The 71,582-nt window shown below is 41.9% G+C and overlaps 3 protein-coding genes across 3 annotated transcripts in view; 2 read left to right on the top strand and 1 right to left on the bottom strand.

Moving 5' to 3' along the window:
* The window catches only part of top2a (DNA topoisomerase II alpha), a 26,626-nt gene extending 14,845 nt beyond the window's left edge, over positions 1 to 11,781 (bottom strand). The window contains exons 1-16 of the mRNA XM_063003228.1: positions 11,583 to 11,781; positions 9,595 to 9,741; positions 9,402 to 9,492; positions 9,222 to 9,285; positions 8,504 to 8,649; positions 8,307 to 8,404; positions 8,007 to 8,219; positions 7,749 to 7,922; positions 5,589 to 5,690; positions 5,365 to 5,502; positions 4,584 to 4,722; positions 3,811 to 3,968; positions 3,580 to 3,705; positions 3,378 to 3,488; positions 546 to 651; positions 1 to 14 (exon numbers count right to left, since the gene is read on the bottom strand). The exon at positions 1 to 14 is cut by the window's left edge and continues 96 nt beyond it. Of these exons, the coding sequence (XP_062859298.1) occupies positions 1 to 14; positions 546 to 651; positions 3,378 to 3,488; positions 3,580 to 3,705; positions 3,811 to 3,968; positions 4,584 to 4,722; positions 5,365 to 5,502; positions 5,589 to 5,690; positions 7,749 to 7,922; positions 8,007 to 8,219; positions 8,307 to 8,404; positions 8,504 to 8,649; positions 9,222 to 9,285; positions 9,402 to 9,492; positions 9,595 to 9,741; positions 11,583 to 11,609 (1,854 nt within the window). The 5' untranslated portion in view covers positions 11,610 to 11,781. The remainder of the gene's footprint in view (positions 15 to 545; positions 652 to 3,377; positions 3,489 to 3,579; positions 3,706 to 3,810; positions 3,969 to 4,583; positions 4,723 to 5,364; positions 5,503 to 5,588; positions 5,691 to 7,748; positions 7,923 to 8,006; positions 8,220 to 8,306; positions 8,405 to 8,503; positions 8,650 to 9,221; positions 9,286 to 9,401; positions 9,493 to 9,594; positions 9,742 to 11,582) is intronic.
* A 7,866-nt stretch (positions 11,782 to 19,647) lies between these two features.
* Positions 19,648 to 30,327, top strand: samd14 (sterile alpha motif domain containing 14). The gene is made up of 8 exons (XM_063003978.1): positions 19,648 to 19,690; positions 23,264 to 23,421; positions 24,653 to 25,259; positions 26,350 to 26,437; positions 27,885 to 27,953; positions 28,056 to 28,200; positions 28,773 to 28,856; positions 29,718 to 30,327. The coding sequence occupies exons 1-8, from the start codon at positions 19,648 to 19,650 to the stop codon at positions 29,898 to 29,900; spliced, it is 1,377 nt and encodes a 458-aa protein (XP_062860048.1). The 3' UTR covers positions 29,901 to 30,327.
* A 1,440-nt stretch (positions 30,328 to 31,767) lies between these two features.
* med24 (mediator complex subunit 24) lies at positions 31,768 to 69,178 on the top strand. Its single transcript, XM_063003860.1, has 26 exons — positions 31,768 to 31,853; positions 32,906 to 33,061; positions 34,076 to 34,158; positions 34,955 to 34,993; positions 36,788 to 36,861; positions 37,196 to 37,419; positions 38,387 to 38,498; positions 38,591 to 38,741; positions 41,315 to 41,428; positions 41,505 to 41,552; positions 42,192 to 42,274; positions 42,370 to 42,456; positions 42,548 to 42,659; positions 44,103 to 44,245; positions 45,080 to 45,117; positions 45,247 to 45,329; positions 51,470 to 51,654; positions 53,008 to 53,107; positions 54,731 to 54,906; positions 55,643 to 55,907; positions 55,989 to 56,170; positions 62,197 to 62,290; positions 63,197 to 63,296; positions 63,900 to 63,980; positions 64,512 to 64,660; positions 67,377 to 69,178. The coding sequence occupies exons 2-26, from the start codon at positions 32,926 to 32,928 to the stop codon at positions 67,491 to 67,493; spliced, it is 2,976 nt and encodes a 991-aa protein (XP_062859930.1). The 5' UTR covers positions 31,768 to 31,853; positions 32,906 to 32,925; the 3' UTR covers positions 67,494 to 69,178.
* The last annotated feature ends 2,404 nt before the right edge of the window (positions 69,179 to 71,582 follow it).

Here is a 71,582-nt window from a genome sequence, read left to right as displayed (position 1 = left end):
GCTGGTACCCAAACCTGTAGAGAAATAATACAAAAAAATTACATTTCAGTCAAACTAAGCAGATTCTCAATGAATCCAGGTAATTAAAATGTTTCAAAAGTTTTTTTTTATTTTTTTTATTCTCTCCACTTTAGCTTTCAATTGCAGGTGTTGGGTTCCCACACAGAGCTGTATTGTGTACAGAGACGCAAAGAAGCCATGTGACCACCAGGCTTCTACCCTGCGGCTATAACTAATTTTACTTAATACTTAAATATTTTACTTAATATGCCTATTAATTAAATGAACAAAAAGTTACCCAGTTTAAGCTAACATTTCAGCAACCACCCAAAGTCAAAGCAGCTGAAGGAAGTTCTGCAGTATTTATTTTTTTTTAAATAGTAAGAGTTGTAAACCACTGCTGTCTATACAGGCACCATCAGACCATCAAGTACAATCCGTCACCACGACGTGCCCCATCACCGCAACATGTGTCAAACACACATGGAGACAGAAAAAGCAGCTTACGTTCTGCGCGGTACTACCACAGGTGTTTGGGAACAAACCTTTGTAGTACTTGATCTTCCATGAATTAAGGTTGCTCTGCTTGTCTTTCCATTCATTGAATTCTGGGATGCTGTAAAAAGAGAAGGCCTGCTTCTTATTGGACGCCTGCAGAGAAAGAACAGAACGTTTTCAGAACTGGTGAAGAAGGAAACTTAAGAAAGAATAAAATGTTGCTATTTCAAGCCAATAAGGAGTTTTCCTTAAACATTAGACCAATAATATCTGCTTACTCAGGATATTCGGGACTACCTACACTACACTCAAGATGAACTGAGAAAGCTGAGCATATAAACTTCTAGGCAAATTATGGAGATCAACATTGTCCAGATTTCAATCTCATCAGGGCATGGAACAAAATATTACCACCACCCAATAAAATGTGCTATTCTTACTCTGAAGCAGTGGTAAATGTGACGGTTAAGGTACTTCATAAGATCTAGGTCATTAAGGCCAGACAACTGAGTTAAAGTACAGTAATCCCTCGCTATATCGCGCTTCGACTTTTGCGGCTTCACTCTATCGCGGGTTTTATTTGCAAGCATGTCTAAATATAAATCGTGGATTTTTCGCCGGTTCTCGGATTTCTGCAGACAAGGGGTGTGTTCGAAAAGCTAGTTCTCTCTCTACATAGACGCATTTTACGTCATCCTGTGCGCGCTCCCGATTAGGAGGCTGTTCCAAATCCTAGATGCCTTAATATCCTCACTTCTTAACGTTTCAATGTTATGTTCACTCAAAAATGAGTGTGCATCCGACTAGGGCTGTCGCGCTAACCGCAATTTTGAAATATCGCGGTATAGACCAGCCAACCGCAGGGCATGCCAAGCGACCGCGACACCGCGGTGTTCACGTTTTTTCTTTCTTTCTTCTCTTTTTTTTTTTTTTTTGATGCAGGGTCCATCTTGTTTTACGCTTACATTCGGGCGTAATAAATGTTAAATAAATTCATAATGAAAATGAGCTAAGAGCGACATTTTCCCGCAACCTGTTCTCATGCGTTGCTGCTGAGTGTCAGGCTTTGTGTTTTAAAATGTAAACAATCGCAACAGGAATTATAGGCAAGTTTATTAATGATCAAATTGAGCTCACACTCAATAAATACTTGTAATTTAGACTATATTCAAACAGCCTCGGCGTACTAAAACACTTAATGACGGTTAATATGGCATTGCAGCCTGCAAATATTCTCTTTCTGGTCTTGCTGGAATGATTTAAATGTATTTTTTCGTTGAATAAAAATGTATTGAAACGAATAATAACTTAAAATGTAGTATATATTGTTATGTTAATTATACCTACTAAATAGATAGTTTGTCGCATTGTAAAGTCGCATGCAGGTACAGTACACGTGTATTAGTGTAACGAGCCCCATCAGAGAGAGTTTTAGTACCGAGGGGAACATCACTACCCCACTCAGATTCTCTCTAAACCACATCAGATGAACATGTTGGTTCGTCTAGCGCGCATGATAACGCAGGTTTAAACTCTTACAGACTTTATTCTTTATTCAATTTTTTTTTTTTTTACCATATTTTGATTAGATGTGCATTTAAAATATTTAGCCTAAACACTTTTTTTGTTTTGTTTCACAGTGTATATCTAGCCCAGGCTAGAAGCTTAATTTAAACCTTTTTTAATAGAGAAAAGACGCACATCCCTGCTGTGTTCTGTATTTAACATTAAACACGCATTTCATTGGTCTTAAAGCCGTCTCATCTTTGTCATTATAAAGCAATAATATATCGAATCATAGCCTAACAATAAAGCTTGTTTATATAGCTCTAAAATCCAGATAAATTAAGTAATTTTTAAAAACAAAACAAAAATGGCGATATCACCGCATACCGCGATATTGAGACAGGCTGAATATCGCAAGGGGAAATTCTTTCACCGCGACAGCCCTACATCCGACGCTTCCTTAGTGATCAAGACAATCCCAGAATTCATTGCGGGTCAGGTGCGCCTCTCTCGCAGAAAAATAAACATGGCTGAAGGTACGGACAAACGAATGGAGTTCTTTTCAAACCTAAATAAAATATTACTGATTTTTAACTTGTATAAACTTGTACCGAGCGTTTTTATTTGCAAGTTCGGGCTCGTCAGGAAATGTAACCGTTATCGGTACATGAAGGGAAATGTTATATTGACGTTAGCGTGCTGTGCTACCTCAATCCATTGGTTTTAATGACAAGACGCTAAATGCTAAAGCCGATGGAATCGGGTTATAAAAATAACCGTATAAACACGTGGTTTTTACTTCGCGGATTTTCACCTTTCGCTGAGGGTTCTGGAACGCAACCCCCCGCGATCGAGGAGGGATTACTGTATTTCCCAAACAGTGGTCAGAGTGGGGACAAGCTATAAACAAGAGACAGTTTGCTGGGCAACCAAGACTCATTGATGCCAGAGGACATGAGAGCTGTGGTGCCTGTCACGGACCAACAGAAGATCTTCTGTGGATCAAACTGCAGATGATTTTAATCCTGGTGATGAGGCAAATGTGAACGTGTCAGTCAGCGTGCCCATGCCACTCCTGTCCACCATCAAGAGCACCTACAACAGGCACGTAGGTATCACAACCATCAAAGCAGTGGAAGATCGACTGGTCCGGCAAATTTAGTTTTCTTCAAGATCATAGGCTGCCGGGCAGGTATCATTTACCAGTGGAAAAGATGTACAGAAGTAAAAGTAGCTGCTGGTGATGCCCTGGTATCAGATATCTCAAAACTCCTTCTGATGTCTTTTGGAATACAGGTCTTGGTGAGTCAGAGCCGTTTTGACAACTTGACCAAATATTTTGAATAATCTGTGGATAACCACTGTGTCCTCACCTTAATGATTGGTGTGATGAACTCCTCAAGAAAGTCGTGGTGCAGCAGTGAAGGCCAGTTGTGGTGGATGAAGTTGATGAGAAGCCCTTTGATGTGAGATCCGTCCTGATCCTACACCAGATAAACAACACTGATTAACGACGACGACGCCACGTAATGAACCAAACCCGCATCATTAAAAGCCGCGCTGATGATGGCAGACCTGATCTGTCATGATCATGAGCTTGCCGTAACGCAGCGATTTTAGCGAATCGGGGTCACTGTAGTTCTTCTTGTACTGCAGACCAAGGATCTTGATGATGTTGTTGATCTCAGCATTATCCATGATCTGCAAACGCATCGACCAAACAGTTCACAATTCAGCGATTAAATAATCCACACAAAAATACCTACACACGTAATGTTAGGTCTGGATTTATCGAAACGTGCCGACCTGCTTGTGCGAGGCTTCCCGCACGTTGAGCATTTTTCCTCTCAGAGGGAAAACACCATAGCGATCGCGGCCGATCACTCCGAGTCCAGAAACGGCCAGCGTCTTGGCCGAATCTCCCTCAGTGAGGATCAGAGTGCAGTCGGACGAGTTTCGACCACCTAAACAGGCAATACAAACATGACAGCTTAACGCGCATTAAAGAGCATTCTGTACGTGTGCAAAATACAATTTAGTAGCTTGAACAAATAATTCGGTTGTGATAAAAATCACAATAGTTTATGTTCGGAATTTGGATGTACATACAGACGAGGTGAGAAGCCCAACTTGTACTAAGCACTTAATTTTGGGTGTTTGCTACTGGATTTAGAAAAGGCTCAATCAGTATTACTATAGCTAGTAAGCAAACTCAGATCTGTATCACTTCATAGTGTGTAACTATAGCATTTGAACTGCACTACTTATTTAATATAGTAGTGTGCGATTTAAGACGCAAGAGCATCAAATGGCCCAAGACTCTGAGCTCCACCTCCTAGACTTCCTAATGAGTCACCTTCAAACCAAAAATCACTAGACACCTTCTCCAGAACTTCATATCTGCAAAGTAAAGCTGTGGCTTCCCACTGGCCCAAAGCTGTAGACTTTCCTTTAGGGATAACAACAGGACCTCAGACACTATGCTACTACTGCATAAACAACTCGCATTACCAGTGAAGCGCAAACTGTAAAGCAGTACGAGCGAGTTAATAAGAGTATGTTTTGGTGGGCGTGCATACCAGCGTCGTTGGCGTCGTCCAGCTTGGGCACACCCTTGATCTTTGAGTGTTTGACAGCTGAGCACTTCTTGTTAAGCTGAGTCTGAGCTTTGAACTTCACCCAGTTCATCACGCTCTCTACAACGCCACAGTTGTTCGCCTGCGAACGAAGAATGTACATCCAGTTACTAAGACATGCAACTTTAAAATGCATTTAACCCCCCCCCCGCCCAACACACACACAAAAAAAAACCTATTTTGCCCAATTTAGAATGAAAATTATGCACTGCACACCTCATCTGACAAGTGAGAGGATTTGATAGCTATTGGTTAGGGTACTGGACTGGTGATCAGAAGGTCGGTGGTTCAAGCCTCACCACCACCAAATTGCCACTGTTGGACCTCTGAGCAAAGGCCCTTTAACTCTTAGTTGCTTGAATAAGGTGACTATTGTTGCTTTGGATAGAAGTGTCAGCTCTGTATTCCATAGTAGCTCAGTGGATGAGCTACTTGGCTAAGAACTGTAGCATTACCAAGCCATGTAAGGTATGTGTAAGCCATAGCAATGCCAGGGTGGCAATGTTGGGCCCTTGAGCCCATTTACACTCAGTTGCTTGGACTGTATTAAGTCACAATACTAAGTTGCTGTGGATAAAATAAAACCCTTTTTGACCAGCATCATTCCTCCACCAGTAGGTGTTGCTGTTTCATCCAGCCTTCATTCTCTTCGACTAGTGATTAGTGAAATCCCAAAGTAACAGCATGCCAGAAATACAATGCAGACAAAACTCTGTGTGTGTACCTGCTTGATGAACTTCTCGCTCAGTGAGCAGGTGGAGCCGAAGTTCTTCTGCTGCAGCGTCATGTTCTCTTTGGTCTGTGAGTCAAAGCTGGGGTTCTCGATCAGGCAGTTCACAAACAGCCACATGTGGTTCTTCACCTAAAAACAGACACGTGGAGACAGACGATCAGACGACATTCCAGTCATCAAATCGGGTTTGATTTAAATAGAAGGTCTGGCTGTACCTGGAATGGTTTGACCGTCACTCCGGCTTTGTTCTTCTTCTTCACCACCTCGATCATCTTGGACACGATCTGGTCTGCCACATAGTCTGCGTGCCTCCCACCCTAACGTACAATATCAAAGCGGTTAAGACAGCAAACGGCAACAATCTGGTGCAAAGTGGACATTAGTTTTAATCCAATTAATCAGATCAAGCTTTCTTTGTGCTTATTTACTCAGATCTAAAATGTATTAATTTATTTGATTTTTTACACCACTTTATACACTTGATTGTGTTATTTATGGCATGATTGGTGTTATGTTTAGGTCATTCTTTTTCTTGTTTCTATTTGTTTATTTATATTTTTGTTTTAATTGTTGTTTCTGCCGGGAAGTTTAGGATTGTTCTTGTGTTTTCTCGGTTGAAAACGTGTTTTTTTTTTTTTTTTTTAACAGTTCCAGCTATGTGTAGTTGTCTCTCTCTGGTATATTTGGGGCATTCGATTAGAATATGTTTTATTGTGAGTTGTGTTTGACATCTTCCACATGTTGGAGGATTGTCTCCTTTTATTAAGTACTGGTGAGTGATTTTTGTATGACCTATTCTGCATCGTGTATATAACTTGGTCCACTCGTCTTCCTTGGTGTGTTCTTGGCTTTTTGCTTATATTTGGATGCATCTCGAGTAGTTTGTTTGTTGTCCGTGTGTCCCACTCAGTTTGCAATTTTTCCTTGATGTATTTATTTATTTATTGATGGCTTGATATTTGTCACAGGGATTTTTGTGTTTGTTGTATTTTGCATTCTCTCTCTGAGGCTAATTTATCCAGCTTTTCATTTCCCCTTATTCCACTGTGTCTATTTAGGGAATCTGAAATAATTTTGTTGCCCATGAAGAGATGTGAAGGACAGTCTCTGGGACAAATTGTGCTTCGTCTGAACAATACTAAGCTTAATTGTTTTGTTTTTTTGAACTTCTGTACTTAATATCAGAAACAAGATGTAATAAACCAAAACATTCGGACCACCCTCCAAAATGTGCATGGTAGTGGCTGTGGCACTGGTGCATGTGATAGTTAGTGTTTAGTTTTTAACGCCATGTCTGCCCTTTGGGCCATGTTCATGGCAGGAAAGGTTGTGATCTGTCTTTTATTTACTTATTTCATTTGACTTAGCGAAGTTACGTCTGTTGTCTATGTATGTTCATTTATATGTGTTGCTTCAGTTTTGTTAATGACAGGAATTTTAGGAGTGTTGTTGCTTTTGTCTTGGTAAATAATTCCTTTATAGTTTTTGCTGATAAGATCTGTTGTCTTTCATGGTTATACATGACACATTCCAGCATTAAATGTTTTATTGTAATCTGTGTTTGGCATGTTGTGTGTTTTATCAGGTACATGTGTGTTAATCTAGTGTGTCCAATACGGCATCTTGTGTACACTGTCTGGTCCCAACGGTTTTCGAGGTAGGTCTTCCTTATTTCCCCCCAATAGTGGGATTAGCTTCATACAATTTATTATTCTGGTGTGTGTTCCAGTCGTTTTGCCATTTGTCCTTGATATATGAGTTTATTGTAGGTTTGATGTCCATTGGTGGGATGTGGTACATTGAATCCGGTATGCATGTGGCCTTTTTTGCTGCTTGATCTGCTCTCTCGTTGGTGCATGTGATAGTGAGGGATCTATTAGATGTTGGCCTGATGGTAGTTCCTCATAGTTCACATGTTGAATGCAGCAGATCTGCTCAGACCTGAGACTTTGGGGAAATACTTCAACCCAGTCGTCTGGTCATAACAACCAAGTTCTTATCAAGCAGCGAGGGGTGTCCACAGGCAGCCACGATGGTTTACGTCTTGAATGCAGCGGATCGGATCAGCATAAAGACCTAAGGGACTTAAATAAGTACCAGATCAGATTGTTATAACTGACACTGGTCCGAGGAGGGACAAGCCACAAACCAGAGACAGGTTGCTGGGTGGCCGAGACTCAAATGGCAGAGGACATGAAGGCTGTGGGGTGTGGTACAGGCCAGCAGAAGATCTACTGTGGCTCAAACTGAATGTGTGACATCACACGATGCATTAAACCTGTCTGAGGGGAAACAGTTCTGCATCGAAGTGGCAGCACATTAATGCAACACAGGTGAGAATCACAGTGAAAGTTCATGATGTGGATCATGTGTACCTTGGTGGTAGCGATGCTGTTCACAAAGCTGACTTGCTGGAAGCCTTTCTCACTCATGGTGAGGCAAACCTCCCATCGTGGGTTGACCACCTCATGCACGACAGTGAGAGGAGAGCCCGTCTCATCCGTTTTGTCCTTTACGTACAGGTCCACGTAGCTCCGGAATCCGCTGACCTTCAGGGACCAAAAGTAAGGCATTTAATTTTCCTCTTATTCATAAAACCCCATCAATACAGCGACCATAAAAGGGCAACTCACAGGCAGCTTGGTGCCATTTAGGTGAACTTTTACTCCTTTGGAGGAGCCGGCGACGTCGTACGCACGTCTCGTCAACAGAGCCACCGTGTCGCGGTCCAGCGACTCCATCTTAAACTTGGCCAGATCTGGTTGGAAGCTGATGCAGGTGTAGTCGTTACCAGAGAAAGGACGGATTTTGGCCTCGCCTGTACGGTCCATGTTGTTAAACCACGTCTGAGGATCAGAAGACAGAAGGTTTGAATCTTACAGCTCATACGCAACGTTCGGAACATTGATACCAGTGAGCCTGAGCCATCTAACCTGTTTGAAGCAGTTTTTGGATTCACTGCACGCCGTCTCCACAGTGAACTTGGTGCTGAAGATGTTGCACAGCTTGGCACCGTATCCGTTACGACCACCTGGGTTGGATTAAAGAGAGTCAGACGAGATGATAAGAATCCATAAGGGTTAAACATATTTGGCAGAGCTCTGTTGACGTCTCCCAATTAGTCACGTACCTGTAACCTTCTTCTGGTCATCGTCATAATTGCTGGAGGTGAGAAGCTGCCCAAAAATGAGCGCTGGCACAAAGACTTTTTCCACTTTGTGCTCCACGACAGGAATGCCCTTTCCGTTGTTCCAAACACTGATGATGTTGTTCTCACTGTAAACAACAGACACCATCATTCAACAGTCACATCCCCAAACAAAATCTGTGATTATATATCAGTTAACTTGGACTGTGGGAGGAATCCGGAGCTCCCGAAAAAAACCCACGCAGACACGGGGAGAACATGCAAACTCCACACAGAAAGGACCCGGACCGCCCCAGCTGGGGATCGAACCCAGGACCTTCTTGCTGTGAGGCGACGGTGCTACCCACCGAACCACCGTGCCCGCCCCCACCAACACACTTCCTCAAATTTAAACAATCATGTCTGTGTAGATGCCTGATCAGCCAACCCAAATTCAAACCCCCAGATCTGAGGTAGTGGGCCAAACAATGGCAACATTTCATTGCTCTTATTCTTTTTTCATACATTTTATATTGTTGGTAAGATAATGTTATATATTTATATTAATTAAAAATGTGTTCTGATCATTAGATTCTATCTCTGCAGTTTCTGCTTCTGTAGGCAAGTCCTTGACGCAAAACCACCAGGTGTGAGTGCAGTATTGGGGAAAGCTCACGATGCCGGTCATACACTGTGGAGACGAGGAAGGTTTGATACTCACGGGTCGATGGTGATCTTGATGCAGTTCATGCTGCCGTCTCTCTGCTTATTATCTGCAGCATTGACTGTAAAGACATTAAAAATGAGTCAGAAACCTTTTATCTAATTGAGAATGAGGTTTTTTTCCCCCTAAATGACTAATCGTCAGAAAAATACAGCAATCCAGGAACATGGAACGTACCCAGGATCTCGTCAAAGATCTTGTAGAGACCAGGAACAAACGTCACGTCCCTGCAGTTCATCCCGACATCACTGTCAAACACCCACATTTGCTGGAGAAGGAAAAAAAGACTTAGCAATGCTCTGATTGTGTGTTGATGCCAGCAGTCCTACAGGTATTGAACAATCTTCAAGAACCAGAACAAGTTTGGTACCTGGGTAACAGGTTCCACGGAGCCAACGTAGGTGTCAGGCCGGAGCAGGATATGCTCCAGCTGTGTCTTCTTCTGGTAAATACGCTCCACTGAGAGACGTTTCTCATCCTTTTTGGCCTTGCTAAGAGCCTTGTTCTCAAACAAAGCCTGTGGAGCAAAAGGAAACAGTTGAATTCAGACACAAAACGTGCAAGAAGTCATGTTTTATTGTCCATTACACATTGCAACTTCTTTGGAAGCAATTTCAGCACAGAGAGAGTTAAGGACCTTGTCCAAGGGTCCAACAGTGGCCATTGTGGTCACAATTCCACACACATTTTGCTTAATTCATTTCAATTTGCAGCAAGCCCTTCCGGTTAGCAAGAAAACCCAAACTGCCACCCCATGCTGAGATGAAATTGGGCCAGAAGAACCAAAATTTGTCAAGTGCTTAAAAGCTACAATTCTGATACTGATCAGAAAATGCATTAGCAGGAAAATCTTTCTTGCACTTGCTTGACTGTGGACAGCATCACCTATCCACAAGACCAAATTTCAAATCAAGGTTTGTCCCATACATGGTCATATACAGTACAACTGGCAGTGAAATGCTTTTGTGACTGCTTGGCCACATTAGTAATTACAAAATAGACAAAACATATATATTTATACTAAAGAGAGAAATGTTTTAAAATGTAAAACGTGTAGAAAAGTTAGACAATTTAAAATTGAAACTGAAAAAAAGAAACTTAAATAAAAAAAAATAGAAGCAACTTAAAGTGAACCAAAGTGATAAGAAAAGTTGGGCAAGAACTGAACATAATGCTATGAGAAGCATATCGCAGCTTGTTTGGAAGCTGGAGTCAGAGCGCAGGGTCAGCCACCTTACGGAGCCCCTGGAGCAGACAGGGTTAAGGGCCTCGCTCAAGGACCCAACAGTGGCTGCATAGCAGAGTCTGGATTTGAACCGCCAATCTTCAGGTTGATAGCCCAAAGCTCTACCCACTAGGCTACCACTGTCCCTATATAAGAACTATATATTGTTCCTATATACTGTCCATATATAAGAACTGCATACATACACACATATACACACACTCACTCACTCGGTTACATTCATGACAGGAACGGTAGTTACTCGTTACACAAGGTTAATTACTTCACACAAGTTTATATCAAACACAGTCTTGGATAATTGAGTGTCTCCAATTCACCTCACTTGCATGTCTTTGGACTGTGGGAGGAAACCGGAGCACCCGGAGGAAACCCACGCAGACACGGGGAGAACATGCAAACTCCACACAGAAAGGACCCACACCGCCCATCCTGGGAATCGAACCCAGGACCTTCTTGCTGTGAGGCGACAGTGCTACCCACTTAGCCACCGTGCAGCCCTATATATGTATATAAATGTGTATAAATATGTATATAAATTTAGTTCTTGCTATTTTGGTTGAGGGTGCGAATAACTTGTGGGGGAAAAGCTCCTTCTTATCCTCTCTGTTTAGGATGCTTCCAAATGCTTCAAGATGCTAATAGTTCTTTTTTTCAATGGCATTTGATTACAACTGACCATCTACAAAAAAATGTTCTTTCCCAGTTTAGTAGAGACCATTGCTCCATACTTATTAATGGGTTGCTGTTACTAGCCTAGGCATATGGGCACAGAGAAGTCACATCAGGACGCCATGGCACAAAGTAAAATGCCATTACAGAACATATTTACACCACCAAATGAATAATTTAAGTTGCTGTCTATATATTTTTGACCCAGCAGATCAAATTCATGAAGGTACGACCTTATTATTATTATTATTATTTAGTCATTGAGGAAAAAAAAGTTGCAAAAATCACTAACATTTCAAGAAAAATTTATTCCCCACACAAACTTTTTTCCTAAACTGCTGCTGTATTTTATTATATTCTGACGCTACGAAAGCACTAAAAATAAATAACAGTTTACTGAATATTAATTTGAATGTAAACAACAAGGGTTTGCGGTCGGTTACCTTCAGTGGTCCGTCAGTTTCAGCCATTTTGTCCAATTCCTGTTCTTTAGTGCAGTTCTTTAAATCGTTATTTAGATCTCGGAAAACGAAAGGTCGACTTTTTAAATCGAGTTTAACTTCACTTGTGCGAAAAAAAAAAAAGTAAATAAAAAATGTTGGACTAATTTACTTAAACCGCTCCAATCCGACTAACCGACGCAAACTGAGAGGCTGCGCGAGCTGAGGGGAATTTAAAAATTCAAACTGAACGCTACACGTCCTCCCGCCACTCTGAGCCAGCCAATCAGATCGCACAGGAGGCGGGGTTTATAGCCAGTGGGAACCAAACAGCGATTCGTCTTCAGGTTCAGTCAGTTTTCAAACAACAAAAGCGGTTTGGATCTTTTTTCAGTGAGTCAAATTCAGTCGACTCATGAATCTAGGATCATAAACGACTCTTGATTCAGTTGAAATTATAACCCATTTGTTTGTTTGTTTGTTAGTTTATTAGGATTTTAACGTCATGTTTTACACTTTGGTTACATTCACGGTAGTTACTCATTAAACAAGATTCATCAGTTCACAAGTTTAATATCAAACACAGTCATGGACAATTTTGTATCTCCAATTCACCTCACTTGCATGTCTTAGGACTGTGGGAGGAAACCGGAGCACCCAGAGTAAACCCACGCAGACACGGGGAGAACATACAAACTCCACACAGAAAGGACCCGGACCGCCCCACCGGGGGATCGAACCCAGGACCTTCTTGCTGTGTGAGGACAGTGCTACCCACTTAGCCACCGTGCCGCCCTTTTAACCCATTAAACACGTTTCAACTTTAACATTTGTAACGCTTGTATAAGAAAGCAGCATTAAATAAATATAACCATTTTCCCACCCAGCTTTTCTCACCATACCTACACCATCAGTGTCTATCCCCATTTTAAAAGCAGCCAATTTCTTCCATGCTTGTTGAAAACTAAATCTCCAGAATTATGTTCCAAGCAGGTAAACACAATCAAATGTTACTGTTAACCTATTCACAATTTCAATTCAACATTTCCATGGAGGTGTGTTTGCTTAGAGAGCAGTAATATTTTATAATATGATTGTTTTTGTCTTAAGGGTGGCACAGTGGCTCGGTGGGTAGCACTGTTGTCTCACAGTAAAATGGTCCTGGGTTCGATTCCCAGGTGGAGTGGTCCAAGTTTGCATGTTCTCCCCATTTCTGCATGGGTTTCCTCCTACAGTCCAAAGACATGCAGTCAGATTAATTGGAGATTAAAAAATTGCCCTAAGTACTAGTGTGTGTGAATGTGTGTGTGTGTGTGTGTGTGTTTGCCCTGTGATGGACTGGTGACCTGTCGAGGGCGTTTCCTACATTTTGCGCAGTGAATCTGACCCTGACCAAGTTAAAGTGCTGGTAAAAAAAGACAATGAATAAATGAATGACTCTTCCAGCTAAAGTGAATTAATGCTTAATGAGCTAAAGAGACATAAGGAACAGGCACTGTCAGTCATCTGCGCCTCCATGCCCCCGCTGGCTATTAGTGGTACAGTTGGTGGGCATGATATTGTGGTGTTTTCCCCCTGCCAAGCTATGGTGGGACAGTTACAGAAATGTATGAAAAAATTAGGAAAACTGGAACAACGATTTGCACCTATTTATGCACCTCATATTGATTTATGGGACCTGAGTTCATGCATGATAAATATAAACTGATTTGATAAAAGGTTTGATGATATTTTTAGAAAAGTGAAGAGAAGTAAAGTCGTTAAATTGAAAAAATTTAAAATTCATGATTTCTCTCTTTTGGACGTTTAGTCGGTAATGTCCCAAAAGTATTGCATGTGGTATTTCGTATCTCTCTAGGAGAGAGTGGACTGATTTATGTACATGATGCTTGTTACCCTCCTCCATTCTCTCATTCCCTCTCACTCTCTCCACCCCCTCCATCATTTCATCACTGGCTTTGGGTGTGAACAGAGCTCTCTCCTCCTGATGTCCTTCTATTGGATGAAGTGTGCATGTTTAAGTGTGAGTGTATAGATCAGATTGTAAATTGGTGTTTACATGTAGAATCAGAATGCCAGGCAGCTGAGCAGCTTTGTGGAATAACGTTCTAACCTAAGGTGGGTTCCTTGACTTCTTTCTTCCACTTTAGACCTCCTTTATCTTCATCTCCTCACCTCTTTATCTGTTTGTTTGAATGAAAAATGCATGAGTTCTGGGTCTCTTTGTTTGTGTGGGTCAGTTTACTAGGAAGAAGCGCAACAATATCTGCAAGAAAAGGCTGTTATAAAAGTGATTTTATCAAAGAAAAAGTCATATTTAATACGAATACAAGTAAAACCTGAGAGATGTTTAATGTCAGATGTATAAACTCCATATTTGTGCCTCAGACACAAATAATTAATGAAAACTGTCAAACCGTCTAGGGCTGTAACTCTCAACCTTGGGGTCGAGACCGTTATTTGGGGTCACTTGACATGCAGAAGGGGTCCCAGGATTTTTACTAATTATTAAATTGGAGCTTTAGGAAGGTCACTCTCACTTGTATATGTATGAAATAAAATTTGTATATAATATTTGTTCAATTTGTTGCCCCTTTTAGTGCCAGCTAGCTAATATTGTTTTAGACTGATATGTTTTAGATGATTCAGGTAGACTACAGCTGGTGGAGTGGGGTTGTGGTGGAGGGGCTGTTAATAGGTCACTGGCAAAAAAAGTTGTGATCCCTGATGTACTGTATATGGTGCAAATAATGTTCTTGACTGTTGTGTTGAATCTGAGCTGTACACTTTATGGCCTACAGTATGTTGACACCCCTTCTAATTATATATAACTATAATTCTTTGGATTTTGGTGGCTCGATGGGCCGCACTGTCACCTTACAGCAAGAAGGTTCTGGGTTCAATTCCCAGGTGGAGCGGTCAGGGTCCCCGTGGCGTCATGGGTTTCCTCTGGTGCTCCAGGTTCCTCCCACAGTCCAAATACATGCGATCAGGTTAACTGGATATACTAATTTGCCAGTGTGTGTTTGTGTGTGTGTGTGTGTGTGTTTGGCCTGTGATGAACTGGCGACCTGTTCAGGGTGGTTCCTGAATTTTGCCCAGTGCATTGGACCCACTGTGACCCTAAATCGGATAAAGCGGTGGGAAACCAGACAATAAATGAATGAATGTATATGGTTTTAGAATAGGATGCTATACAAGCTATACAAGGTGTCCACATATTTTTAGTCATACATTAAACCTTGTTGTGTCTGGACTGCTTGTTGTTTTTACAGCACTGAAGTGTTTCCTGGTTGTTGTGTCTCAGCACTTAACAGCCTTTTTTTGTTGTTAGCGCCACAGCACCATGGTTCTGTGATCCTGGGTTTACTGCTTGTGTTTGGTCACTGTCAGGATGTTCTTTGGGTATTCTGAATCTCTACAGCATTCAGAAGGTGGATTGACTGCTCTAAATTGCAAATAGAAATTCGTGCCTATTCAGTTTAAAGAACATGTTGAACTGAATGAATGTTCCAATCCATCCCTAAGGTGTTCAGTGGGATTGAACTCAGGGCTTTATGCAGGTCAGCTTCCTCCATTCCAAGCTTACCAAACCATGACTTTATAGACCTCATATGGACAGAACCACTAAAAACTGAACCAAATAAAAGAATGGGTGTCCACATACTTCTGGACATAAAGTGTATGATTACTACTGACCTTCATTTGTTATTCTTGTTCATTTAAAGCTCATTAATATTACGTTCCCTTTAGGTTCTTGGGTTTGAGATGTTGAAAGCACACATCATAGGCAGTAACCCGGGGTGTCATTTGATTTATTTCCTGCTAATGTAAACGATGCCTCGTGAGTTCCTTATTAGCATTTCGGTTGGTAAACGCAAAGTCCAGATTTGCTGACACATCAAGTCACTTTTATTTTCTCCCATCTCCATATTGATTTGTTTGCTATAGGATTTTCACGGCCTGGCCGCTACTTAGCAGCCACGTGCCCCCAAGTCCTATAGACGTGTGTGTGTGTGTGTGTGTGTGTGTGTGTGTGTGTGTGTGTGTATGTGTGTGTGAGCGGTTTTATGGCCATTAGCTTCATATCAGAGGTCCACTGATGCACTATGGGGGATTTGAAGGTCTTATTGTAATACATAAAGAGGTTAGGGCTACTCCCTTGGGAGAGGTGAATCACTAGTATATATCCCTATGTTTGTGTGTGTGTGTGTGTGTGTGTGCAATGAATTTCATGAATTCTGAACCCCTGCTGGGTACTTGATTAAAAAAAACTCGCCCTTAGCGATGAAGAACGGACAATCCTGTGCATACAACTGCAGGCAAGCAGGACAAAAGACAGCAGTCTACCAAAGCTTCATAAAGTTTGTGGACATCTAAGCTAGACACACAGGACAAAAGACAGCAGTCTACCAAAGCTTCATAAAGTTTGTGGACATCTAAGCTAGACACCTTCAAAAGTCAAGGTGTTCCAATGAATGAAATAAGATTGGAGGTGAGGTTGTAGATGTGCCCCCACACAAACCTAAGTCTGCTGGAAGTTTAAAAGCCTTTCAAAGAGCCCAACACTTGGGTGCTCGAAGGGTGCAGCAGTAAAACATGCTAGCACACCAGAGCTGACATCTCGAACTCGTCGTTCTGAATCACAGCTCTGCTACCCGTAAGGCTGGGTGCCTACATGAACAACGATTGGCTGTTCATACAGGGTGCAATTACGACCTCTGCTGGCTGATTAATGGCACCTGCACAGAGATGAGGGATAATGTGGACAGGGTGTGTCTCTCTGTACACAAAGCTGATCTGCATATGAACTCGCCTTGTGCAGGTGAAAAAATGCAGTCGGCTACTGCACACATGTCAGAGCGGAGGTCAACATCAGTAGAGAAGAAGCATAATGCAATTGGGTAATTGGATACACTGAAGTTGGGAGAAAAAGGGGAGTAAATACATAAATAAAATACAAAAAGTCTGGACAGTAGGTCGAACGGTCAAACAAGAGAACTACACGTCAACTTATGTTCCCCACACCTTCTGACTGGTGTGGGCATGCCAGGTCAGGACATTACAGTCACTCTAATATTGCATTAAACTATTGTTTAATGCTAAGCATTACACTTAGCAAAGGAGTTAAATTGAAATCCTAGCAGTGATATAATGACGTTTGATATTATCGGATAAAGTCTTTTCCTGTCTTTGTTGACCCAGGAACGTTTGCTTCTGGATAAAACTGGTACAAACCCTCATGTTGTACATGTGCACTTCTGCTTTTTAGTGGGGTGCTAAAGCAGGACAGTGTGAGCAGTGCTGTTTTCGTGAAAAATTCAGCAAAAACACTTCAAAATTAAAAATAGAATAAAATGCTTCTGGTGAAAAGCTCTGGCTTTTGGAATGCTGCGAGGAATCTTAAAAACCTGGTGATAACCGTCACAAAATTGTTTACTTCATTAAAATTTAAGTGGCTTTTCCATCACTTGGTCCATTAGCATCAAACCCCTCAGAGCATTCAGAGCAAATGTACGAGCACAATGTCTTTTTAAAGAATCTGTCAGAGATAGACCTGCATTCATCCTAATACAGACCAGTCTTTCTATCAGGGCAGCAGAGTGACACCTTGCTGTAATTCATGATTTCTGGACGTTTACATGAGGAAAATGACCCACAATAGTTATTTAATGCAGGTTAGAACATGATATAAGTCCTAAATATACAACCAAAACACCATGTAATGTAAGCCAGCATGGTGGGGCAGTGTGTAGCGGTGTCGCCTCACAGCAAGATGGGCTGAGATAAAATCAAATACTCTAATACTAGACTTTCTCTGTAGGTGATGACAAGAAGTATTATGAGATACTATAGACTTCAATTGAAGATATTAATTGAAGGTACTGACATAAGATAATATTAGATTACCTGCAATATTACATTAGATTATAGACTTTTCTGTAGGTGATGACATGAGATAATACAAGAAATAGACTTTTACTGTAGATATTGACATGAGATAATATGAGATACTATGGACTTTTACTGAAGTCAGTGGCATGAGATAATATGAGCTACTGTAGACTTTAATTGAAGGTAATGGCATGAGATAATATGAGATATTATAGATCTTCTCTGTAGGTGATGACAAGAGATAATATGAGATACTATAGACTTTTACTGATGGCACTGGCATGAGATAATATGAGATATAGATCTGTAGATGATGACGAGATAATACAAGATATATACTTTCTCTGTAGGTGATGACAAGAGATAATATGAGATTCTTTAGACTTTTACTGATGGCACTGGCATGAGATAATGTAAGATACTCTAGACCAGGGGTCACCAACCCGGTGCCCGCGGGCACCTGGTCGCCCGCAGGGACCACGTGAGTCGCCCGCAGGGCATGTTCTAAAATAGCACTAATGACTATAGAGCTCCGTCTAAAATTTTTATTTGTGTTGCTGTTCTTTTTGAATTAATAACACTTGCACTGATGTAGATTTGAAAATGACAATACTGAGTATAATATTTTAAAAACAAAAATGTTTATGTTTATATGAGCTCTGATCTTGTCTGGGTTCAGAGTTTTATATCGTGCACATAACGCTGAGACAAGCAAGCTACGCATGCACAGCTATGATGGGGAGCGAGATGCGGGTCTTACCCCAAAAAAATAATAATAAAAAACACAAGAAAAGCGAAAGAAAATTTAATATTTTCACAATGATTGGGAGGAATGTGGAGAAACACTTCAGTATGTGTCACAAAAACTTCCATGTAAATCGCTGTACATACAAACATGGGACCGAGTTCATGATTTGTTCTAAAATTTTGCAAAGGAAGTGATAAGTACAAACGAGACATGATTTGAAGATGTGACCGATAATAATTTCCTAAAAAAAATGCTACAGAAGTGATCATTTGTAAAAAAAAATGTGATTCTGATCAAAGTGCTACAAATGTGCTCATTCATACGAAACTGTCAAGGAACAATATTTACAAAAATATCAGAGTTGTGATAGCTCTGACTTTCAAATACTGAAACAGATTTAGATTAATAGTGACAAATAATGTTACATGTTGAAATATATCTGTGTTTCCTACCATGGTAAATTGTAGCCCTTCGTATTATTCAGTTCCCTTGAAGTAGCTCTCGGTCTCGAAAAGGTTGGTGACCCCTGCTCTAGACTTTTACTGAAGGTATTGACATGATATGACATACTGTAGACTTTTACTGAAGTCATTGGCATGAGATAATATGAGCTACTGTAGACTTTTACTGATGGCACTGGAATGGGATAATATGAGATATAGATCTGTAGATCACATTCTGTCGTGATCTAAGTATAAAAACTATTTAAAAAGAATAGCAAAAATAAAAGCATTTATTTTGTGTTATACTATAGACTTTTACTGATGGCACTGGCATGAGATAATATGAGCTACTGTAGAGTTTTACTTATGACATTGGCATGAGATAATATGAGATATTGTAAACTTTTACTGATGTTGTTGACATGAGATCATATGAGATTAAGTAGACTTTCTGTAAGGGTATTGACATGCGATAGTAGGAGATACTGTAGACTTTTACTGAGGGTATTGACATGAGATAATATTAGATACTATGTATCTTGTACTGATGGAATTGTCATTAGATAATATGAGATATGTGTGTGATACATTGTGAATTTTAGCAGGCCTGCCTTTCACTACTACTGTATAAAGCCTTCACCATTTGGATGTAATGGCTCCCATTATGGTTTGGTGGAGTCCAACAGCCTTAGAAATGGTTTGTGACTTGTCCATAATGGTATATTTCTAGTGATAAAACACACAGCTTTACTGATCTAAGGTTCTATTCCCACATCTGGTTACTACCCTCTTCGTTGTGACTTTCATCTGGGTACTTCTGGGTTTTCTTGTTCATTTAAGAAAACATGCAAGTGGATTGGAAATGAAAACAGTGGCTACTAAAGATAAATAAATAATGAATATATATATGCTGTATAAATGCTGTTATCTGGTGTAAATCTTATTCCAGATCTTTTTTTCATTCACTCCAGATTTTGGTGCCATGTCCTCCACCCCTCTGGCCGAGGCAGAAGAAAATGTGTTTGGTAAGTGGCCTGTAGACCCGTTCCCTTCCCCCTCCTGCATTATTAGTGTTCCATCCCATCATCCACCATCCCAGCGCTTCATTTACACCCATTCAGAGTGCATTATAGGACGAGAGTGGATCAAACCCCCAACGCTGATGGAGCTCTGAAACAGGATATGATAGAAGTGTTATTGTCCTTCTGAACCTCCACTCACATCAGATGCCACAAAAATCGCATAAAAATCTCATACAAATAAAACTTTCCATATCTAATGGTGGGGGAAAAGTAATTGCCCCCCTTCTGACGGCCACCGTAGTTGTAAATGTGTCCTATTAGATTCTTAAACAAAAATACAACACATTTTGTAAAACCCATTTAATTTATTTAAGGAACAAATGATAAACATTCAAATACATGGTGGTTTTTCTATCATACACTGATCAGCCATAACATTAAAACCACCTTCTTGTTTCTACGCTCACTGTCCATTTTATCAGCTCCACTTACCATATAGAAGCACTTTGTAGTTCTACAATTACTGACTGTAGTCCATCTGTTTCTCTACATACTATGTTAGCCTGCTTGCACCCTGTTCTTCAATGGCCAGGACCCCCACAGGACCACCACAGAGCAGGTATTATTTAGGTGGTGGATCATTCTTAGCACTGCAGTGACACTGACATGGTGGTGGTGTGTTAGTGTGTGTTGTGCTGGTATGAGTGGATCAGACCAACAGCAGCGCTGCTGGAGTTTTTTAACACCGTGTCCACTCACTGTCCACTCTATTAGACTCTCCTACCTAGTTGGTCCACCTCGTAAATGTAAAGTCAGAGACAATCGCTCATCTATCGCTGCTGTTTGAGTTGGTCATCTTCTAGATCTTCATCAGTGGTCACAGGTCGCTGCCATGGGGCACTGTTGGCTGGATATAGATAGATAGATAGATAGATAGATAGATAGATAGATAGATAGATAGATAGATAGATAGATAGATAGATAGATAGATAGATAGATAGATAGATAGATAGATAGATAGATAGATAGATAGATAGATAGATAGATAGATAGATAGATAGATAGATAGATACTTTATTAATCCCGAAGGAAATTAAGGTTTGGTTGGTTGACTATTCTCAGTCCAGCAGTGACAGTGAGGTGTTTAAAAACTCCAGCAGCGCTGCTGTGTCTGATCCACTTATACCAGCACAACACACACTAACACACCACCACCATGTCAGTGTCACTGCAGTGCTGAGAATGATCCACCACCTATATAATACCTGCTCTGTGGTGGTCCTGTGGGGGTCCTGACCACTGAGGAACAGCATAAAAAAGGGGGGTAACAAAGCATGTAGACAAACAGATGGACTACAGTCAGTAATTGTAGAACTACAAAGTTCTTCTATGTGGTAAGTGGAGCTGATAAAATGGACAGTGAGTGTAGAAACAAGGAGGTTTTAATGTTATGGCTGATCAGTGTATCATATATTAGTTTATTGTCACGTATAGCTGACCACATTACTCCTTATGTATCCTTCCGACCAGACAGTAGGAGTTGCTGTTGAGCTATGATGAAGTTATATTCCTCCTTTCTCCCTCAGACACGACCAACTGTGTCTGCTGAGCACTCGGCCTAGCATATTAAACCACTGCACCATCGAGCGCCCTGTTTAATCAGTTTGGATCAGAAGTAATGAACTGAAATGAATACAAATGTTATTCGTTTATTAGTTCTTCAGTTCTCGGGAGAGCAAAATTCTAATTGCTCAGCCAGGTTCAGTCTGTGTAGTTATAGATTTTAGAAACCTGAACAAGTGCCATCTTGCTAACATTTCTGTTTTCTTACAGTTGTTTTTAGCTTCATGAGCTGAATGCCCTTGCTTGGCAACCTGCAACCTATAAAGCTTTTATTCAATGTTGAAGTGTATTGATTTTGACAGTGAGTAATCGCTTGTTATTGATCGCCGTGCCCGGGTACAGTTTCCTCCTTACTGGTAGCGTCTTTAAATATAACAGACAGGTATTCATTTATTTATTTATTCTTTTTTTTATTTTTTTTATTCATTTATTTAAATATTTTGTTCTGTATTTATTTATTTAAATATTTATTTATATATTGTTTTTTTATTTTTTCATTTTCATCAACCACCAGTCAGGGTTGTGGCAGATCCAGTTCTACCTGTTTTACTTGGTGAAAGGCAGGTATACAGTGGACAGGGCAGGCATCCGTCGCAGGGCTTCAACCACCCCAGGCGAAGCCAATCATGACTATTTGTAGACACCAACCGGTCAATTCAAACCCTGGATCCCAGCAGTAGTGGGCTAGTGTAATTTACCGCTGTGTCTCCCTTCTCAAATTATATATTATTTTTATTAAACAAATAAGTATTGATGAGGATTTTGTGTTCCATTAAGATTATTAACATCACTAAACATTTAAGCCATATAAGAGATTAAATAATTAAAAATGTTATAATTAATATTTCTTAGCATAACTGAGAAATAAATGAATTACTTTATCACAGATGGGCGGTATGGTGGCTTGGTGGGTAGCACTGTCGCCTCACAGCAAGAAGGTCCTGAGTTTGATCCCCAGACGGGGCAGTCCAGGTCCCTTCTGTGCGAAGTTTGCATGTTCTCCCTGTGTCCACGTTGGTTTGCCTCTGGGAGCTCCAGTTTCCTCCCACAGTCCAAAAGCATGCAGTCAGGTTAACTGGAGACACTGAATTACGCTATAGGTGAATGGGTGTGTGTGTGTGTTACTGTGTGCCTTGAGCCTAGGTTAACAAGCTCGTATCTGTCACAGGTAGACATGAGTGGGATTTCAGTAGTGGAATCTCAATTCTCACTGACATATTCTCAGTGATTTACAGTCAAAAGCCATGGAACCTTACAGTATATGGTTAAACAAATGTGGATACTGTTCCTTAATATTAAGCAAAGATGTTTTAGCCGCACTTATTGCTAACAGGTGTGTACAATTAATTATAACATTAACCATTAACATTTGGTTGGATAGACACATGGCGGCATGGTGGCTTAGTGGGTAGCACTGTCTCCTCACAGCAAGAAGGTCCTGGGTTCGATCCCCAGCTGGGGCGGTCTGGGTCCTTTCTGTGTGGAGTTTGCATGTTCTCCCCGTGTCTACGTGGATTTCCTTCGGGTGCTCAGGTTTCCTCCCACAGTCCAAAAACATGCAGTCATGTTAACTGGAGACACTGAATTGCGCTATAGGTGAATGGGTGTGTGTGTGTGTATGTGTATGTGTGTCTGCCCTGCGATGGACTGGTGTCCCGTCCAGGGTGTTACTGTGTGCCTTGCGCCTATTGAAAAGCTGGGATAGGCTCCAGCAAGCACCCACCCCCCACCCCCCACCCCCGTGACACTAATTGGATAAGCGGATAAGAAAATAAATGAATGAATGGATAGACTCAGTAAACTAGCTTATATTTGTTACAGGTAGACATGAGTGTTATATTAGCATTGGGGTGTGTACGTGGGACAGCATTGTTGTGTGTAGGTTTGGTTTTAATAGTAATGATTTTAATGGCACTAATAATGTTTATTAAACTATATTATTAAAATTGAAAGACTTGACCGAGGTGGTGCCTGAGACAGAGCGACTGGACAGCAGCCTCCAAAAAGCTAAAGCACAACTGACCGTCAAAACCAGGAGGCACCGCCCCTCCAGGTCCCGTCTCCGAGACAGTCTGAGCTCCACGGAGGGAGAAGACAGTCTTGACGCAAAGGTCTGTACAGGTTTTGGTTTGTAGTGTGTGTTTTGACCACCAGGGGCAGTATAGATCATTGTACTGTACAGCGGGTCATTGATAACAGTGTTAAATATATTGTTCTTTTCATTCATGAGTATTAGGGTGATTCTTCAATTGGGGGAACTTTTACGTCCCTAGGTTATAAATTTGTGTTAATTATTTGTCTTTATTACAAAACAAATATTTTAGGTATTAAAAAGATCATTCATTGCATCACTACAAAAATTACATACCAAAATAATTATGATTTCCATTTTTTATGATGATTTAAACATCAATATTTTGCTACTTTGGCCTTGTCCCCAACCCAGACTTTGAAACCTCTCTGCTCTAATAAAATGCTAAAAAGTGATCAATTCATTATAAAAATCACAATATGAGTTTTCTAATAACTTAAAAAGAAACAAAATGTAATTTTTGTTTTCATATTTGTACAACCTATGCATATTTTTGAGCAATATATTACTGTCCCCAGCATTATCGTCATTACCGCAACAGTGTATGGTTTCTGTAGGGAATCATTTGAAGGTAACACTTGTTTATGTTGTAACCATGGAAACAAAGACTAGCAAGGAAGCACATGCCAGCCATGAGAGAAGATTGACATTTGAATGTCTGGAAATGTGAGTAATTTAATCACGTATTCCTCCTGATCATAGAATATATTTATTCAGCGTCATTACCATTTACATCAGTAGGGCAGTACTTTACCAAAAAAAAAAAAAAAGAAAATTACACATTATTTATATGTATTTAAAGTGCATCTTGTACTAGCTGTTGACTAGCTTTAACAAATCCATGGCCTAGCTAGTTTTTTTCTTAAAAAAAGTAAAAATTGTCATTACCGCAACACATCATTACCAACACATAATGACATTTTGCTATGCCACTTCGCAAATAAATATGAAGTGTTAAGATTCTATATGAGCTCAATTGTAGCCATCATTAAGTCTTTGCTCTAAAGCATGTAAGCATTATCTTGACATAATTAAAACTAAATTATTACTAATTTTATTTTTCAAAAGTTAAGATGGTAAAAAGAGCCCGCAATTGAAGAATCACCCATTAATGCAAACAACAGATGGGATTAAACCAAAAACTACATATTCTGCATAAGCAACATAAACAAACCGGCTTCTTTCTGTAAAAATGAGTTTTAAATTGTGTAAAGGAAAGAAAACATGTGTGTGTTTACATTGTGTTCCAGAGCTACAGTGGCTTACTGCCCGGTTCTTCCTCTCCTCTCTACCCCTCAATTTATTGCTCCTCCCCTTTTTGTGACCTCCACCCCTCCTCCTCTCCCGCCCGGAGGGATCGAGCCTTCACTTTTGACCCTTGCCCTGGCACAGCAGACAGCGAGAAGAACGAGCCCAGACGAAGGGCTTTGCTGAACACCTCCTCCCCGGCCAACCTGCACCAAAAAGACCACGCCCAGCTGCGTCAGGAGCACCACGTCGACCTGCCACAGGATAAACCTGTCAATCAGCAGCAAGAAAACCACACTGACCTGCCCAAGAGTAAGAGGGATGCTGTCGAAACCGAGGACACGGACCAGGTACAGCTGTGCAAGAAGGACCACGATGAGCCGTGCAAGGAGGAGGACCACGTTCAAGTACGGAAAAGAGACCAGGTACACCCACGCGGAAAGGACCACGTCCAGCTGCATGAGGAGAACCACAGTTCTCTGCTGCAGGAGGACCATCTCCAAAAAGCGAAAAGGGACCTTGTACATCCACGCAAAAAGGAGCATCGTGAGCAGCTGCAGGAGGAGAACCACTGTCTCCTGCGCCAGAGAGAGCACTCTCAGAGTGAAGGTACAAACCAGGGGGGATTCCCAGACTGAACAAACACATTTCCAGAACCACTTTATGATGCCATTGTTGACCACCACTCACACGCCCAAAAAACCCTGGCAGACGAATACCTATTGACAATGCCCACTCTCAAGCAAGCTTAACCTTTCCATAGGCTTGGAAGCTGCCATTCCCAAAAGAAGCGCGTCCTTTAAAATTGGCACTTCAAGCTTGACTGCTGTTTGATGCCAATCACATGGAGAAAGAAAGCAGAGAACCTCTTAGTCTACCATGATGTAAAGCTTGATTGGCTGTGGACATTCTTACCTATGTTCCGGCAGCTTCTAATGCATGGCAGACCTGATCACACAAATAACAATAATAACAATTATTAATAACAATAATAATAATAATAATAATAATAATAATGGGCACCTAGGTGGCGCAGTGGGATATTCCGCTAGCACAAGCTTGAAGCTCGGCGTTGGCTGGGCGCCATCTAGCAGGCATAACTGGCAGTGCCTGGAAGGAGGGATGGCCGGGGTGTGTGGGCAGGGTCTTCGGGCGCTGTGTGGGGACCCTGATTGGCGGATGGAGGCACCTGTGCAGGGTGCTTGGGTGGAGGGGGGTTCCATTGGGGGCTGTGTGCGCAGGTCAGAGGAGGTGTGGGCAGCGGTGTTGCCTCTTCCACTGCCAAAAATAATCGGGGATCCCTGGCAGCGGAGGTATATACAGTATATATATATACATATATATTGTGTATATATACTGTATATAAGAAACTGTTCTTGAGCCGACTGGTCCTGGCACGTATGTCCCTGTATCTCCTCCCAGATGGCAGCAGGTTATACAATGTGTGGCTGGGGTGGAAGGGGTCCCTGATGATGCTGTGTGCTTATATATTTTTATCTACAGTGTCATAATATCAGAAAACAACATGTAACTTAAGAAGTCGGGTTTAAAAAAAAGTCTATTTTAATGATTCAGTTACAGAAAAAGAACAGTTGTAGAAATCATTGTGTATATGTGTTTTTTAAATGATTTAATGTTTCTGTTGATTCTGTAACCATAATCAGTAATGCTGATATAAAATGCTATTCTTTGTGTTCAGATGACAGTCATGATGTTGGATCAGATGAGCCAAGCAGCCCAACAGTTCTGCTGGACAAGAAGACCAGGAGGCGCTTCCTCGATTTGGGGTCAGTAAACAGGACCTCTGAAATAACAACATAAAATCCTATTGGATGCTGATTCTGAACATGTACATTTGAGTTTTGGGTCAAAATAATAATTACAGAGCAGCCTGCAAGAGCAGAAGTTTCATTTTTTTGTTTAAAACAAAGACTTACGCCGCTCAGGTGGTGCAGCGGTAAAACACGCCAGCACACCAGAGCTGACATTTCGAACTCATCAGTTCAAAACTCAGCTCTGCCATCCGGCTGGGCTGGGAGGCTACATGAACAACGATTGGCTTGTTGTTCATACAGGGTGAGAAGCTGGAGAGGGAGCTCATAACTGATGTATTTATGACCTCTGCTGGCTGACTGATGGTGCCTGCACAGAGTCGAGGAGTAATGCTGATCAGGGTGTGTCTCTCTGTACACAAAGCTGATCCACATATGAACTTGAGATCAGCATCAGCAGAGAGGAAGCGTAATGCAATTGGGTAATTGGATGTGACTAGATTGGGAGGAAAATTGTGGATGTTAAAATTCCACATTTACATTTTCTACACCCATAATTCTGACTAAACACAATCCAATCAATGAATAATTAGGGCCTTGCTTAAGGGCCCAACAATGGCAACCTAGCAGTGATGAAGCTTGTACCAGCGACCTTCCATTTACTAGTTCAGTACCTTAACCGTTATGCAATTACTACCCTCATATACTATGTATGTATCTGATTTGTTAATGTGATAACATCTGATACATAAAAGGGCGGCACGGTGTCTAAGTGAGTAGCACTGTTGCCTCACAGCAAGAAGGTCCTGGGTTCGATCCCCAGGTGGGGCGGTCCGGGTCCTTTCTGTGTGGAGTTTGCATGTTCTCCCCGTGTCCATGTGGGTTTCCTCTGGGTGCTCCGGTTTCCTCCCACAGTCCAAAGACGTGCAAGTGAAGTGAATTGGAGATACTAAATTGTCCATGACTGTGTTTGATATAACCTTGTGAACTGATGAATCTTGTGTAATGAGTAACTACCGTTTCTGTCATTAATGTAACTAAAGAGTGTAAAACATGACGTTAAAATCCAAACAAACAGACAAACAAACAGATACATAAAATCACATTCATTAAATCATTTTATGTTTAGCTTTTATTTAATAAATCAACTACAATGTACTGATTCAAATCAAGGCTTGGATACTCAAACCACACTCATGTAAACCTCATGTAAACCTCCACCTGTTGTTAGGAGCAGTTAGCTTGTCTTAAGGTTTACAAGATGATAAATGAGGGTTGCAGAACTTTTTTAGCAATAAAAATGGGTTGCACCCAAGACAAAATAAAGAACTCCTGTTTAACGGTTCACAATCACCAGTTCAGACCCACAGTAAGCTCCTGGTTGGTGTAAACCTGTGCAGTACTGAAGGTAACAGGAATGCTGGAACCATTTCAGTGTGGCTTATTGTTTCATTTTGTACAGGGTTACGTTGTGGCGGACTTATGGGAGGGTCAGGAAGGAGCGAGCCAGTCGACACTCAGCAGAAAATCGGTACAGAAACAATAATACAAATGTTGCTAATCTGTGTTAGTGTTCATTGTGTTGTATTCATTTATGCAAGTTTCTTTCTATCTTCCATTTGTGATGTTTTAGGCCGGAGACAGCAGAGACAGCAGAGAGCCGAACCCCACGTACCTCCGGTCCCCCGTTTGTATCTTTCTCCTGGTTCAGTGAGAGAATAAGGGGCTCCGGTTCTCCAAAACACTCCAGCCAATCCCCAGCCAAATCACACTCAGAGGTGAAGCCACGTTAATGCTAGTTTATTATGTAAAAGTTTTCACTTGGCCTGAAAACTCTAATAATCACCCAGAATCCATTCTGGGCTTGTTTAGGAGACATTTGCATTAATCTGCTGTCAAAAATCCAATGTCCTGATAGTGAGATTTGACACAGGAGGTTACATAAATGGTAGGACTATTAAAAGCATCAGCTTAGCACCAAAGTCCAATACCATGGTTGAAAAACCTAGGTTGAATAGATTTTGCATTTCAAATCATCTGGTATCATGAAACAAGTTGATCTGGAGAACTAACGTATATCTCGGAATGTAATGTCGCTCTTTGAGACTCCATTTAAGGCAATGTGTTGGAGGGGGTGCATGGTAGTCTCAGCCAGCAAAGCATTTTGATGAATGCTATTCAGATCACTGAAAACCAGTAAAGTACAACATCAATGTCTGGCACCATCTGCCAATAAAGCAGTAGAATTTTCTGCACCAACATATCTTTGTTTTTAAACTGGATGCCTCACAACAAACCAAGTGCTGAATTTAGCGGCAAGTTGTTCATGTTGTTTTTTTTCTTTTAAAAGGACGAAGAGTTAAAAACCAAAAGCAGGTCCAGCAAGAAAGAATCTTCACAGCCATATCAAAGCCTTTCTGATCTCTCAGATGAGGTAAGAAGCAGGAAATATTACCATGCAGTGCTTCTCAACTAACATGACCCCGGCACTCACTGTTCAGAGTATCGCTAAATACATTTTTTTTCTGCCACAAATCTTTGAAAAATGCAGCATATCCTCTTGACTTTTCAATACATTTGATTTGGGGCACCTATAGGTAAAGGTAACACAATGAACAAGAAATAACTTTACTTTGATTTGTAAGTATCATATTAAAATGTGACCACATATGACAAATTCTTCTGGAGCAAAAACATACAGACAGCACATGTATTTGTTTTCATGTCAAAGTTGCTTGACTGTGGAGGGTGGCAGCTGTGTTCCAGCAGATCTGTGTTTGATGAAGATTTTGACTTACATCTAACTATGGAAATAGAAATAAATATTATATATATATATATATATATATATATATATATATATATATAAAAGCGTTTTACCTCAGTTTATCCAGAAAATCTAACACATTCAACTTTTCATAATAAATGTTAAAGGCGTTCCAAACAGCACTTTACCTACTACATGGTGTGTACCAACAACTTCGTAGTATACTAATTAGTAAAGGATTCAGTACAGTATTAGGTGATTTAGGATTCAGCATCTTTACAAGCGTTTTCTTTATGATGAGCAAATATAGCAAACAACTTTCCCCCACTTTTTCTGTAAAATAAATTTTAGCATTTTACAGAAGTAAAGCATAAACACTTTATCCACTGATTTCACGAGTAGGCATTGAACTCATCAATAACCCTGAACAAAATAAACCAGGACTGCAGAGGAAAGCAGAAAAATAATTTTAAAAGAAAAAATGCTGAAATTTTTCACTATACTATTTCATTTTATCCTGGATTTTAGGGATGCGATGATCATGCTGAACCCTGTCTTATAAGAAAGAAGCCCATCCTGCGATTTTCATCAAGTGGAAGAGACAGAATGGAGAAGCAGAACGGCATTCAAAGAGACAAAAAAGACAACGGGCATGATGGAGACGGCCAAAAACTACTCACCACTCTGTCACAGAGCAAAAACTATGAATGATTTATATTTAATTACATGATTTATATTTAATTGTTCGATAATAATGAAGAAATATCTGGAGACATGATAAAACTTAATTAAGCAATGTGAACAAATACATTAAAAGACAAAGAAAGAAACAGAGTCACAGAGCCAGACTGGCTGGTTTACATTCCTTCTGCTGTTAACAAAAGGCCTGCACTTAACTCCCATTTTACTGCTCACAACTGAAAAAATGGCAGACTCCCTTGTTATATAGTTAGCATATTATGATACTGGTTGTGGAGGAAAACACAATTTGCTCCTGTATTTCACCTTGTAATCACTAGAGCCAAATATTCACCCCATGTAACTTTAAGGATGGACAGATGACATTCTGTCTCATAGTTTTTATGATTGTATATATTGCAGGAATTATTGTAATTGTATGGATTTTGCATCTGTATGATTGGACTTATTAAAGTTTTTGAAAAATAATGAACTCATTTTTGTTGAAGTTGAGATTAAGAAATACAGATCAGTTCTGTAAAATGCTCATCAGTTCACACCAATTTTTATACTGCTTTGTTTTTAGCATTTCCTCAGAGTCATCACAATCCCTTAAACTGTCACACTATCTTTTATACAGATTAAGTTGCACATGCAGGTAATGTTCGTGGATCTTCATCAAGTGTTGCAAGGACCAAGCCACTACTCAAGCCACTAGACAAACTAGTAGTACATTTCCATTGTACTACTTTTTTGACTTTGAATTATGATAGCTGTTATGTAAATTTAATAAGACATAAATTTAATAAGCCAAGTACAAAAATCTCCAGTGTAAAACATGGTGGTGGTAGCATCAAGTTATAAGAATGCTGTTCAGTCTGGTTAGAATTGTTTTGGTAAAAAATGGACAGAGAGAGATCTTGGATAAAAGGATGTTCTCCTCTGTCAAAACGCTTACACCAAGATGAAAGTTTATGCACACTAACGCAAAGCAACACTGGAGTGATTAAAATAATGTACAGGAATTATATTGTTCATATTCAGGGACTAAAGTTTGGCGTAAAGCAGACATACAGTACATCCTTGGTCATTTAGTCACTCACACCAAGGTATTTTAAAGCAGACAGCCCATCCTTTGCATGTAGAAGGAAACTAGAGCATTTAGAGAAAGCACACAACAACCCACATACGCCATATAAGAACATGCCAAACTCACTGGGAGTTACAGGAGGAAAATATCAAGCTTGTGTTATGTGGTTACTAATAGAGACTAAATGAATGAATGAATGAGAGCTGAACTGATGGTTCAGTCAGGTTTCTCAAATTTCAGGCTGATGGATCAAAGTGAAGATTTTCTAGAACTCGTTTGCCATCATTGACATATTTGGCATTTAGCAGATGCTTTTATCCAAAGCGACTTACAGTACTGGGACAGTATACCAGCTGAGCAAATGAGGGTTAAGGGTCTTGCTTAAGGGCACAACAGTGGCAACCTGGCAGTGGTGGGGCTTGAACCAGCAACCTTATGATTACTAATTCAGTACCCTAACCACTAAGCTACAACTGCCCATCATAAATAATATATAAATCTTTTATTTACTGGAAATGCTTCATTTGCTTGTATTCATGTAACTATAGTTTAGTGTAGTCAAATAATAAAACAAAAATGCTACATTCGCTGGACCATTTTAAGTACGGTTAATAACAGTTGAGACCTCTTCTAGCCAATAGAATTTCAGCATACTCAGATGGCGACCAATCAAAAACACGTTGTTTGTTGAGCGACGTTTATATCGCACCGGTTTCGCTTTTTAACCTATGGCAAGGCGTACAGGTTATCAACCAATCAGAACGTAGATTTCAAACTACTGGACAATCACAACAGAGGAGGCGGGACTTGCCTGAATACGGGCAGGGAAAACTATGCTGGTTTTGTGAATGATGTAAAAATACATTTTTTATAATTAAAGATATTTTATTTTACAGGTAAGTAACTGCTTTTATTTAAATTATAATATAAACACTGAAGGTAATAAATATAAGTGACTATAATGCTATAATAAACATGTTGTTAATAGACGCTGTTGTATTCGTAGTTAGCTTTGTAGCTATGTAGCTTTCAGAACAAACAATAACAGTCCAGGATGAATTAAAGTGGTTTAACAAGACTAAATTAATAGATTCAATTAAACTCAGTACACTGTTATTAAAGGTTTAATACAAAATGCACATATTTTAAGAAATACACGAGGAACATTATTATACACTGCAGTTTAAAGGAACATGTGTTTCATGACTGCAACTGTTCTTGTTCTATGACTGAATGATTAGAACACCAGCCTTCCTTCCCTTAGAAATTGTGTTTGTTTAGAACATCTGACAAAATTTAGATTTAAGTACAGTACATGGAACAGTGGTCCCTTTGCCAAGATCAAGAAGAAAACCCTAAACTGTCAGCTTGTGCTGAGAAGAACCTGGTTAGATTGGTCAAATGTAATCCAAGAACCCCTAAAATTCTGCCATGAATTAAAAGCTGTTACAATGTGGGTAGTCTCGCCTCACAGCAAGAAGGTCCTGAGTTTGATCCCCAGGTGGGGCGGTCCGGGTCCTTTCTGTGTGGAGTTTGCATGTTCTTCTGTGTCTGCATGGATTTCCTCCTGGTGCTCCGGTTTTCTCCCACAGTCCCGAAGTGAATTGAAGATACAAAATTGTTCATGACTGTGTTTCACATTAAACTTGAACTGATGAATCTTGTGTAAGCAGTAACTACCGTTCCTGTCATGAATGTACCCACAGTGTAAAACATGACATTAAAATCCTAATAAATAAATAAAAGGTGTGTTTAATTTGTGGCATAAAGAAAGAATTTGTTGTACTTTATAGATAACATGTTTAAACAATTATTGGCCGGCCGGCATCCACAGGTCTTCAGTAATGCTCATTACATTGACAAAATGCATGATAAATATTTGGTTTTGCTACATTTCTAAAACCAACTAGTTTAAAATGTTTGTTTGTATTATTAATGTCTTTTCTAGTGTTCACTTCAGTACTTCTTATGCATCAGAAGATGGTGAACCTAAAGCAAGCAATCCTGCAGGCTTGGAAGGAGCGATGGAGCGACTATCAGTGGGCCATCAATATCAAGAAGAACTGCCCAAAAGGAACCACCTGGGACTATCCCAACCTCGCAGGTCTCTGAAAGATAATTGAGTTACCACATAGTTAGTTATTAGTTATTAGTTTTTAATAGCTTATGATATACACAGATCAGCCATAACATTAAAACCACCTCCTTGTTTCTACACTCACTGTCCAGTTTATCGGCTTCACTTACCATATAGGAGCACTGTAGTTCTACAATTACTGACTGTAGTCCATCTGTTTCTCTGCATGCTTTGTTAGCCCCCTTTCATGCTGTTCTTCAATGGTCAGGACCCCCACAGGACCACCACAGAGCAGGTATTATTTAGGTGATGGATCATTCTCAGCACTGCAGTGACACTGACATGGTGGTGGTATGTTAGTGTGTGTTGTGCTGGTATGAGTGGATCAGACACAGCAGGGCTGCTGGAGTTTTTAAACACCTCACTGTCCCTGCTGGACTGAGAATAGTCCACCAACCAAAAATATCCAGCCAACAGCGCCCCGTGGGCAGCGTCCTGTGACCACTGATGAAGGTCTAGAAGATTACCAACTCAAACAGCAGCAATAGATGAGCGATCGTCTCTGACTTTACATCTACAAGGTGGACCAACTAGGTAGGAGTGTCTAATAGAGTGGACAGTGAGTGGACACGGTATTTAAAAACTCCAGCAGCGCTGCTGTGTCTGATCCACTCATACCAGCACAACACACACTAACACACCACCACCATGTCAGTGTCACTGCAGTGCTGAGAATCATCCACCACCTAAATAATACCTGCTCTGTGGGGATCCTGAGCATTGAAGAACAGCATGAAAGGGGGCCAACAAAGCATGCAGAGAAACAGATAGACTACAGTCAGTAATTGTAGAACTACAAAGTGCTTCTATATGGTAAGTGGAGCTGATATAATGGACAGTGAGTGTAGAAACATGGAGGTGGTTTTAATGTTAAGACTAATCGGTGTATATATGGTAAACATCACACCTGTTGTCATAGCAAAAAATGTGGTCTTATGGGTTCTGGGCACACATAAACTGGTCTTGTTTCTCTTGATCTAGAAGCTTTATTGGAGCAGGCGATGATCGGACCTTCTCCGAATCCTCTCATTCTCTCGTATTTGAAGTACGCCATCAGTTCTCAGGTCAGTGTGAGAAATGTTCATTTATCTTGAGATGCTGGGACTCATTATTTGTATTTCTGATACTGCAACTGGCAGGCAGTTGTAGCGTAGTGGTTAAGGTACTGGTCTAGTTAACGAAAAGGCTCTATGTTACAACTGTTGGGCCCTTAATCTAAACCCTCAATTGCTTAGACTGTATACTGTCACAGTACCGAAGTCGCTCGGGATAAAAGCGTCTGATAAATGCCATAAATGTAAATGCAAACTTGATACCTGAATCTAATCGACTGATATATTTGAGTCACATTGGTTGCTTTTAAGCCTCCGGCCATCCCTCGGTGGGTACCACTGTCGCCTCACAGCAGGAAGGTCCTGGGTTCGATCCCCAGGTGGAGCGGTCCGGGCCCTTTCTGTGTGGAGTTTGCATGTTCTCCCTGTGTCTGTGTGGGAGCTCCGGTTTCCTCCCACAGTCCAAAGACATGCAAGTGAAGTGAATTGGAGATACAAAATTGTCTGTGACTGTGTTTGATATAAACTTGTGAACTGATGAATCTTGTATAATGAGTAACTACCGTTCCTGTCATGGATGTAACCAAAATAAATAATAAATAAATAAATGAAACCTCCTGCCATCCAAGGAGATCGATCTGGAAATTATTATTTGACATGTCTATATGAATATGTTTGATTTTACAATGTGATGTCGAACACGCTCATTGTCAGGTGTCCACATACTTTAGGTCATGCATTGTGTAAATACGTTATTTTGCTCGTGTTTCTGAGGCATCAAACACTTAATACTGTGTCTCTTCTGTAGATGGTGTCCTACTCCAGCGTTCTCACTGCCATCAGTAAGGTTTGTATTAATTCAGCCCACTTCTCATCTCCTTATAGCAGAAACGTCTCACTCAGACATGGAAAACATTATGGTAGAAAAGGTTTAGGAGATTCCTGGCATGAGGGGTGAAGGATCTAGGCTGTTTTATGACTCTGCCAAAATTAAATGCTTTGCTGCCATCACTGACATTGTTGTACCATAACGAAGACTACAGGTATTCAGTCAGTGGGATGTCCAGCAAGCTGATGGTCAGGTGTCCACAAACTTTTGGTCATACAGTTTTTATTGCATGGATTTTCACGTGGCAATAGTAGCCTGGTACTGGACTAGTAAGCAGAAGGTCGCTGGTTCAACCCACACCACTGCCAGGTTGCCACTGTTGGGCCCCAGAGCAAGGCCCTTAACCCTCAATTGCTTAGACTGTATACTGTAAGTCGCTAAATGCCAAAAATGTAAATTGATTCATTTTTAGTGAATGAACCACTGTGTACTTTTTTCTCCAGTAGAGGGAAGCAGAACACTTTCCAACAGGCATCACAGAAAGTATGACTACAAATCCAGTTCCAAAAAAATTAGGACAGTGGGTTATAAATGCAAACAAACTGATAATTCAGGGGTTTTACATGTATTCAATTAAAAGCAGCACAAAGAACAGTTTCATTTTTATATCTAACCAGGTTTATTGTTGTATATAAACATTACTTACTAATTACTAAACTATGCCTATGACACATTCCAAAAAAATTTGGACAGCTGCATTATAAATATATAAAAACCCAATCTAATACTGATGATGCTATCATGAGTTGGTATAAATGAGGCAATATACACCGATCAGCCATAACATTAAAACCACCTCCTTGTTTCTACACTCACTGTCCATTTTATCAGCTCCACTTACCATATAGAAGCACTTTGTAGTTCTACAATTACTGACTGTAGTCCATCCGTTTCTCTACATGCTTTGTTGGCCCCCTTTCATGCTGTTCTTCAATGGTCAGGACCACCACAGAGCAGGTATTATTTAGGTGGTGGATCATTCTCAGCACTGCAGTGACACTGACATGGTGGTGGTGTGTTAGTGTGTGTTGTGCTGGTATGAGTGGATCAGACACAGCAGCACTGCTGGAGTTTTTAAACACCTCATTGTCCCTGCTGGACTGAGAATCGTCCACCAACCAATTATATCCAGTCAACAGCGCCCCGTGGGCAGCGTCCTGTGACCACTGATAAAAGTCTAGAAGATGACCAACTCAAACAGCAGCAATAGATGAGCGATCGTCTCTGACTTTACATCTACAAGGTGGACCAACTAGGTAGGAGGGTCTAATAGAGTGGACAGTGAGTGGACACAGTATTTAAAAACTCCAGCAGCATTGCTGTGTCTGATCCAGTCATACCAGCACAACACACACTAACACACCACCACCATGTCAGTGTCAGTGCAGTGCTGAGAATGATCCACCACCCAAATAATACCTGCTCTGTGGTGGTCCTGTGGGGGTCCAGACCATTAAGGAATAGGGTGAAAGCAGGATAAAAAAGTATGCAGATGGACTACATTCAGTAATTGTAGAACTATAAAGTGCTTCTGTATGGTAAGTGGAGCTGATAAAATGTACAGTAAGTGTAGAAACAAGGAGGTGGTTTTAATGTTATGGTTGACTGGTGTATATAATATCGGCTCAGCTTTTTTCGAGCATGATTCAATTAAACATTTCTCACTCTTTGCTTTGCCATCTACAGTCCATAACATTCCTAAAAGATTCAAAGAATTCAGATGTAATTTTATCCTTTTATTTTCATCCTCAGTTTGAAGATTTCTCCAGAGAACTCTGCGTGAAATCTCTCCTGGAGATCATGGACATGTTCTCCCACCGTCTCAGGTATGATGTTCGTCAGTCACCCAAGCTCTTATGGGATTGGCTATGTCCCAAATGGGTTAAAGTACCACTGCTGTTCATGGTCACTGAGCACTTTATTAGGAACACCGATCTGCTTTGTATGTTCATTGATTGATTTATAACCTACACCTACCGTACAGATGACCTGTACTAACTGTAACCTGTCTTGTGTTCTGTACACTTTGTCACACTCCCTCCAATCGAAAGTGACCTCTATAGAACCCTGTCTGACCAGATATAATAAGTGTACAGGTGCAGTAGTGTTGTTGTGATTTTGCTCAGAGGATTAAGATCTGTTTCTCTTTCTTTCCTGTAGCTGCCACGGGAAAGCAGAGGAGTGTATCGCTCTGTGCCGGGCGCTGCTGGGTACCATTGTTTGGCTCCTGCAGGGGTGCGGTTGGTACTGTGAGAAACTTAAAGAGCCTGGCATCATGCCCATGGGTGAAGCCAGCCTCTGGGCCTGCCAAGAGCGTCTGGAGAAGCTTCTGCAGCGACCCCAAAATAGAGCACTGATGCACATCGCTCGTCTAGAAGAGCAAGGTACAGTATACAGCAGTATGATTATTACTCTACTGTGTGGCCAAAAGTATGTGGACACCTGGACACACCACTGCTAAATTATATGCAGCGATATAAAGCTGCCACCTCTTTTGCGGCTCTATCAGGAGTCTGTCTGTGAAGTATTTATGAGGACGGGCTCTATTGTTGAAATTAAAGGCCTGACTCACAGTAGACGTTCCAATTTATCCCAGAGGTGTTCAGCAAAGGGCAGGCACTTAGGATTTCTCCACACTTTGTCAAACCATGACTTTATGCACAGTGATAGCCTACTGGGTAGGGCTTTGGGCTCAACTGAAGGGTTGAGAGTTTAAGTCCCAGCTTTGCCATGCAGCCACTGTTTGACCCTTGAGCAAGGCCCTTAACCCTGTCTGCTCCAGGATAGCCGTATTGACCCTGCACTCTGACCCCAGCTTCCAAACAAGCTGGGATATGCAAATAAAGAATTTTGCTGTACTGCAGACCTGTATATGTATATATGACGGATATACGACAAGGCAGTTGTAGCCTAGTAGTAAAGGTACTGGACTAGTAATCAAAAGGTCGCTGGTTCAAGCCCCAGCACTGCCAGGTTGACACTGTTGGGCTCTTGAGCAAGGCCCTTAACGCTCAATTGCTTAGATAATATACTCTCACAGTACTGTAAGTCGCTTTGGATAAAAGCATCTGCTAAATGTCAAAAAAGTAAATGTAAATGGATAAAGGCATTCTAACATGGGCACAGGAGAGGGCCATCCCCAAACTATTTCTACCTCTAAAGCCTCCCTTTTCTTCACACATTTCTGCACACACCTCTTATACCTTCCCTCCCTCAGTCACTGTCATTGGTGGCCTGGCGTATTAGACTGCTGCACCGCTCAACCTTTTTTTAATAATTGATTTAGAAGGAGCGTCCACATACTTTTGACCGCAGTTTAGGTTGACCATTTTTTCTTCCACGTGTGTTCAGCGTCATGGAGCAACGTCGAGCAAGCGCTGATCAAACTAACAGAGAATCTGGGGAGCACAGCCAATCAGACGCTGAAGAGCAAACTGGAAGAGTGTGTGTTACTGGTCAAGAGGTGAGAAGATTGAAATTCGCTGTGTGTTATGTTCAGAAACGGCCTGATGTTGAAGCGCACGATGGAATATCAATCACTGTTTTTTTATGCAGTATTCCTCAGATGCTGAGCGTTCAGTCCGATCCCCCCGTTCAGACCGCCTTCTCTTCGGTCCACGCCTTCATCATGCTGGAGGGAACCATGAACCTGACGGGCGAGATGCAGCCGCTGGTCGAGCAGCTCATGATGATCAAGAGGATCCAGGTATAAGGACTAAATTACGGCTCCCAGCATTCCTTGCACTCTTACAAATAGGGATGTAACGATTCACCACAATACAGTTAATAACCGATTAAAAAATTCCACGATTCAAATCGATTTGATGTAAAATGAAGCGATATTCACTTTAAACAGCAGAGGGCGCTGGCGCTATTCACCTCGCCTGGTTGACGTCCCAGGCGCTATACGCCTGGCTGTCCATAGGGACAGTGGTAGCCTAGTGGGTGGAGCTTTGGGCTATCAACTGGAAGATTGGCGGTTCAAATCCAAGCTCTGCTATGCAGCCACTGTTGGGTCCTTGAGCAAGGCCCTTAACCCTGTCTGCTCCAGGGGCTCCGTACGATGGCTGACCCTGCGCTCTGACCCCAGCTTCCAAACGAGCTGGGATATGCGAAGAAAGAATTTCATTGTACTGTACACCTTTATATGTACAGTGTATCACAAAAGTGAGTACACCCCTCACATTTCTGCAAATATTTAAGTATATCTTTTCATGGGACAACACTGACAAAATGACACTTTGACACAATGAAAAGTAGTCTGTGTGCAGCTTATATAACAGAGTAAATTTATTCTTCCCTCAAAATAACTCAATATACAGCCATTTATGTCTAAACCACCGGCAACAAAAGTGAGTACACCCCTAAGTGAAAGTTCCTGAAGTGTCAATATTTTGTGTGGCCACCATTATTTCCCAGAACTGCCTTAACTCTCCTGGGCATGGAGTTTACCAGAGCTTCACAGGTTGCCACTGGAATGCTTTTCCACTCCTCCATGACGACATCACGGAGCTGGCGGATATTCGAGACTTTGCGCTCCTCCACCTTCCGCTTGAGGATGCCCCAAAGATGTTCTATTGGGTTTAGGTCTGGAGACATGCTTGGCCAGTCCATCACCTTTACCCTCAGCCTCTTCAATAAAGCAGTGGTCGTCTTAGAGGTGTGTTTGGGGTCATTATCATGCTGGAACACTGCCCTGCGACCCAGTTTCCGGAGGGAGGGGATCATGCTCTGCTTCAGTATTTCACAGTACATATTGGAGTTCATGTGTCCCTCAATGAAATGTAACTCCCCAACACCTGCTGCACTCATGCAGCCCCAGACCATGGCATTCCCACCACCATGCTTGACTGTAGGCATGACACACTTATCTTTGTACTCCTCACCTGATTGCCGCCACACATGCTTGAGACCATCTGAACCAAACAAATTAATCTTGGTCTCATCAGACCATAGGACATGGTTCCAGTAATCCATGTCCTTTGTTGACATGTCTTCAGCAAACTGTTTGCGGGCTTTCTTGTGTAGAGACTTCAGAAGAGGCTTCCTTCTGGGGTGACAGCCATGCAGACCAATTTGATGTAGTGTGCGGCGTATGGTCTGAGCACTGACAGGCTGACCCCCCACCTTTTCAATCTCTGCAGCAATGCTGACAGCACTCCTGCACCTATCTTTCAAAGACAGCAGTTGGATGTGACGCTGAGCACGTGCACTCAGCTTCTTAGGACGACCAACGCGAGGTCTGTTCTGAGTGGACCCTGCTCTTTTAAAACGCTGGATGATCTTGGCCACTGTGCTGCAGCTCAGTTTCAGGGTGTTGGCAATCTTCTTGTAGCCTTGGCCATCTTCATGTAGCGCAACAATTCGTCTTTTAAGATCCTCAGAGAGTTCTTTGCCATGAGGTGCCATGTTGGAACTTTCAGTGACCAGTATGAGAGAGTGTGAGAGCTGTACTACTAAATTGAACACACCTGCTCCCTATGCACACCTGAGACCTAGTAACACTAACAAATCCCATGACATTTTGGAGGAAAAATGACAAGCAGTGCTCAATTTGGACATTTAGGGGTGTAGTCTCTTAGGGGTGTACTCACTTTTGTTGCCGGTGGTTTAGACATTAATGGCTGTATATTGAGTTCTTTTGAGGGAAGAATAAATTTACACTGTTATATAAGCTGCACACAGACTACTTTTCATTGTGTCAAAGTGTCATTTTGTCAGTGTTGTCCCATGAAAAGATATACTTAAATATCTGCAGAAATGTGAGGGGTGTACTCACTTTTGTGATACACTGTATATATGACAAATAAAGTCTATCTATCTATCAAATTTGGGGTTTTTCAGCCAAACTGGGCTTAATTTTAAATTGTTTTGCATAGATAAGATAAGATAATCCTTTATTAGTCCCACAGTAGGGAAATTCACATCGTTGCAGCAGCGAAGGGATAGTACAGCACTCAGTATAAAAAGATAGACAATAAGAAGAACAATGTATAATAATAATTTACCTTTAGTTTGTACCTACCTCAGAAATAAAAGAGCATTCATTATTTAGAAAAATAAAAGATAAGCACAAATGCAGTATTTTATTTTCTTCTTTAAAAGAAATAATTAAAGGAAACTTTGTCATAATTTGTCTTCAATTTAATTTAAAAAAATCGTGAAAAAATCGTATCGTGAACCCAGTATAATAAATCGCATCGCATCATGGGTAGAGTGTATCGTTACATCCCTACTTACGAACCTTCAAATCATTCCTTTGTTGGTTTGTTGTTACAGCGCATCCCAGCTCCACTTTTCGTCCTGGAGATCTGGAAAGCCTGCTTCACCGGGCTCATCGAGTCACCAGAGGGCACCGAGGAGCTCAAATGGACGGCCTTCACTTTCCTCAAGGTCTGCAGCGTCAGTTTAAATACAGAAAGAAGTTTAAGAAACGTGTTTAATAATCCTGACAGCTTTGTGCTTTTAGATCCCTCAGGTTCTCCTCAGACTGAAGAAGTACCCTCAGGGAGAGCAGGTACGAGAACATCCCCTTACTTGTGTTTCCCGTCGTCCGGTTATCAATACTTTATTATATAAAAATATACACCGACCAGGCATAACATTATGACCACTGACAGGTGAAGTGAATAACACCGATTATCTCTTCATCACGGCACCTGTTAGTAGGGGGGGATATATTATGAAGCAAGTGAACGTTTTATTCTTAAAGTTGATGTTAGAAGCAGGAAAAATGGGCGAGCGTGAGGATTTGAGTGAGTTTGACGAGGGCTAGATTGTGATGGCTAGACGACTGGGTCAGAGCATCTCCAAAACTGCAGTCCTTATGGGGTGTGTCCCGGTCTGCAGTGGTCAGTATCTATCAGAAGTGGTCCAAGGAAGGAACAGTGGTAAACCGGCGACAGGGTCATGGGCGATCAAGGCTCATTGATACCCGCGGGGAGCGACGGCTTGCCCGTGTGGTCCGATCCAACAGAGGAGCTGCTGTAGCTTTCAGAATACACAGGGCATCGCATTTGTTTCATATGAGCAGCAAAAGAAGGACCAACACAATATCAGGAAGGTGGTCTTAATGTTATGCCTGATCGGTGTATAATATATTAAATATAGTGCATAAAAAATTGAGAACATCACATGCCAACTTTTATTTCTGCAGGACTTTACGGAGGATGTGAACGTGGCGTTTGAGTATCTCCTGAAGCTCACACCACTGCTGGACAAAGCAGATCAGAGATGCAAGTACGAGACGATGGAATTCATTAATTAGGATCATTATCTGAACTTCATCTCATTCTTCATTAACTGGTTGTGCTATTTTCTTTTGCGGTGAGAAGCTGCGACTGTCTGAGTCTTCTGCTTCAGGAGTGCCACAAACTGGGTCTTCTGTCCGAGTCCAACATGACCGGCCTCACCGCCAAACGGTACGTTAACGTTGATTCACTAGATTAAATTTTTTACACTATTATCTGTTTCTCTGTTCCTCACGCCTCCTTGTCTCTTGTTCTTTGGCAGGGCTGAGGATAGGGAGTACGCCCCCAAGCTGAAAACGGCAGAGAATGCCAACATCCAGCCGAACCCCGGGCTCATACTGCGGGCAGAGCCGACTGTCACCAACATACTCAAGGTCTTTTTAAAGATTTTACCTTTTCACCTTGTGTCCCAAGAGAAGTTGAAGAAAAAACTAGAATAATTACCAGAACGTTAGATTTTATCCCCTAAAGCAGCGGTTTGCAACCTTTTTTGCATCACGGATCGGTTTCATATAAGATATAATTTCACGGACCGGCAGGGGCGGGAGATTTTAACAATATTGCTCACAAACGATGTAAAATGAGCTTTTCTCGCTACATCAAGACGCTGCTCCTACCTAGGGGTGACAATAAGACAATAACAAATGAATGATAAATGAATGACCGGTACTGATCCGTGGCCCGGTGTCCTAAAGTTTAGGATGTCTGGTTAGAATTCAGCACCTATGATTTGGAGAATTTTGGATTCCCCCCCCTTTTATCTCCCAGTTTAGTCGGGCGGCACGGTGGCTCTGTCACCTCAAAGCAAGAAGGTTCGCCGCTCAGGTGGCGCTGCGGTAAAAACACCCGCTGGAACCAAAGCTGGATCTCGAATACATCGTATCGAGTCTTAGCTCTGCCTGCCGGCTAGGCTGAGCGGCCACATGAACAACGATTGGCCTGTTGTTCAGATATGGGTGGGATTAAGCCGGATAGGGACTGTCTCTCATAACTGATGTGACGACTCTGCTGGCTGATTGATGGCGCCTGCACAGAGATGTGTGTGTCTGCACTGCACTCATCAAAGCGTAGGTGATAAGATGCATACGGCTGCTGCCCACGTGTCGGAGGGGGCGTGGGTTAGCTTTGTTCTGCTCAATCAGTTATTTTCTGGTAGAAATGGGTTTGAAACCAAATTTGAAGCGTATTTTAAATGTTTCAGAACTGAAAGCGGATTGCTTGAAGTTCAGTGTAAAAAAATATTTGATCTTGAACAAGGGCTGATAACTGAGTGCTGGTCGGCTGTGTTTCAGATCGCCACCACTTCTCTGTAGCTGTGCTAGTGGGACAGTGGGAGCCTAGTGGGTAGAGCTTTGGGCTATCAATAGAAAGATTGAGATTTTGAATCCCAGCTCTGTCATGCAGCAAGGTTGAGCAAGGCCCTTAACCCCTCCTGGCTCCAGGGACGCCGTACAGTGGCTGACCCTGCGCTCTGACCCCGGCTTCCAAATAAGCTGAGATATGCAAGGACAGTATTTCGTTGTACTGTACATCTGTATATTTATATTTAACAATTAAAGGCCTTCTATTCTAATCTATCAAGAATTGGAATCAAGCCCCAGCTGATTTTAACTGTAGGCAATTGTAGCCTAGCGGTAAAGTTTCTGGACTAGTAATCGAAAGGTTGCTAGTTCAAGCCCCACCACTGCCAGGTTAAAAAGTGTCTGCTAAATGCTGAAAAAGTACAAAATGTAAAGCCAAAGGGGCTAAAATACTTTGTCACCACTCGACACTTCATCTCAGTTCTTGTGCTTTTTGTTGCTCTGTGCTCTGTGTAGACCGTAGATGCCGATCACTCCAAATCTCCAGAGGGGTTGCTGGGAGTTTTGGGTCACATGCTCTCAGGAAAGAGTTTGGATTTGCTCCTGGCAGCAGCCGCCGCCACCGGGAAGCTGAAATCCTTCGCTCGCAAGTTCATCAAGTAAGATCAGTACTGAATTTTATTATTTTATTGCAATTATTTGTCTCGTCTAAATGTGTTTGTTAAAATATTGAACTTTATTTAAGAGAGATGAAGATTACTGAAGATTACAATTTAGTAAATGCTGACAGTGTAAGAATTCAGAGGTGAAGATGAATGTAGGTTAGGATTCAATTCAGTGTTTTAGTACTGAAAACTGATTGTGATTCAATACTGGATATTGATTCTAATTCAGTATAGAGACTCATTCTGATTCAGTACTGGTGACAGTGATTCAGTGTTGGATAATGATTCTGATTCAGTATTAGAGATTCATTTTGATTCAGTACTGCTGATTCATTGTGATTTAGTACTGAAGACTGATTCAGTGCTGGATACTGAGTTTGATTCAGTACTGGTGACTGATTGTGATTCAGTGCTGGTGCCCGATTGTGATTCAGTACTAGATACTGATTCAGTATCAGAGACTCATTCTGATTCAGTACTGGTGATCCCTTGTGATTCAGTACTGAAGACTAATTGTGATTCAATATTGAATAATGATTCTGATTCATTATTAGAGACTCATTCTGATTCAGTACTGGTGACTGTGATTCAGTGCTGGATAATGAGTCTGATTCAGTACTGGTGACTGTGATTCAGTACTAAAGTCTGATTGTAATTCAATACTAGATACTGATTCTGATTCAGTATCAGAGACTCATTCTGATTCAGTACTGGTGACTGTGATTCAGTACTGCTGACTCATTGTGATTCAGTACTGGATAATGATTCTGATTCAGTGTTAGAGACTCAGTACTGGTCACTGATTTTTTGTGGTTGTGTTTTGAACAGGTTGAATGAGTTCCCCAAGCACATCAGTGGTGAAGGATGTGAGTGACAGTTTTTTGTTGTTGTTTATCATTTTCACAGTAAATAATAAACCGCAATAATAACACATGATAATAATAATGAATAATTATTGGGACACATCAGTGAAATGGCTTGTGGTTTTATTTTAGCGAAATCTGCCTCAGTGCGAGCGCTGCTGTTTGACATCTCCTTCCTCATGCTGTGTCATGTGGTTCAGACGTATGGATCAGAGGTCAGCGCGCTCACACACACACACACACACACTTGTTAGTGTAATGATGACACCATGCATGCAGAGGTCAGTTTGGGTGTTCATGTGATCACTCTGATGTTAGCGGGGATGTGAAACTCATGCTCTCTAGTAATACTAATAGATTGTGTTTTCCCTGTAGATCACAGTTACCATGGAAGCAGTATGTACTAAAGAAACCCAGTTTTAAACAGCAAACTATTTTTACCCACCTAGATTTCATGTTTAGGGAAGTTCCATTCCTACCCACACACTGGTGGAAGTCCGAATGATCTCAAAGGTTTACTATCACAGTAGGGATGCCAGTTATTGTTTTATGCTGACTCACAAGCTCGGCACAATGAATGAAATGATTCAAATCAAATCAAAGTTTATTTGTCTCATACATAGTCATACACAGTACAACTGACAGTGAAATGCTTTTGCGACTGACCGAGTTAAATATATAAAAACAAGTAAATATACTGATCAGCCATAACATTAAAACCACCTCCATGTTTCTACACTCACTGTCCATTTTATCAGCTCCACTTACCATATAGAAGCACTTTGTAGTTCTACAATTACTGACTGTAGTCCATCTGTTTCTCTACATACTTTTTTAGCCTGCTTTCATCCTGTTCTTCAATGGTCAGGACCCCCACAGGACCACCACAGAGCAGGTATTATTTAGGTGGTGGATCATTCTCAGCACTGCAGGGACACTGACATGGTGGTGGTGTGTTAGTGTGTGTTGTGCTGGTATGAGTGGATCAGACACAGCAGCGCTGCTGGAGTTTTTAAATGCAGTGTCCACTCACTGTCCACTCTACACTGTGTTCCAAATTATTATGCAAAAAGTGTTTAGGAGTGATAAGGTAAGAATTCTTTTGTTTGTCAGTTAAACTCATTGATGGTGATGTGTGTCAGGGCTCTTTATATCACTGAAAGCAATTGCAGACACCTGTGCTAATTAGTTTGGCAGGTGTGTCCAATTAAAGGCAAGACTACTTAAGAAGGCTGTCCCACATTATTAAGCAGCCTACATTTTCAGCCAAAATGGGAAAGAAAAAGGATGTGTCGGCTGCTGAGAAGCAACAAATTGTGGAGTGTTTAGGTCAAGGCATGACTACAATCAACATTGCCAAGACACTTCATCGTGATCATCGCACAATCAAGAAGTATGTAGCTGATTCAGAGCACACACGTGTGCGTGCTGATAAGGGAAAATTGAGGACTCTTTCCAACAGGCAATTACGTCAGGTTAAAAGAGCAGCTGCAAAAATGCCTTGTCATAGCAGCAGACAAGTTTTTGAAACTGCTGGTGCCTCCAACGTCCCCCGAACAACAAGATGCAGGGTCCTTCAGAGGTTTGCAGCTGTGCGTAAGCCATCCTGTCGACCTCCTCTATCCACTGCACACAAGCAGAAACGGCTCCAGTGGGCCAAACAATACATGAAGACTGACTTCAAAACTGTTTTGTTCACCGATGAGTGCCGTGCAACGCTAGATGGTCCAGATGGATGGAGTGGAGGATGGCTGGTTGATGGACACCCCATGCAAACAAGGCTACGGCGCCAACAAGGAGGAGGTGGAGTAATGTTTTGGGCTGGAATCATGGGGAGAGAGATTGTCGGCCCCTTTAGGATCCCTGAAGGGGTAAAGATGACCTCCATAATGTATGTGGAGTTTCTCAAACAGCACTTCCTGCCATGGTTCAAGAAGAAGAACCGTGCATTCCGCAGCAAGATCATTTTCATGCATGATAATGCACCGTCTCATGCTGCAAAGAACACATCTGCACATCACATGGTGTGGCCACCATGCTCCCCTGACTTCAACCCCATTGAGAACCTCTGGAGCATCATCAAAAGGAGTGTCTATGATGGCGGGAGGCAGTTCACATCTAAGCAACAGCTCTGGGAGGGTATTCTGTCCTCATGCAAAACAATTGAAGCAGATACCATCCAAAACCTGACAAATTCAATGGACGAGAGAGTTCAGAAGCTCCTTTCGAACAAGGGGTCCTATGTGCAAATGTAACATCACCTAGAATAAAGTTTTGACTTGAAAACTGTTTGATTTCAGTTTGTAATAACCTGCTAATGCTTATAATTTCACAAATGACCATTTTTTTGTTCTTTATAAAAATGAAAAGGTTGAAAACTCTGCTGTGCATAATAATTTGGAACATGCATTTTGAGTGTTTTATTTTTTTTTAAATATACTGTTATCATTGGCAGTTTGTTCAAAAACCTTTCAATTGTACTCTAATAGTTGATGACTGGAAAATTACAATGACTGCAATTCATATAGGTAATTTTGGAAAATCTGAGAAAATATTATTTGCATAATAATTTGGAACACAGTGTATTAGACACTCCTACCTAGTTGGTCCACCTTGTAGATGTAAAGTCAGAGATGATCGCTCATCTATTGCTGCTGTTTGAGTCGGTCATCTTCTAGACCTTCATCAGTGGTCACAGGACGCTGCCTACGGGGCGCTGTTGGCGGGATATATTTATGGTTGGTGGACTATTCTCAGTCCAGCAGTGACAGTGAGGTGTTTAAAAACTCCAGCAGCGCTGCTGTATCTGATCCACTCATACCAGCACAACACACACTAACACACCACCACCGTGTCAGTGTCACTGCAGTGCTGAGAATGATCCACCACCTAAATAATACCTGCTCTGTGGTGGTCCAGTGGGGGTCCTGACCATTGAAGAACAGGGTGAAAGCAGGTTTAAAAGGTATGCAGAGAAACAGGTGGACTACAGTCAGTAATTGTAGAACTGCAAAGTGGGTTTAATGTTATGGCCAATCGGTATATACGAGGGATCTTCAAAAAGTTTCCTCACTTTTTTTATTATGTTGGTTATAAGCGGTGAGGGTGGGAGTAGTAGTAACTGGTCGTGTCTGAGAGACGCTTATAGTCTGGATTTAGCGCCATCTGATTTACATCGTTTTGGACGCTTTAAGGGGAAGAAGATTTTCATGTGATGATGTGAAAGCAGCGCTGCATCAGTGACTACTAGCTTTTTTTTTGCTGATGGTATTAAAAAGTTATGATGCTGGGAAAATTCATCAGAAGGTGACGATGTAGAAAAGTGATGGAGTTTGTTTTTGAAATGACTAATAAATAGAGTTAAAAAAAAGTGTAGAAACCTTTTGAAGGACCCTCGTACATAAGTGAACTTCTGCTATTTTGGCTGAGGGCATGAATAGATTTACGCTTTATTAAATAATAAGACAACAGCAAGGCTGCACTTGAAAACATTATTTAATATAACAAGTTCAGCAGTGTGCTGAGTTTGATTTGATGTACTGATTATCGTACCATGCTTTCCAGAAAGTGGATGCACATAAATGCAGGTCTGCACATTCAGCTTCTTCCTACACGGATGTCAATTTGTGCTTGGTCATATTTCACCAGAATACAGAATTTCTTTTTTTAAGTTGACTCAGGAGGGCACTTGGGCGGTGCAGCGCACCACTGCTGAGTGTTTTAACATTTACATTTACTTTACATCTTCGGCATTTCGCAGACGCTCTTATCCAGAGCGACTTACAGAAGTGCTTCCATAGTAAACATTACCTTACTCTAGTTTAAGTAGACACACATCTGCTGAAAATGAATGCGTGTTAGTAAGTAAGTACATGTCAGCTTAAGTGCTTAGTAAAGAGGTGATGGAGGTTTGTAATTGCCTTTTGAAGATGGCAAGAGACTCAGATGTTCGGTCAGACAGAGGAAGTTTGTTCCACCACTTGGGTCTCACAAGTTCAAATCTCAGCAGACCCACTGACCTAGCCGGGCATCCACACAAACACAGCTTTGTGTTTAAGGGTATAAAGGTTGGACAGAGTCTCCTCCTGCTGCCTTTGTGATGTGCGATTTCAGGGACTGGTCCGGACACCTGCACGGGGGTTGGGGTGTCACATGTAGCTTAGCAAGGCTCGTTCTCTTTATTTATTGAAACATATGAACTACCTACCTAACTACATTTAAAGAAACTCTTAAGTCTGCTCAGGTGGCGCAGCGGTAATGTACGCTAGCGCACCAGAGTTGGGGTTTCGAATACAGCGTATCGAATCTCAGCTCTGCCTTCCGACTGGGCTGGGCAGCAGCATGAAAAACGATTGGCTGTTGTTCAGGGTTAGGGGTAAAAAGTCGGATCATAGGTCCTCATAACTGGTGTGACTGCGGCCCCTGCTGGCTGACTGATGGCGCCTGCACAGGGCTGAGAAATAATGCTGATGGGGGTGTAGCCCTCCGTACAGAGTGCCCGTCAAGTGTATTAACTCGACTCGTGCAGGAGAAAAATGCAGCCTGTACTGACCGTACGTGCCGTGTCAGTTGAGAGGCGTCCTCAGTCAGCGGTGAAGGGTCGAATCAGTAAAGCGGACGCATTCAAGTCAAGTCAACTTTATTTATATAACGCTTTTTACAATAGACATCGTCTCAACGCAACTCTACAAAATCCAGGACCAACAGATACAAAAAACCCCTGTTGAGCAAGCCGAGGGCGACTGTGGCAAGGAAAAACTCCCTGAAAATTACAGGAAGAAACCTTGAGAGGAACCAGACCCAGCAGGGCCCATCCTTCTTGGGTGGCGAGGATACTTTAAATAAGTATGATTTACACAAATCATACAAACACAGAAATAAATGATCTAAAAGTTATAACTATTATTATAAAAAAATAATAATAGAGTTATTATTCGGTCTAGTCTTCAATGAAGTCTGTAGTGAGTTCTTGTCATTCTTGGTGCAATTACTCCACACCCGTCACATCCGGCAGGAGCAGCATCGTTGTCACGGCAGTCTCGACTTTAATCCTTAACCTCGGCGCGTAAACAGGTTTCCATCAGAACGCCTTTGGGGCCAAAACAACAGAGAATGTAGTTAATAATGTACAATGCTAGTTGAGTAAAAACAGTTTTACAGAGAGTTTTAGACTCCGGCAGCCCTAATTATTACAGCATAACTAAAAGGGAGAGCGAGCAGGTAACAAGGTCATGAAGGCTTTCACAGGACATCAGCGCCCACCTCTCCTACCCAAACCTGAGTGATCGGACAAGAGGCAGAACGACAGCAACCCAACATCCCTGATCACCACGAGTTTCTATGACCAAGAACCCCCAAGCTCTGCGCCTTTGTCTATAGTAATCAAAAGCCTGAGAAAATAAATATGTTTTCAGTCTAGACTTAAACATTGAGACTGTGTCCAAATCCCGAACAGAGGCAGGAAGATTATTCCAGAGTTGTGGAGCTTTGTAAGAAAATGCTCTTCCACCAGCCGTGATCTTTTTAATTCTAGGAACTATAAGTAACCCTGCATCTTGTGAGCGAAGTGGACGCGCTGGGTTGTAGTGATTAATAAGTTCACTCAGATACTGTGGAGCCAGACCATGTAGCGCTTTATAGGTTAGTAAAAGTATTTTGTAATCAATGCGGAATTTAACTGGCAGCCAGTGTAGAGATGATAGAACAGGACTGATATGATCAAATTTTCTAGTTCTAGTTAGCACTCGAGCTGCTGCATTTTGAACTAACTGGAGTTTGTTTATGGATCTACCAGAGCATCCAGTTAGAAAAGCATTACAATAATCTAACCGAGAAGTTATAAACGCATGGATCAGTTTTTCAGCGTCATTAACAGATAGTATATTTCTTATTTTAGAGATATTACGCAAATGATAGAAAGCAACTCTAAAGGTAGGTTCAGGGTAATTCAGGGTCCAATTCAGGGTAATTGGACAAAAAAAAAAAAAAAAAAAAGAAACTCTCACACAAGAACTAATCATCCTTAATAATATAGTAATTTAGTCCTTAATAAAATAATAGTTTTCTTAATAATATAAAACTGAAAACATATACTGTACACTTCTATATGGTAAGTGGAGCTGATAAAATGGACAGTGAGTGTAGAAACAAGGAGGTGGTTTTAATGTTATGGCTGATCAGTGTATAATTCAAAACAAATAAAACCTTCATTAAACACCTTTGGGGGGGCAGTGTCACATAGAGCATGGTTTAGTGTTTATATGTATTGAAATCTACCTAACTACCTACATAACTACCATAGAGCTTTTGCTCTGTACCAAACATTGTAATGAAATGATCCACCATCCTCTTCCAGGTCATCCTGAGCCACCCTGAGCCGAATCCATCAGGAGAGACTCCTTTTTTCGAGACCTGGTTGCAGATGTGCATGCCGGAGGAAGGGAAGATCTTGAACCCGGAACACCCTTGCTTCAGACCTGAACCAGGAAAAGTGGAGGGTCTGGTGACGCTGCTCAACACTTCGTCAGAGATGAAACTGGTGTATGTGTTCACATTTTCATTTCAGACAGGAGACAGTCACAGCAGATTAAGGATGAGGGTCTTGCTCATGGGTCCAACAGTGGCATTTTGGCATTGTTAAGGCTTAAACTAGCAAACTTTTGATCACTAGTGTAGTTCTTAACCTTTATTACCAATGCCTAGTCCTGTCTTAGCTACATGTCACGACAAACCCAGTGGAACCACATTAAGTATAGCTAGTTCACCAAATGAATTTGGCAAGCCAGTTTAGCTAATTAAAAACACAGTCTGGTTTTTAATTCCAGGTTATATAAAACCAAGCACAGAAACCTTCCTATTCCTTGATCTCAAAAGTTTTACTGCAGCTGGAAATGATTTTGTTAAAATATATCAGACTTGAAGATATTACAGTGCCCTGCTAGGACTCCACCGAAACATAGATCAAGAAGTTAAAAATGGAACTTTTTGTTGCACAGGTGGCACAGCGGTAAAACACGCTATCTGGGACTTCGAACACATCATTTCGAATCTCAGCTCTGCCATGCCTGGGCTGGGCGACTTGAACAACGATTGGCTGTTGTTCACACAGGGTGGGAAAGCCGGACCAGGGCCCCTCATAACTGATGCAGCTACGACCTCTGGTGGTTGATTGATGGTGTCGGGGAATAGTGCTAATCATGGTGTGGCTCTCCGTACACATGGCTGTCGTGCAGGTGAAAAGAGGCAGTCGGTACTGCACATGTGTCGGAGGGGGCGTGTGTCAGTTGCAGCACTCCTCAGTCAGGAGCAGAGGTGAATCGTAACGCAATCAGGGTAGTTGGATACGACTAGATTAGGAAGAAAATTGGGGGCAAAATTGCAACAAAAAAAAAGGAACGTTTCGTGATGGTTTGGGGATGCTTTGCTGCTGCAGGACCAGGCCTGTTTGCTCTTATTAAAAACGAATGCATGTTAAAGTCTGTCAGAAAATTCTTGATGAAAATAGAGTGAAAACTCATCTGGCGGTTGTAGCCTAGTGGTTAAGGTACTGGATTAGTAAATGGAAGGTTGCTGGTTCAAACCCCATCATTGCCAGGTTGCCACTGTTGGGCTCTTAAGCAAGACCCTTAACACTCAGTTGCTTAAATTGTAGGATAAAAAAGCATCCACTAAATGCCAAAAATGTGAATCTGTCTTTAAGCTGAATCTCAGGTGTGATTGGGTTATATGGGAAGTCCTGGCCTGTATTCACTAAAGATGGTGTGGTGAGATCTGACACAAGTGGTTTGTGCCTAATGTAAAGAAGAGTGGAGTCACTGACACTAAGATGATATAGGTGTCGGATAGCTTCTAACTTAGTAAAATCATGTTCTCTTCTCTTTTTTGTCGGAGCAGTCAGATGAAATGGCACGAGATCTGTCTGAGTACGCCGGCGGCTATTCTGGAGGTTCTGAACGCTTGGGAGAACGGAGTGCTCTCTGTAGAAGCTGTACAGGTGAAAATGAACCCTCTCTTATAATTTAGCCTCTGATCCATCCAACGACCTCTCTCTCTCTCTCTCTCTCTCTCTCTCTCTCTCTCTCTCTCTCTCTCTCTCTCTTTTCTCCGACTGTTGTTTCCACATTTCTCATTTATGACTCATTCATTAGCTTGTCAGCAGTTCTAGCAATTTTTATCACTTTCCGTCTGCAAATGAAGAGAAATAATATTAATAACTGATGTTATCTTCACTCCACATCTTCACGCCACATTTACACACCATGTTTTTTGACTTTTTCCTTATAAATATGAGCGATAAGCAGAAACGGGTTCAATGGCGGGGGGATATGGGGGGACGGGGGTCCTCCATGACATGAACTCAACCACTCACCTCACTGACCCCCCATTGGCTGCACTCGCCAGGTCCTTATTATTATATGACAATATTTTTGTTAAGTAAAATTAAAATAACTAAAACTGTGCATTAAAAATACCAGAGGCAGGAATTTGAACTTTAAGTGTAACTTCTGAGTGACTTTACATTTATTCTGATCAGCTATCAGCAGATGCAATTTGTTGAGGGGGCCCAACATTTTTTTTTTGCACTGTGGCCCATGAGCTCCTAGTTACGCCACTGGTGTTGCATCTAGAAAGGGTTCATATTATGAGCGCCTGTTATCAGTGGTAGGGTTATGAACAGGTAAAGATCCTCACTGTTACCAGATAATGTGAACAGACTCGTTTTAAATAACTGGCTGAAAGATAAGTAGCTGTTAACAACTCTATATAGGCATTGGCCGGCTTTCTAAAAATAATTTACATTGAATAATTTTATCATCATTCTATGAATTTTTTTATTGGTAAACACGTTCTTGCAATAAAAATGTGTATAATTGTTTAAATTGTGTTTTGTTATTTTTGCATGCGATTAATCTCGATTAAAAAATGTAATCGCGTGACAGCCCTAATATGTAATATATCTTCCGCTGCTGAGGGATACCCAACTGCATCCGAGGAGAGCACGTCACTGTACACGCCTCTTCCGACACGTGTACAGCCCTCCTCTTCTCGCCCCTGCATTCTGCACAGGCATCTCTTCCACCAATCAGGGTCCTTACACATGTAAGAAGATCCCACCCACACACAGTCCGACCCCCACCCTGCAGATACGGTGGCCAATTAGTATGTGCTGCAGGCACTGCCAATTGTGCCCGCCAGATGGCACCCAGCCGACCGGTGGCAATGCAGAGTTTCGAACCGAAAAGTTCCGAATCTCAGCGTTGGTGTGCTTGCTAGCGGAATATCCCGCTGCCCCACCTCGGCGCGCCTCCTACCATTATATTAAACCTAAGGTAGGTTTGGTGTTCTTGAGATTAGACTCATACTCCATCCAGCTGGGGAGTTCAGCCTTGGCTGTAAGAACAGAGATGATTGCAGAAGCTGCGGTTCCTTGGTTATCATGCCCACATTTTGGGCATAACGATTTGGTCCTTATCAGAGTCCCTCAGGTCTTGATGCTAATTAGATCTGCTGCATTCACCACGCGAACCACGGAACTACCCTCAGATCAACATCTGATAGGAAACTTCTGAATCTTGCAGATGAATAAATAATAAATACTTCTTCTCCCTCTGAGCAGAAGATCACTGATAATATTAAAGGGAAAGTGTGCAGCATGGCCATCTGTGCCGTGGCCTGGCTGGTGGCTCACGTTCGGATGCTGGGATTGGACGAGAGGGAGAAACCACAGACCATGATTCGCCAGCTCATGTCGCCTTTTTATGGAGAGAACACCCTACAGTTTTACAATGAACGGTGAGAAACACACACTCACCTGTCTGGTATTTAATCCATTGATTATTTTATACACCTCACTTATCATACAGATGGACTTTGTGGGTATACAACTACTGACTGTAGAACGTCTGTTGCTCTGTACACTGTACTTTGTGTTCACCCTCATTAATGTTATTTATGGACCATTGGTGGATCATTCTCAGCCCAGCAACGATTCTAACATGGTGATAACATGGTAGTATGTGCTGCTCTGGTGAAAGTATAGCATGTGCAGCAGTGTTGTTGGGATTTTTAAACACCTCAATTCCAATGGTCAGAGGACAATCGCAGCATTTATATAAAGCCGCCAACAAGCGCTAACAGGGTATCTGTTCCTAAGAAAGAGGCCAGTTTAAAGTTTAAACAGGATTTTCAAATCCCAACAACACTGCTGCACCTGCTACACTCATACCAGAACAGTACACACTAGCATGTCATTACAATGTTAGTGACATGACAGTGCTGAGAATGAACAACCATCCAAACAAAATCTAGTTAGTTGGGGTCCTATTGATACATAAATACATTGCAGTCAGTAATTGTATACCCACAAAGTTTATCTGTATGCTTGGTGTAGCTAATTGGAGTTCTAAGTTTTATGAATTACAAATACATTTTATAAATATTCTCCCCCTCTCTCTCCCTCTGTGTGTGTGTGTGTGTGTGTGTGTGTGTGTGTGTGTGTGTGTGTGTGTGTGTGTGTGTGTGTGGACAGAGTGGTGATTATGAGCTCTATACTGGAGCACATGTGTGCTGATGTGTTCCAGCAGACGGGTCAGAATGTGCGCTCGGTCATGGAGTCCCAGGAGCCACTGCCCTACCGCGCCCTCCTGCCCCTGCGCCAACCCATCCGTCAAGCCCTGAGCTCCAACTTCCGCCAGGCTCTCAACAAGGGCTGGGTGGATTCGAGCACCCTGCACCTGCTGGAGGGTCTGCTGCACATCGGTGGGGTGTACTGGTTCACCAACAACCTCATCAGGGTCAGTATTTGCTGCTACAGATCAAGCTAGTGTTTACCTGATGTGTTTTATCTGTATTAAAAGGTTGTCCTTTATTTCCAGGAGCTTCTGAAGGAAACCCGTAAAGAATGGGCGTTCCGTGTTGTCGAGCTTCTCTACAGCATCTTCTGCCTTGACCTACAGCAGATCACGCTCACTCTGATTGGTCACATTGTGCCTAATCTGCTGACCGATCCCGCCCACTGGCATAGCCTGGCAGACCCGCCTGGCAGAGCCCTTGCGAAGTGAGTTCATCCATTTCTAAGCTGTCATTCCTTTTATAGGCTGCAGGATTGTGGTTCTTCAAACTGGTTCTTGAGCCAGTTTGGTCTTGGTCAGTATCGTTGGGTATGGGTCTTAGTGTCCTGTCTGTGTGTCTTGTGTTGTTGATATGGGTGTTGATATGTTGCTATGGGTCTCAGGTTTAGCTTGGGAGGTCTTGGTCCTGTCTTGATCTTGATTGGTAAAGAGTCTTTGTCTTCATCCAGGTTTTATGGGACTTGGTATTAGTCTTAGTCTTGTGTTCATGTTAGTAAGTTGTGATGGCTTCAATGGATAGTAGGTCTAGTATTTGTCTCATTTTGAATGAGTCTTGGTTTGGATTTTAGTGGGTCTTGGTTTTGTCTGGGTTCCAGTTGGTATAAGTATCAGTCTTGTGTTCTTCTTAGTGGGTTTTTTTTTTTTTTCTCAGTCCTCTCTTGGTCTTGTCTTGGTATGGACCTTGGTTTTGTCTTGCTCAGTGTTGATGTGGGTCTCGGTCCCAGGTTGATAATGGTCTCAGTCTTGTCTTTGTGAGGTGATATGGGTTTAATGAGTCTTGTTTTGTCTCAGTTGGTATTAGTCTTAGTCTTGTCTTCGTCTTTGTAAGTTGTGATGGGTTTAATGGGTAGTAGGTCTTGTACTGGTCTCTGTTGGAATGGGTCCTGGTCTGGATTTTAGTGGGTCTTGGTTTTGTCTGGGTTCCGGTTAGTATTAGTATCAGCCCTGTCTTCTTGTTGGTGGGATTGTTTTTTTTCTTGGTCCTTTCTTGGTCTTGTCTTGTCTTGGTATGGACCTTGGTTGTGTCTTGCTTAGTGTTGATGTGGGTCTTGGTCCAAGTATAAATGTGTATTGGTTTTGTCTTGGTCCCAAGTTGATAATGGTCTCAGTCTCATCTTTGTGAGTTGGTATGGGTTTTAATGAGTCTTGTCTTCATCTTTGTAACTTGTGAGGGTTTAATGTGTAGTAGCTCTTGTATTTGTCTCTGGTGGATTGGGTCTTGGTCTGGATTTTAGTGGGTCTTGGTTTTGTCTGGGTTCCAGTTGGTATCAGCCTTGTCTTCTTGTTGGTGGGTTTGGGTTTTTTCTCAGTCCTTGGACCTTGGTTCTGTCTTGTTCAGTGTTGATGTGTGTCTTGGTTCAAGTTTAAATGTGTATTGGTTTTGTCTTGGTCCCAAGTTGGTAATGTTCTCAGTCTTTGTGAGTTGGTATGGGTTTAATGAGTCTTGTCTTTGTGTCAGTTGGTGTTAGTCTTAGTCTTGTCTTTGTCTTTGTAAGTTGTGATGGGTTTAATGGATAGTAGGTCTAGTATTTGTCTCTGTTAGAATGGGTCCTGGTCTGGATTTTAGTGGGCTTCGGTTTTGTCTGGGTTCTGGTTGGTATTAATATCAGCATTGTCTTCTTGGTGGGTTTGGGTTTTTTGGGTCCTTGGTTTTGTCTTGCTTAGTGTTGATGTGGGTCTCAGTTCAAGTATAAATGTGTATTGGTTTTGTCTTGTCCCAAGTTGATGATGGTCTCAGTCTCGTGAGTTGGAATGGGTTGTCTTGTCTTGGTAAGTTTGGTTCTTGCTCTTGTCTTGATATAATTCTTAGTCTTGCCTTTGTCTCTGTTCAGTTCCTGGTGATCATCCTGGAATTTGTAAATCCTGGTTTTGAAAAATTAGTGCCATCAATCATTGGATCTGATGATTTCAGCAAATGCTGCTTGTACCACTACAGATTTTCCATTGAACTGAACCATTACAGATGAGTTGTGGGTTAACAAGTGTACAAAGTTGACTCATCAGACAACGTTAATCTTTTCCATTGCTCAGCGATTCATCGTTGTGTATTCTATATCAGCTTTTGATATAACTATCAATAACATCCTAAACGAATGCCCAAAATACAACAGTGAAAGACGAAGTCTACATATGCCTGATATATTAAAAGAAACTCTCACACAGGGTAATACAGAAATAATAATAATTTTCGTAATAATATAGGACTGAAAACATAGAATACAAGACAATTATACAATAAAACTAGCAAAAACACTGATTCCTTAACGAATGTCATAAATATGGTGTTATAAAATACATCAATATATTCAGTCTGTTAGAATCAGTTCCCAAAGGATCATAACACCACAGAGATTTGTGCTTTCTGTCTCAGTGTAGGAGACCAAAATCAATCCATCAGATGTTCTTTCTAATAAGTGGAATCAGGTGTGTTTGATGAGGTGATTGATGAGTTCTGAACTCTTGCAGTACTGTGGATCTTTGGGACTGAAACCCGACACCACTGCTTTACATGGATCCTGATTTCCACAGTTGCGTAAATCAGACCCACAATCCAAACTCAGAATTTCCTCACAATCCGGTGCTCTCAGAGCCGACAGCATTGGCATTTCCAGAAAAGCTGGAAACGTCAGCAGACGCTTGCTGACACACTTTCTTTCCTCCTCTTTGTTTCCTCATTTGTGATTTTTCACTTTCTCAACCTCATTCATCTGTTTCAATTCACGCTGCTTTTATCCGCTGTGCTTTTGTATCGTTTTCATTCATCCTGCGTTAGTTCTTCTTTCTGAACAAACCTCTTGGACATCCCGTTTTAGACCATTGACAGTAATGTGAAGCTGGCTGTAAGTTTGCAGCTATAACAGTCATTAACAGCATTAGCCATATTTAGACTGCTTTTCTGATTCATTCCTTATTATTCGAATTGAAAGCGATAGTGGCTTTCAAAAACCAAATACTTGAGTTTGGTTGGTATAAAATAAATATGAGAACAAAACACAATATTCAAGACAAAAAAGTGCATAAAATGGATATGTTAAAAAATGGTTTTGTTTTGTTCTTGGTTAGTATAGGTCTCGGCTTGGTCTGTGTTTTAATGGGTATTGGATTTGTCATGGTTCTGGTTGCTATGGATCTCAGTCCTGTCTTCGTCTTGATTAATGGATCTTGGTTTTGTCTCGTCCTGTGTTGGTGTGAATCTTGGTTCAAGTTTAAATGGGTTTTGGTCTTTTCCCTGTCCCCAGTTGATACTGGTCAGACAAAAACAAAGACTCATTAAGACTCATACCAACCTATGAAGACAAGACTATATAGGTCATGTTCTTGGTCAGGATTTTTAATAGATATTGGCTTCGTCTTTGTCCTGGTTGGTATGGCTCTTTGGCTTCTCTTTTTAGGCTTCTAAGTCCTGGGTCTTGATTGGTATGGATCTTTTTTTTGGTCCTGGTTTCATGGGACTTGGTCGGTTCATCTTAGTTCATGAAGTCTTGACCTTAGTATGTTGTGATGGAGTTTAATGGTGTTTCAGAGTGTTTGGTCTTGTTTCTGTCTTTGTTGGTAAAGGTCATGGCTTGGAATTCAATGAGTCCTCAATGAGTTTTCTCTTTGCCCTGGGTCTTAGACTTAGACAGTAGGTATGGATCTTGATTTTGTCTTGCTTGCTTTTCATGCGGGTCTTGGTCCAAGTATTAATGTGCATAATCTTGTCTGGGTTACAGGTTGATATTGGTCTCAGTCTTGTCTTTGTAGGTTTCTATGGGTTTTAATTAGGGCTGGGCGATTTTGCCAAAAAATTAAATCTTAAAAGATTGTTGATTACGATTTCGATTTTTTTTTTGTTTTTGTATAATGCAATTGAAATAAGACTCAAATTTCTTTTTTTGCATTGTAATTTAAAAGACTGCAGAAATGCAAAAATAGTAACAGTACCACCTAAAATTATCCTTGTAAGGGACTCAAACTTTATAACAATAACGATATCACAATAATTAAAACAAAATAGAAATCTAAATTATCTATATGCTTTATAAGAATAGCTCACAAACAACTCTTGTTTTAAATATTGTGCAGCAGAACCACCTTACAAAAAGTTTTTTACAGGTTTCTTAAAAGGAACACGAGCCTGTTTACTGTTTCCATCACTGAGTGAGTCTGTATCAGTTGTGGGGGCATCAAGTAATCACTCAGCTCAGCTTTGATTTTGTCCTCTTGTGATTGGGGGGTGGATGGAGGGGGCCAGTTCTGCTTCTAACAATATGGACTACAAATCCCAAGCTCTCACGGACTGTCACGTGACGTGACACATGTCCCGGTCAACCAATCCTGATCGGGCTCACCGTCTCCGGAGTTCTGATTCAGTTCGGCTGTGTTTGATTCAGTGAATCTCAATTAAACTCTTCTGTTTGTGTCTCGTTTTGCCGATCATGTTTGCGCTCTTTATTACTGAATCTAACCGTTACCGTGTATAATCCTTGTTGTCTTCCGTTTACTGTTTTAGTTTATCCTCTGGTTTTGGACTTTACCTGATTTTGTACACTGTTTTTGCCCTTTTGATATTAAACTTTCCCTAATTTATATTTTGCAAGCGTCTGGTCAGTTTCTGCCTCATGACATGTTGGTATTTTAATTAAAATATAAAGTATGTAAACAATCGCGATTGTCACATTCTAAAATCGGGTGAAAACGTTCATGCGAATTAACCGAATTAATCGTGAAAATCGCCCAGCCCTAGTTTTAATAGATGGGTATGGGTCTTTGTCCCATGTCCTTGATGGGTATGGGTCTTTGTCTTGGTCCTGGTTTCATGGGACTTGGTCTCGTCTTTGTCTCGGTTGGTATTGGTTTTAGTCCTGTCTTCATCTTAGTAAGTTGTGATGGTTTTTAATGAGTGTTCGGTCTTGTTTCTGTTTCTGTTAGTAAAGGTCATGGCTTGGAATTCAATGAGTCCTAGTTTTGTCTTTGACCCGGTCGGTATTAGTCTCTGCCTTGTCTTCTTCTCAGCAGGTGTGGGTCTTAGATTTGTTTTGGTATGGATCTTAATTTTGTCTTGATTGCTTCTGGTGTGAAAGTTGGTCCAAGTATTAATGTGCATAATCATGTCTGGGTTACAGGTTTATATTGGTCTCCGTCTTGTCTTTGTAGGTTTCTATGGATTTTAATAAGTCTTGGATCTTGATTGGTATGAGTATTTGAATTATTTTTTAATTATCTATTTTTCCCACTTTTTTACCCCAACTTTTATCCCCATTCTAATCGTGTCCACTTACCCTGATTGTGTCCTCTATACTGATTCGACCCTTTTTGCCGCTGACTGAGGACGCCACTCAACTGACTTGCGCCCCCTCCGGCACGCAATCAGTACAGCCTGCATTTTTCACCCGCACGAGCCGAGTTCATACACCGAGAGACACTGCGCACGGAGGGTCACACCCCCCTCAATGTTATTCCTCAGCCCTGTGCAGGCGCCGCAGTTGTACCAGTTATGAGGACCTGTGCTCCGACTCTACCCTTAAGCCCCTGAACAACAGCCAAACGTTGTTCATACTGCCGCCCAACCCAGTCGGAAAGGCAGAGCTGAGTTTCGATACGATGTATCTAGAAACCCAACTCTGGTGAGCTAGCGTACTTTACCGCTGCGCCACCTGAGCGGCCCCTCGGTTTTGTCTTTGACCCGGTTGGTATTATGGTCTTCGTTCTTCTTAGTAGATGTGGGTCTTGGGCTTGTCTTGGTATGGATCTTGGTTTTGTCTTGCTCTCTTTTCATGTGGGTCTTGGTCCAAGTATTAATGTGCATTGATCTTGTCTGGGTTACAGGTTGATATTGTTCTCAGTCTTGTCTTTGTAGGATGGTATGGGTTTTAATTAGTCTTTGGAATTTGTCTCTGTTGGTATGGGTCTTGGTCTTCACTGAGATAGTCCTGACTACAATACTAGGGTGGAAGCTCCAGTGATAATATATTAATCTGAAGAACCTAATAAGGATCTGGACCACTGTTTACCTTCAGAAGAGCTTTAATTATTTTCTGAATGCTCCTGTATGAGTCCTGAACAGCCTTTACATCCTGGATTATGGAAACATCTTGAGATGTCCTTGATTTTGTTAAATTGATGCTGAAGACCTTGCACCATAAAACTGATCTGATGTTTCCAGATAGTGCAGTTCATATAAATATAAATTTTTGGTTTTGTGTTTCTTGTAGTCATGACAGCTTTGCCTTTGTGTGTTTTGGTTATTTAGGTTGTCGGTGTGGTGTGCTCTCAGCTCCTACTCGTCTCACCATAAGGTGCACGCCTCAGTCCGACAGCGCAAGAGACAGCGAGAAGACATTGAGGTTTGCACTTGACACACACACACACACTCTCAAAAGAAGCTTTTTTGGCATGACAAATAAGGACATTCGTATTGCCAAAGCAAGTTACAGAGAAATATTAAAAATAAAAATAAGAAAGAACAAAAATATACAGAACAGTTACATATGCAAAAAAATTATAATATAGAATAAAATATTAATAAAAACAGTGCAAAATAATAACAATAAAAATTAAAATACATTAATCAGGTAGTAAGAACGATCAGTTTGTTTATGTGTGTGTGTGTGTGTATGGGATATGATCACCCACTGTCCCTCAGGTGTGAGTATAGAGTGCTGCTAGTGCACACACACACACACACACACACACGCACTTTAGCCCACCTCAAGGAGAGTTCATTTCTCAGCTGTGCTACCAGCCTGGCCATGTGTCTGAGGGAGAGAAAGTTGGACAGGGTTTCTTCTTGTGCTGCAGCAGTGTCTCCTGCTATCTGGTGGAAGCATAGGCATGAGGTTATATCATTACTCTCTAAACACTGCCTGGTGTAAAGATGGGACTAAGATTTACATATGTCAGAGGAGGTGGGTGCTGGTTTTCCTACTGAAAATGCAAATTACCCATTTTCCTATAAACTTGCCGCATGAAGTTTTTCCTGGCCTAGGACACGCCTCCACTGACACAGAAAACCGTCCGCCACGATCTAACACCATTTAGCGGCACTCTTTTACACCCAGCCTTCCCTCCCCTCTCTCAGACACAGCTGATTGTTGTTCGTGGAACTTGAACTCTACGTGGCAATTGGCCAGCATATTAGACAGTTAATCCACTGGAGTGCTGTGCAAATCCATTTTTTTAAGCATTTATTTATTAATGGCTACTTTTACACTTACAATTTATAATATTCCACTAATCTGATTGGTTAACAGGACTACTGCAGCCTCTTTCCATTGGACGACACTCAGCCGTCAAAGCTGATGCGTCTGCTCAGCTCTAACGAGGACGAGCCGGCCGTGCTGAGCAGCCCAGGTCAGTTACACTCAGAATAAAAATTCAATCAATCTAAAGGGATTTTATATACAGTACATTACAGTTTTTTGCCGCTCGCTTTGCTTCTACGCTTGCCAAGGAGAGTTGCAGCTCTTTAGACGAGCTGACATCACTGACTGCTTCTTTACCCCAGCTAGTGGGGAATTCTCACACAGAACTGCACCACATACTTACAACTGGACAAGAAAAGCTAAACTGTTGGGTCAAAAGTATCTGGACACCTGATTATGACATTCTTGGACATTCCGTTCCAAAATTGTGAAAATTTGAAGCCGTGACAGCCATTTGTTTTTATGACCCTTTAGTTAAAAGAGCGTTTTTGAAGTCCGGCACTGATGTTGGACCAGAATGCTCGGGCGGCTTACAGTAGTGATGGGTTGAGGTAGTAATTTGACTTGTTCCTTTGAAGGTCATTCCTAGGTTTTGATCATCTTCTGCCCATTGAGGTCCAGCTTTTGTACTCATGAGGGTCTCATGGTTGCATATGTCCGCTAAAAACAGGTTTCTAAACCCACCCCAGCTTTAAAAAAAAAAAAGGAAACTAAAGAATGGTACTGATCTTGAATTTTGATGTTTTTGTAGGTGACCGAATGATGAGCAGCTCGCTGTCGGCTTCCCAGCTGCACACCGTCAACATGAGAGATCCACTCAACCGCGTGCTAGGTTTGTACTGTGCATGTTTGTAAACGATTTCATCTAAAGCAGCGTTTCCCAACCTTTTTTGCACAACAGACCGGTTTCATATAAGACATAATTTCACGTACAGACGGGGAAGGGAGAAATTAATAATATTGCTTACAAACGGTGTAAATGACAATAACACCCGAAATAGAAGCAGTGAAAACTGCTTTTCTAGCAGTCTCTAAGTATTCGTTATTTCTGTGCGGCCCGGTAATAAATAGCCCACGGACCGGTACTGGTCTTCGGCTCGGTGGTTGGGGTCCACTGGTCTAAAAGACACTCTGGTGTTTTGGCCACACCCATTCCTAACAGGTGTGGTCTGTTAATGTTTTGGTTTTGAGTGGTTTTGTTCTGTGGGGAATCATTTGCATTAAACTCATTTTGACTCTTTGATCTGAGTCATTTAAGTGAATCAGTTCTAATAAATCAAACCTCCTGCACTCCTGCCAATTGGAATGCGCTGTCATTCACCGATCAATCGTATTTGATTTTTATTGATCTGTGTTTCCGTAGCGAATCTCTTCCTTTTGATCTCGTCCATCCTGAGCTCCAAGACGGTCGGCCCTCACACGCAGTTCGTACAGAGCTTCATCGAGGAGTGTGTGGAGTGTTCGGAGCAGGGCAGCCGAGGGAGCATCCTGCAGTTCATGCCGTTTACTATGGTGAGAACCCATCTCTCTCTCACACTCACACACGCACTCAGAGATGTGGAGGAGGTTATCATGGTTTACTGGAAAGCAAGTTCAGGAATGCAAAGTGGAGAGGTAATGTTGCATCACTTTATATTAATTTCCAGAAATTCTGGCCTATTTTAAAGTTGTTTTTTCATACTTTTCACAATAGCAGAATTTCAGGGTCACCAAGTGTTGATTAGATGCCACCCCGACGCCAACAAACTGTTTAAAAGGCACGTCAGAAAAACGTTCTTGTAAAAAGACCTTGAGTTTGTTTAATGCTGCTAAAAAATGGGTTCTGTCGTCAGAAAATAAAGGTGTGGTGCTCTGGTGGCACATCGGTCTAAATCACTAACACGTCTTTCAACTCATGAGTTCGAATCTCAGCAGAGCCACCGACCTGATCTGTGGACAAACTGGTCTACACAAACACAGGGAGGGAAGGTCGGATTGGGTTCTCTTCCTGCTGCTGTCCAGACCAGACCAGACCGGTTGGCCTTAGGAATTAAGAACACCTTTTACTCTTAAGAACATAACGCCAGTGACCAGACCTTCCCCAAAATGTTAAAAGTTGTGTCTTTTATACTTCAAAAACACCATTCCATGACCGCTCAGGTGGCGCAGCGGTAAAAACACACTCTAGCACACCGGATCTGGGATCTCAAATACATCGTATTGAATCTCAGCTCTGCCATCCGGCTGGGCTGAGCAGCCACATGAACAACGATTGACCTGTTGTTCATATAGGGGTGGGGTGGTAGTAGTAAGCCGGATAGGGTCTCCTCGTAGCTGATGCGACCTCTGCTGGCTGATTGATGCACGGGGGCGAGGAAGGAGTGCGTTGATCAGGGTGTGTCTCTCCGTACACAGGGCTGATCTGCATTAGCACTCGCCTAGTGCAGGTGAAAAGATGCATACGGCTGCTGCCCACGTGTCGGAGGGGGCGTGGGTTAGCTTCGTTCTCCTCAATCAGAGTATCAAAATACAAAAAACAAACCATTCCACGTGAAATGCATACAGTTTATGGTGTAATCTTATTGGCTAATCCCAAATGTCCATGCGTGACCATGCATTGTTCACATGAATCACAAGACCCCCAGGGTGACACAGATGTAGGACTTTACAGTGAGCCCAGTTGTAAATTCCAGACCCCCCACAGTAGGGTGAATCCTGTTGTAACTTCCAGTTGTAAACCATTTGTGCCTTTCAACTAGTATCCATGTGATCTCAGAGTGTCTTCTTGATCAGATGGGGGTTGTGCAAGTGCTGTTGGACTCACACTTGGGAATTGGAAATGATTAAATTAAGGGGCGGGTTGAAGTTGAATGATTCTAAAGAAAAGACTCTAATGCCCGTTGTTAGGTATGGTGAGGAATCATACTTCAGGGCTGTTTTTCTTTAAATACCCAAGAACATACAGTAGTTAGAATACATGGCAGCATGGACTCCATTAAGTACCAGGAGAGTATAAATGAAAATCTGTCTGTCTTCGGATAACATTGAGTTGTGGTTGGCTTTTAGAATAAGCACAATGATTGGTAATTAAAATCAGGATCCATGCAAGAGAACAGAATCAAGCTTTTACCCCCTGTGCTGTCTGATGGCCGTCCCCGTTCACTGATCTTGTTTGGACTCTCTTCAGTTCACTTCAAAGAAAAGTCCAGAAGATCTGAAAAGACGCTGGTTTGAGGAGGGCCAATATTTCAGTCTTCTTTCTGTATACGACTCTACACAATTTCAGTTGATGGTTGGCATTGCACATGGTAGTCTTAGGCTTGTGGGCAATTGCCTGATCATTAAAACCAAACCCATGAAGCTCCTGATGAACAATTCTGAAGATGTTGTGTCCAGTGGGAGTTTATAATCTTATGTGGCCTCACAGCTGAGCTATTGCCTCATGGGTAGAGCTGTGGGCTGTCAATTGGAAGATTGTCAGTTCAAATCCAGGCTCTGATGTGCAGCCACTGTTGGGCCCTGTCTGCTCTAGGGTCGCTGCACATTGGCTGACCCTGAACTCTGACGTTTTATTGTACCGTACACATGGATATGTATATATGACAAATAAAGGCATTCTTTTATATATATATATATTATTTTATTTATTTATTATTATTTATTCATTTTCTCCCTTTTCTCCTTGTTAACGCGTCCAATTGCCCGACTGCGTCATGCTTCCTCTCCACCAATCCCCACTCTGATTGAGGAGAACAATGCTAACCCACGCCCCCTCCGACACGTGGGCAGCAGCCTTATGCATCTTATCACTTACGCTTTGACGAGTGCAGTGCAGCTCAGCGTTGTGTACGGAGAGACACACCCTGAGAGCACTCTTTTCTCATCTCTGTGCAGGCGCCACCAATCAGCCAGCAGAGATCGTAATCGCATTAGTTCTGAGAGAGAGACCCTATCGGCTTAGTCCCGCCAATATCTGAACAACAGGCTAATCGTTGTTCATGTGGCTGCTCAGCCCAGCCGGCAGGCAGAGCTGAGATTCAATACAGTGTATTTGAGATCCCTGCGGCCACAAATAAAGGCATTCTTTATTCTTCTTTCTAGAATTTTCCATTTTACAGTAATAGAAAGTGACCACTCATGTTGATAAAGGCAGCGTCCAGTGACTGACCCACTGAGCCCTTTGATAATTTTCTACTAATGTGTGTATGGAGGTTCCTGAACCCTCTAATGTTCATGTATGTGTGTGCAGGTTTCTGAACTGGTGAAGCTTCATGCGCTGGCCAAACCCAAAGTGGTCCTGTCCATCACAGATCTGACCCTCCCTCTGGGCCGAAGAGTGGCGGCAAAAGCAATCGCTGCTTTGTAGCAAACACACACACCCACACACACACACACACACACATTTTTCCAAGTAACTGGTTAATGGTCCTGCTTCAAGTACCAACTGTAGCAGCCTGGCAGTGGAGAGATTTGAACCCTCAACCTTTAGATGAATAGCTCACCACCTTGTTAAGCAGGCTAACACATACGCAAGATGTTCCGGCACACGTATCCTGTGTTAATTCATCCACAAACGTAGTTTACAGTAAAGGTATGAAGTGGGTGTGGTCAGACTAAGACTTAAGCTCTAAGTGATTCACTGTTGTGGTTCGGTAAGCAATTTAGCTGTGACTGAGCATTTTTGCTACACCAGCTTCTAATTTGGGGATTTATTCTGGTTTTCTAGCTTCATAAATGCAGTTTTTTAATGCATTTTCTCTCGATTTTAATCGTGTCCAATTTTTTACCCGATTGCGTTATGCTTCCTCTCTACTGGTGCTGACCCCCACCCCGATTGAGGAGAGCGAACTGACACACGCCCTCTTCGACATGTGTGCAGTAGACGACTGCATCTTTTCACCAGCAAGAGGCGAGTTCATATGCGGATCAGCCTTGTGCACAGAGAGCCACACCCTGTTCAGCATTATTCCCCAACTCCATTAGCCATCATTCAGCCAGCAGAGGTCGTAATTGCATCAGTTATGAGGTCCCTATCCGGCTCCCTCCTCGGATGAACAACAGCCAAACGTTGTTCATATAGTCGCCCAGCCGGGTGGCAGAGCTGAGATTCGATACGATGTATTCCAAATCCCAGCTCTGGTGTGCTAGCGTATTTTACCGCTGCGCCACCTGAGTGGCTCATAAATGCAGTTTGATGAGCTGAAACTAATTCGTGGACCAAATCACGTCCACAAAGGCTGCAGTAACACGTTTTTTTGGCCTTGGCTCTCCTAGCCACTTATTAGCCCCTGTAAACAATAAAACGCACGATCATTAAAGACACTGACAGGTATTTTTAGGCTTTCTGACTATCTATAAACTATCTATAAATGTTTATGAACAATATATGGACAATTAATAGTGATTAAACTGCTGCACTGCATGAAGCTTCAGGGGTCAACATGGCAGATCAGCTACGCCCTTAGTCATAAACAACTCAACAAGCTAACAGCATTTCTGTATTTAAATCCATCATAATATCTGCATTTCTTGCAAAAATGTGCTGTGTCCCAAATAACATAGGAAAACTGATATTTTTACTCTGTAATAGTCTTCTTATGATGCTTTTGGGACACAACCTTACCGTTACTTAACTTTAATAAGGTTTAGCCCCCGATTTGATATCTGATCTGATCTGATCTGCTAGGCGCACAATAGGAACCCACAGCGCCCATAAACTCCCAGTCTGAACCGCCAAACCAATTTAGGAGCCCATAAACGTCACTGTGTGTTTAAATAGAACACACACACATTTTCTATAGCAGACGTTACTGGTATCCCATGATTCTTGTAATGGAACCTGGTTTCCAGTAACTGATGTCTTTTACCCTCAGCAGTTTTGTAGGTTGTGGGTTTGGTGTTACTTTTGATTTGAAGCATGTGGTCACACCTCTGAATGAGTTAGCTTCTGTGCTACTTGAACCTCATCAGTGTGGAACAACCACAAGCCAAATTTCTTGTTTGTTTGTTGTTTTGTATTTTTTTACACTCAATAAATCATGATTGAATCACCTTTTGACTTATTTTCTTTAACTATTCCAAAAATCAGAAATACCACATTTACAGCATTTAGCAGACGTCTTTATCCAAAGCGACTGGGGGGTTAAGGGCCTTGCTCACGGGCCCATCAGTGGCAACTTGGTGATGGTGAGGCTTGAACCCAGCAACCTTCTAGTTTTGCTTTACCGCTAAGCAACCACCGCCCTACAAAAGAGACAGATACTGCACCTGAACAAGGACTTGAACCTGGACCCTCAGATTATAAAACTGATACTGGGGTGGCATTGTGGCTCGGTGGGTAGCACTGTCGCCTCACAGCAAGAAGGTCCTGGGTTCGATTCCCAGGTGGGGCGGCCCGGGTCCTTAAGCAACTTCTTCACATTGAGGCACAGTAGAGCAGCTGATAGAGTGGGTGCTACATAAAACATGGGTCCTCCAGATCTGGGTTTGATCCTCTTTTGCTGGTGAGCAGTTTGTTATGTTCTCCTCGTGGTAATTCCTACCCACCGAAATCTTGAATAAGGCAGACTGGCTGCACAAAATTGCTCCTTGGTGCGAGTGATAGAGCGAATAAATGAATCTGTGTGTCAAGTCAAATGTATTTGTATACAGTTTACGTCACATCTAGCAGGAGCAGCATTGTTGGCACGGCAGTCTCGACTGGCAGTCTTCAACCTCGGGTGGGTAAACAGGTTTCTGGCAGAACGACCTTGGGGTAAAAACAGAAAATGTAGTTAAAATGTGATATGAACTCATTAAAATGTCAGAGAGATTTTCAGAGTGTTTTTCAGAGAGAAACATGAGACTCCGGCACCCCTAATTATTACAACATAACTAAAAGGGAGAGCGAGCAGGGAGCACAGTCATGAAGGCTTTAACAGGACATCAGCACCCACCTACCCCACCAGCATCAACCCTGAGTGTGTGTAGTTGTGGTTGCTACCTGACCCTCCGCGACCCTGATCCTGTCCGAGATTTGGCGGAACGCGAGTGTGAGAATTTTCTCTGTAACTTTGACTGGTCAGTTGCTAGAAGCCTCAGGTCCTTTGGTGAACTCTGGGACAAGTTTCTCACTGTGGATGTTCTGTATCATCCGGGTCAGACGTCATGGATGAGCGCAACACCGCCGCAACACCGCCGCTGTGCAGACGCAATGACGAGAAAGTTCGCGCCTCAGGAAGAATTAGGAAGTGAGCGTGTTTCGAAATCACTAAAGCCTGAGTGCAACAGTTGCGAAACTTCAAGCTGTGGACAAATGGTAATGGATGAGTGTGTTTAGTTATTGGTCTATAGCAGAGTGCGGTTCGAGTTTACCACATGGATTAAAGTATTGGGACACCTGACATTTTTGGGCATTTCTAATAAACTGCTCACTGCAAGCTTTACTATTTAGCTTTAATATGATCCTCTCTTCTGGGAAGCCTTTCAACAAGACTTTGGAGTGTGTCTGTGGGGATTTATGCCCATTAGTCATTAAAGTCAGTAAGGCGCTGATATTAAAAGAGAAGGTCTGGCTCGCAATCCAGCAATCCCAAAAGTGTTGCTGGGTTGAGTCCAGGGCTCTGTGTAGGCAACTGGAGCTCATTCACACACAACTAGTCAAACCACGTCTTTATAGTTCAAGGGTATACACCGACCAGGCACAACATTATGAGCACTGACAGGTGAAGTGAATAACACTGATTATCTTTTCATCACGGCACCTGTTAGTGAAGGAGGGGGGGGGGGGGGGGGTATATTAGGCAGCAAGTGAACATTTTAGCCTCAAAATTGATGTTAGAAGCAGGAAAAATGGACGAGCGTGAGGATCTGAGCGAGTCAAATTTGACAAGGGCCAAATCTTGACTGGGTCAGAGCATCTTCAAAACAGCAGCTCGTCCGATTCACGCTCGTCCATTTCTCCTGCAGCTCTTGTGGGGTGTGTCCCGGTGTGCAGTGGTCAGTATCTATCAAAAGTGGTCCAAGGAAGGAACAGTGGTAAACCGGCGACAGGGTCATGGGCGGCCAAGGCTCATTGATGCACGTGGGGAGGGAAGGCTGGTCCGTGTGGTCCGATCCAACAGACGAGCTGCTGTAGCTCAAACTGCTGAAGAAGTTAATGCTGGTTCTGATAGAAATTTGTCAGAATACACAGAGCATCACAGTTGCAGGGCTGTTTTGGCAGCAAAAGGGGGACCAACACAATATTAGGAAGGTGGTCATAATGTTATGCCTAATTTGTGTAATGCTGAATTTCCCAAACTGTTGACACAATATTAAACGCATATTATTTATCTTATTTCATTTTATACACCTGTTAGCAATAAATGTGCCAGAATCAGCTAAATTCCAATATTAGGACTGGTGTCCACATACTTTTCGCCATATAGTGGCCATATAGCACACCAGATAACCTGAGTACTGGCTAATCTGTAAT

The sequence above is a fragment of the Trichomycterus rosablanca genome, chromosome 10 (assembly GCF_030014385.1).
Source record: "Trichomycterus rosablanca isolate fTriRos1 chromosome 10, fTriRos1.hap1, whole genome shotgun sequence".
In the NCBI taxonomy this organism is placed as follows: domain Eukaryota; kingdom Metazoa; phylum Chordata; class Actinopteri; order Siluriformes; family Trichomycteridae; genus Trichomycterus; species Trichomycterus rosablanca.
Note: the sequence above shows the minus strand (reverse complement) of the source record. Positions and strands in the feature narration are given on the sequence as shown.

Coding starts and splice junctions, on each gene's coding strand:
- med24 (XM_063003860.1), top strand. CDS start 32,926: ATGCATCAGAAGATGGTGAACCTAAAGCAAGCAATCCTGCAGGCTTGG. Junction 34,159..34,954: donor AGTACGCCATCAGTTCTCAG/GTCAGTGTGAGA, acceptor TCTCTTCTGTAG/ATGGTGTCCTACTCCAGCGT. Junction 42,660..44,102: donor CTGTCACCAACATACTCAAG/GTCTTTTTAAAG, acceptor TGCTCTGTGTAG/ACCGTAGATGCCGATCACTC.
- samd14 (XM_063003978.1), top strand. CDS start 19,648: ATGTCCTCCACCCCTCTGGCCGAGGCAGAAGAAAATGTGTTTG. Junction 27,954..28,055: donor CGACACTCAGCAGAAAATCG/GTACAGAAACAA, acceptor GTGATGTTTTAG/GCCGGAGACAGCAGAGACAG. Junction 28,201..28,772: donor CAGCCAAATCACACTCAGAG/GTGAAGCCACGT, acceptor TTCTTTTAAAAG/GACGAAGAGTTAAAAACCAA.